Genomic DNA, 67,531 nt, shown 5'->3' with positions numbered 1-67,531 from the left:
TGTCATTTTACACCAGTTTATATTTGATACTACTTCCTTCTCTCTCTTGCATTACGGAATGATACAGAACATTTTGAGTTGCATTTAAAATGGCAGGTCAAGGACGAACCTTTAAAGTAGTATATGGGATGTCACTGTGTCCTGTTGGAACCAGTCTGCTCGCTGATGGTGATCCATTGCTTCTCCACTAGTGGGAAGCTGAGTAGAGAGGGAGACATGTAGAACATATGGAAATATACCTTGCTCCTTTACAAAATGGGAAGGTGATTAACCAGTTGCAGATTTAAAATGTAAGAACCTACATTCTTCTATAAGTTAATAAATTTATGACAGAGGCACGATGGAAATCATAGCCACTCATGTTTATGTAATATACAGATATAGCTCTGTCCTATTAACTTGTGATGTCGATTCCTCCATCCAGGTTCCCAAACTATTGCTTAATCTGGGACTGGAAGAACCACTGGTCCATGCGACTGCACAGATCACTGACAGAGGCATGGTAGGTGTTCCCTTTCCCCATCTCTGCTCTTCTAATGCAGTCTGTATGCCCTTTGCTCAAGAACTGCTTCCTAAAATTCTGTCCCACTGCTGGGTGTAAAACTGAGTTCTGTAGTATAGAATTACAAGGTGAGTGATACAGCCAAGAGTCTGCTTGCAGTTTTGCCCGTGTGTTCTTGCCTTTCAGTCTCTATTTTTAAACATATTTGGTAAAAAATTCTAACTTATCCCCAAGACAAACACTGCAGTCTCTTGTTCCCTATTGGCAATTTGTGATATTTGAGCAGTTTTCCTCCCAAAGGGCACCAGATTTAGGAGGGGTCAGTATTTTATATCTGCTTTCTAGCTAAAGCATTTTGGTTGGGTATCAGCTCCAAGCCTTCTCCTTGCAGATCTCATGAGACAAACCATAATGAAACCAGTGAGTTCCAGCAGGACTTCACACAGTAATTACCTTACAGTATGAGGGCTGCAGAGCTAGGACAACTAATGGAATTATATTGAGCTGGTAGACCTTGGGAAGACTGTCCCACCTGTTTGTGTATGGTTTGGGCCCCACATTTTAAGATCTTTCCTCTGCCAAGAGTGCCCAAAGGTAGAGCAGAGTGTGCTTTGCGGATGAATGCTTGAGACATGCTGTTTGGAGCATATGTATGGAAAATGCATATCAGAGTTCCACGTCCTATTTCAGTTTCCATTCTTTTCCTCCTTAGGTTGGATCAGACAGCATCATTGGGTCATCCACACAAATTGGGGAGAAGACATCCATTAAACACTCCATCATTGGCAGCGCATGTACCATAAAAGACAAAGTTAAGATAACAAACTGCATCATCATGAATTCTGTTACAATTGAGGAAGGGTATGTAACCTCTTCATATTTTAGTCCTCTACATTTGCTGTTCCCTTTTCCAGATAAATTCTTAGTCTGTGATTTTTGTCTTGTAACTGATCCTCAGTCAGAACTGTTGATTGCTAGGAAGATGTTTCTAAAGACCAAACCAGAAATGTCTCTATAAACAAATATAGATTCACTTGCTACAAATGCAAGTGAAAGGACTGTACTGCAATATTGAAATATAATGTAGATATAATGTCAACTTTTTAGAAGAGATTGTAGCATCTTCAGGATGTGGAGTTAAGTTGGGTGGATATATGTTTGTATGAGCTTCTGTGTTATCTTTCCAAATTCTGTTTTAGTGAGTATACCTAAAATATTTGAGTCAGGACATATGTTTGAAAGTGGTACTCCTATAGACTTACAAATGTTGTTACCTTTAAATAACTTCCCTTAAAATGTGATTTTCTTTTGTTCATTTTTTGTCATCTTGCATCCTTACTTTATTATTGCCCTGTGCTTAGTAATAGAAGCAATGAGTAAACTTTTCAAAGACAAGATCTGCCAGCTAGTAGAGGTTTCCCATGCCTTAAAGACACTAACTAAATAGGTAGCCTTGAGCTGTTCATTTCCAAATGTGGGAAAAGTGGCCTATCTGTAATTGTTGATGTCTGCGTGCCCCCATCTTTCCATACAAGCTAGCTTCCTGTGGATGTCAGTGGAAAGGAAACTGCTGATTGAGTCTGTGCAGGCCTGTTTAAATTCCCTGCTCCTTCATGGCTTGAGGTTTGCTTAAGGCCTCAGGAAAAAGGCCAAAATCTTTAAAAAATGCCAAGTTGGCTCTGAAAGTTGCATATCTGAAAAACAAAAAACCCCAAAGGATGTGGGGTCTATGGAGGATACTACTGTTACATAACTAAATTACAGGTAAGTATGGTACCTCACTGCCAAGTGTTTGTCTTTAATAGAAATCCGCAGTAATTTCAAGCACATCATAAATCAGAATTCTTTTGAGTATAGAAAATAGCTGGTTACCAGTTCAGTTGCAAATGGATCCAGTATGGCTGTATCACAAGTGCTGCTGTCATAAGAAGTACCAGAACCTCTCGTTTGATCATAAGACCCTCTGTCATTTTGATTAATGAATTGATGCCGCAGTCATAATAGTATGGTTTTGCATATGAGGTGAGCAGCTCTACCACAGAGGCAGCTCAGTGTATAAATAGTGGTGTTCTTACAGAGAGTCCCAAATTAGCTTCTGTTTGTCTGCACTGTTACGTAGTACTGTTTTCTAAATGCAAAACCAAACATACCGCAAAATTCCACAGGCATTATAAAGATGTTCAGATATTAAAAGTACCTTTTTGGGTAATACTTTGTGAATATTCTCCATAGTCACTGCACACTGATGCACTGGAGTCAAATTTGTAATCTTTCCTCTCCAGTCCAAATTAATCTTACATACTTTAAGCTTTACTTAAAACCATACTGTAATTAATGTTGCGTGGATCTGCACAGATACTGTATTGATAAAGTATTTCTTTACTGCATCACTGTAATCCTTCAGATTAGAGAGATGTGAAGTCATGCATATGCGGTTGATGAGGTACAGGAATATCCAACTGCTAAGTTTTGTCGAAAGATGTTTTGCTTATAATTTAGTAAAAACAATTTCTGTGTATTTTGAACTTCTTTCATGTATTTGATTAAATCTGATAGTTTTTTGTTAAAACGGTAATGATTCTGAAACACATTGATGGATCCATTTGCAACAGCTGAATAAATTGTATCTGATTTTTCTTTAAACTGCCCACAGTGGACAGCTTTGCTTTCCAAGCATCTCTTCTCCCAAACGTGTCAGAGTAACTCAAGCTTTACCTAATCACCAGCTTCAGAAAGCGTCTTCCACTTTAGTTAGAAAGTCAGTATATGTTGGCTCAGCATTGTAAATTCATTTATCAAGAGTTGTGACTCTCCTGGACCTGGGTTTCACCTGAATAGTGACATTTCGTCCTGTTTCCAAGTTACAATCCAGTGATGGCTAATGTCCTTGATATTCTGGAGGACCAGTAGCAGAGTTTTTGTTTCTTCCAGCCCTGGTGTGTAAGGCGTCTGTTATGCTCTGTGTGTCTCTTGTGAAGTGATCTGAGTAGATATGAATCCCCCTTAGATGAGATTACAGGGGATTAAAGAACTTAGTAACGCAGACAAAATAATTGGCAGTCTTCTCTTAATGTGTTTCCCACTGTGAACTAATTCTTCCATCAATGAGATAATAAAATAGCGAAGATTACATATGTGCAGAGTGATGGACATACTTGACCAAGCTGGGAGGGATGTAATTTATACAACAGTGCAAGTGCTGAGAGATGCTGACTATCCAGGTGACAGGCTGCAGCGGGAAATGGTTCTTATTTCTCTCTGCACTGCTCCCTTGAGCTCAGTGACAAATGACTGCACTGAGTTACGTACTTGGAGAAAACCTACTAATCGAGCTGAAATTGTAGATCACTTGTAAATTTGGTGCATCTGGATGCTCCTGCAGTAGCTGTACATGCCCACAGGCTCTGCTGTGTCTTGACCCTTTTGCTAGTTCTGTTTGCATTAGGTGTAGTGCAGTACAGCAGGGTCCCTCAATTCAGATTAGGCACACTTAACTTCCTTGAAATGGGATCTAGATATTGATGGAGGAACGCATACAAGACCCTGTGCTGAAGTGCTCTGAGCACTGCAGAGAATACTCTGGTCATCTGCATGGTGCCAACCAGATAATTTTAGGCATTGCCTCCCAAGTCAATGTCACAAAGACATTAAGTTGTGTGTTGGGTTTTGTTGATGATGTCCTTGCTGCCAGTGTTAAAGTCAGTGGTGCAGATACTGTGCTGTTACTCAGTGGACTGGAGTGAGACCACGTGCGACTAGTTAAATGCTGTTCTAGTTTACCACATGTCTCCAATTTATTGCTACTTTCTATGAGAAAATGTACAAAGGAAGAAAACAACAAGCAGGCTGAGCTGGATTGGCTACTAACTGCAGATTGATTGTGAAGTTTATTGGTTGTTTCCTCAATAGTGCCAAATCAGCACCTGATGTAGAAACAGTGAGCGGTTTGAAGAAAATTCTAATTAAAACCAGGATGGAATTGAGCAGTTATAGGGGTTCAGCACATAAGTGGTCTTTTTCCTGTTGGATAAGAGCAGTACATAGGAATGATCCTATTGCCAAAGCAACATTTGTTGAAATTGTAAAATATATTTTACAGCACATTCCCTCACGGGAAGGAATGAGGAGAGATGAAGTTGTTTCCAGCACCATGGCTTGCAAAGCTGGAAGTAAAAGTTTTGCTTTATGCTGGGATTCCAAGTGTTTTATATCTTGAACCATCTTTTAAGATGGTTGTTGTCTTCTGGATGCTGTCTCATGATGCCAGTTGCACCCCTGCCCTATGCTAACCTTGGAAAGAACAGCTTAGAACAGACATTGCAGAAAGCACATGAAAAGTGAGAGCTTAATTCAGAAGAAGTGTATGTAGTGTGTATAAGTATATGTAAATATAAAGCATATTGTGGATATGGATAAGCATGAACATATGAATAAAGCTAGGTATAGTGCTTGCCTGTAACAAGTGCTCTTATTTCTCAACAGAGTTTGCTTTCAGGAAGGTAAATTGAGGAAGAGAGGATAAACATGGAAAGCAATGAGCAGAAAGTAGCTGAGCTACTTCCATAGCTGGTTCACTTTCGGCATCAGTTGCATTCTGCTGTATGTGTTGTATGTAGGATACTTCTCATATAGTACCTGTTATCTTGTGAATCTCTGAACCATTATTACTTGCAGCTCCTCATTTTCTTCTGGCTGGCTTCCTGGTACATCAATCCATCTTAAATAAATCACCTGTTCTTTATACTCAGGTACATATGTTCTGCTGGTAGTGCAGGGAGCTCTTCTCAGTTTTCCATACATCTTGTACATCAAATGTTGAACTTAAAGCACAGGTCAGCTCTGAAAAGTGGTGTTTTAAAACAGCTCCTCTTGTTCTGCAGATCTGCTTCTTCAGGTGGCCAGAGTTAGAGCTATAAATAAGCTTCTGCCTCCTGCTAGCCACATGGCTCTAATCGAAGAGGTGTATGCAGATATTCAAAAGCAACTGATTGCTGCCAGGTTTTGGTGGGACTCTGTGTGTAAGTGCCACTGGTGCTCCTGAAAAATCTTCCCCAGACTGGATAAGGAGAAAGAAGAAGTTCTCACGTTTTGGAATTGCTCCTCTGAGTTTCTGAGGGGGCTGTGGGGTTGAACGAGTTCAGCTTAACTCCAGGAAACCAGTCTCTGTTTTTTTTAAGGATGGCATTTAGAAAATCTTCTTTTGCATGTACGTCAAGCCCATATAGCAACTGATTTAACTAATAATGTCCAATGGAGAGTGAGAATCCAGACAGAGGTCAGCTTCCTCATGTGTAAGGGTTTCCTGATGTAAGACTCGTTTCAGCATGTGCTTTTGCTGCAGTGTGCAGAACCAGACTTCCAGCTAAATGAAAGGCCACCAATTGGTTTGTTCCAGGATCAGCTGCATTTATCTGAAGTTTCAGAGGTGAGGCACAACCTTCCAGGCGACCTCCCCCGGCAGCCTACATTTCACTTAATAAAACAAGTTAAGGAAGGTTTGAGGCAATCCTTTAAGGTCAGTTGAACTTTCACTGGAAAATACGAGTGCTGGCAAGTATATGCAATATGTAATGCAAAATGTTTAGGGTGTGGGGAAGAAGTGTAAAGGAGCCATACCACAGTGATGAGCTTGGCTAGCAAAGAGACTTGAAACAAGTTCCTCAGCGAAAACACCCTCGGAGACGGGTTAAGAATTTAGGGGATTGGTAGAATGGTTTTGTTACCCCCAAGGGGAAAAACAAGAGATCAAAGCCCAGATTCACTTAAGAATGCTTTCTTTGAAACGTATCTATAAATTATAGCACGTACTGCTGGCATCTATTGTAGTCTTTGGTATTTACTTGAGCGTATGATGTGAATTCACAATACCTGGAGTTGGCTTGTTAGTGTGTAAAATAAATGTTGGTGAAGGCAACGTTGCAGATTCTCAGGTTTCTTCATAGTGGTGTTGCCTCTTCTCTGTTTTCCCATGGCTTTGTGCTTCATCCTGCGACCGCGTGTTCCAGACAGCACCTTTAGAGGGATTCTTTGAGGGGTTGCCGGTAGGGTTTGGAGCTCTCCCCTTGCCACCTCTCACAGTCATTGAGCTGCCTGCTGTGGCTGTTATTTCCTTGGTCAAGGCAGAGTGAGATGTTGCTCCCAGGGGAATCCACAGCTGCTCCTCCTCAGTCAGCAGAGTAGCTGCTGAGGCTTGTCACCCTCTGCTTTTAACTCCCCATTCCATCTCTGCTTCCTAGCTCATCTGGAGGAGTGGGACTCCTGACTGCTTGGCACGGCAGAGCATTACCCACGGCCGTCCTAAGCTCTCTGCTCCAAGCTCTGTTTTCCTCTCCAGCCTATGGTTTTAAGTGTTGCATTTTAGACACCTCATTTGCTTTGCTGCCCAACAGAGATTATGTCGTTTTCTTGGCACAATTGGATTAAACTAGCAGACCTGGATAGCTTCCATTGGCATTTCAGGAGATTTGCTGTAAGGCAAACCTGTGACATTTGTACCTTCCTAAGCTTGCACAACCAGGGCGAGAGCTGCAGTTGAGGTCTTGACCTCAGTTACTTAAGCCCCTTTCTCCCAGGAGCGTTCATCACTTTAATCACAGAGTCCTAAATAATCAGTGGGTAGCCTGTAATTAGGGGTTGTGTCCTGGACTCCTGCAGCCTGCTCCCGGTGTGCTGAGCGCTGCGGATTTTGATTTCCCATTCCCCCAAAGGATGTTTGATCTCAGATTTACACTTCAGAAAATTAAGAAGGGTACAGTACCTCCGTCCCCTGGCAGCCTTCCTGCTTTCAGTGGTAGGTGCCTTTCTTTTCTTAAGTGTCTCAGTTCTGCAGCGATTGACACATTTGATTTAAGAGTTAGATTTATAGACTGATACTCAGGCTGAAAGTCAGCAGCTCCAGGACTGCATAAATCAGCCTGTCTCTGGGACTAATACTTCCTTATTTATAATTTCGACAGGAGATGGAATTCTTTCTCAATTCTTTACATTTCTTTCAGATGTAATCGACCACCCTGTCCTTTGGTTTAAAGCTATGCGACTTTGCCACAAATAGAGGGAGGGGGAAGTAAGCCCGGTCCAGGAATTGCTATGCTATAAAAGCTCCATATTGTGTGCTCTTGGACTTTGCTTTCTCCCAGCTTCCTTCAAGCCCACACAAGAGATGGACTTGAGGTTTTTTTGGCTTTCTTCCCCTCCCCCCTCCCTCCATACATACTCTGACCTTTTAGAAAAATAAATAGAAGATAAAGAAGGACCTGGAATGTTGCAGAATGTGTGTATATTTTGCTCTCTGTTGTTTTCTGCTGGGATTAGTTGTTTACAATGGGAGAGAGAGGGAGGGCAGAGGAAGGGAGGTCTGTGGCCTTAACTGAAATTAGTGGCATTTCAGAGTGATCTTGTTAGGTGGTCTGCAGTTTAAAGACCTAAATCCTTGTAATCCCCCCATGCCTCCTTGGCCACTACTCCTTTTGCTCTTGTTCTCTCACTTTCAGGAGGAAAAAAAAAAAAAAAAGAAAGCAACCAAACCCAAGTCAGCCTCTGTCTCTCAGATGCAGGCTGTGCATAACGTAGACACATGCACAGCCATACACACACACTCGCTCTCATATGCTTCCATTCGCACGTTGTACCTGTATAACAAATTAATGTCTCAGCTAGCCGACATCTACATCTGTTACCACTACAGGACTGGGCTTGTAAAAATGCTCTCTCTAGAATGCAGACACACACACCGAATATTTGTATTTATTTTCTGAAAAAAAAACGCTCAGCTGCCAGGCTTTCAGCTTGTGATTGCACTTAAAACAAATTCAAATTGAAATTTCAGCCATAAATCAAATGCCCCAAATTAGTTCCTCTTGTGGGTTTGAACATGCTCTTTGGATTTGAAGGTCAGAAGATATCCGTTTTCACGGTGCTGAAAAGTTTAAAAATATACTGCGTTTTAGGAAGAGAAATAAATATGGTTTGCATTATAAAGCAGTACATCAAATATGTGCGTATGCGCACACACAACACGGTCAGTGAAGCTGAATGCTGTCAGAGCACCTTTGAGGACTAATAGCACCTAATTGTTAAGTGAGGCAGGAAACACGGTGGCTGTTTATCCAAGGAGGATGCAGGAGATTGCCTTGAGATGTGATATTTATCCTTTAAGAGAATAAAAGTTTATCCCTTACTCTTCAATTTAAAAAAGGGGGGGAAAAATGGTAAAAATTAAATAAACACACAAAATACTTATCTTGGCAGGCCTTATAACATACTTTTTCGGGGGAAAAAAAAAGGCATTTACAAGTGGTTTCAAAATGGCTGTGTTACATCTGTCAGCGGGTAAAGGGAACACCCACAAATTGTGTTTTTATCTCATGAAGTTTTGTTCCACTTGAGCAATAAAAGCCAGATTCGCTGCTGGTGTGTGCGACTGGGGTAATCCTAGCGCTGAGCGTGGCTCTAAAACTTGTGCATTTGGTTGTGTTTATAAGTTTGAAGAAACTCCTGGGGTGGTGGAGTCTTTTGTTTTTGCTTGACACTGGCACTGGGGAAGGGTTTGCGAGCACCTGGCACAGCCACGTTTGCCTTGGTTCCCTGGGCTGTCCTTCCAACAAATGGTTTGGCAGGAAAGCCCCTTATCTTTGATGTTAATGTCATCAGCACTTTCTTGGTTACAATGCTGTTCTTTCCCCAAGAGTTGGAAAACGATCCCAAGAAGGCTTGGGCCACACATCCAACGTGCCCCAGCCTGAGCTGCAGAAAACAGCTTGAAGTAGGAGATCTTAGCACATCCAAGGCTCTTAGAGTCGTGGAATCATTCAGGTTGGAAAAGACCACTAATATAATTTTGTCCATCTGCCAACCTATCCCTACCAAGCCCACTTAAGCCATGTCACTCAGTGCCACATCTCCACAGTTCTTGTGCTTAGAAGCAGTGATAGACGGTGGGAACCCACAAATCACAGGGACATGGTTCAAAGTGATCAGAGAGGAGGCATTTTGGAGCATGTTTTTTTGGACAGGGACCCTTTCAGCAGGCAGTGAGCAATCCCTCCTGTCACCTTTGCTTGGATGGCACCAGCTCAGGATGGCAGCAGTGATGGGCAGTCCTTCCTCTACCAGTTCGTTTTCCAGCCCGAGTGTTCTCCCAGCAAATGCTGTTGCACAGGACGATGGCTGGAGTACATGGAGCTATTGGAAAGAAGCAGCTGGTGACAGTGTGAGAGCAAAGGCAGACAGGGGTCTGCTGTGTATCTTTGCCGCTTTTTATCTTATTAATATGTTAGTAAAAACCTTGCCAATGCAACCTGAGCTGGTTACTTGGAGCATAATTGCTCATATTGCCTCCTTATAGGTCAGAGGAGGGGGAGTTGAAGCGAGTTAAAAGAATGATTGTTCAGAGGGGACAGTCTGCTCAAGGGAAGTCATAACTGCTAACCACCGTGGCTGAGGTCCGGTTTTATTGCTTTTACTCCTGCAGAATTAATGCCGTGTTTGTGATGCAGGTGGTTTCTGCTCTGACTCACATGAGCAACAGCATTGTTATGTATTTAATGGCAAATTCTGTGTACCAGATAGTGGCAATGTGTGAGTAGGAAAAGAACTAGGAATTAATGTTAGGATTGGCAGTCTGGGGTGAGGGTTAACGCTCCTCCTTGCTCCTGAGGAGCACAGCTGGCTGGCACTCTGTCCAATACAATATTGAGGCTCAGGGGGTTCTCGGTACCAAAAGCTCTCAGTGCTATTAGTTCAAACTCCAGAATAGCTCTTCTGTTGAGGAGCCAGCCCGGTGGTGCAGCCAGCAGCGTTTTGCTGTGGTGAGACCCATGGCCATGGCTGCGGGTCTCTTAAACTGAAGAGCTCAATGCAGAAAGTCACTGAAGCCAAAAGCTTCAGAAGGAGATCAGCTGTTTGACTGAGGGTAGCAAGAATATCCACAACAGTTGTAATGCTTAGTACTTTTAGGCACTTCTTAGCTGAATGTCTTCAGATTCTCTGACCTTTAATGATTTCTACCCATCTTTGCACATGTAAATGCCAGGAAACAATCTGCAGCATGGCTGTTTTTTCTCCATAGCTATGCAATAAATTGCTTGTACCGTTTAACATTACTTATGGTGCTGAGTGAGCACACATCACAGATATTGTTTAAGATGCACAATTACTGTTTTACTGCCTGGAGAGGCAAAGACCAGTGCAATAACTCACTCAGATCTCTCAATATCTTCGTAGAGGGGTTATGGAGCCAACATCTGGACTCTGAAATTCTTTCCTAAGTGGATGATCAAATCATGTCAGAGGTTTATTAGCTATCCCAGTGGATACCTTTGTTTTGTACCTATCATTTTAATCATTTTCTTGTTCTACCCTGTGCTTGCATTATAGGTGTTGTCTTCAGGGCAGTGTTATTTGTAATAATGCTGTGATAGAGAAGGGTGCAGACATCAAAGACTGTTTGATTGGAAGTGATCAGAGGCTGGAAAGCAAAGGTAAGTAGAAAAGCTGTTTTTATGATGCATTTGTAATTGATTTTTAGCATTTCCTTCTCAAGATTTTCCTCCTGTTTCTTCAAGAGCCAGTAAACAGTGGCTGTTCTACAGTGTGGTGTCCCTTAAGATTAAGATTTGTTTTTCATGGAAAGTGCAGCTTCCTGGCATAAGAATAGTTCAGGGACTTGCTCTTCAGAAGTTGGCAGAAAAACTCTGTAGTTACTATAAAGGACAAGATTGGGTGCTGAGACAGTCTTTTCCCAGAGACCACAATTAGGTCAGCTTGGAGTTATCCTCAGCAGAAGGAGCTGTCGTTCTGACAAGTAGTTTTTGTCAGTGTTAGGGGTGATGCAGTCGAATGAGTGATGGCACAGACATCACAGACATCCTTCTCTTTGTGAATGCTCGCAGTCGCAGGTGCCAGCATGTTCCCATCCATCCTGCTCCATGCTGGAGCTCAAGATGGAGCGTCATACTGGGAGCTGCTGTGCTTAGTAGTAAATACAAGGGCAGATACATTCAGATCTGCCTTACTGAAATGAAATGGTTTTTTGGGGTTTCAGAGAAGTTACAAATATGCGGCCTCAGTTTGGGCAAAGTCAGGCTATCCAATCAAGCTGTGAGTGGTGAGGGCTCAGTAACCGCCTAAGTGGAACTGTTGATTTCCTGCCCAAAGAGATAATGGGCAGGAAATGGCTGTCTCAGTGACTGCATCCCAAGCAGAGGGCTTTTTAATGAATATTTATGGTTGGGGTTTGGCAGATCCCTGCTCCAGGGTGTGGACTGAGGACAACAGTGAGTTCCTTTTCAGGCTCCATGTGAAGTTATTTAGTCAGATCAGGATTTGTTTGCTTGTTTTGTCTTTATAGTATATGGGTGGTTTCCCAATTGTGAGTGTCTTCACAAAGAGCAGGGTTTGCACTTAATGTGGTATGGTATAACCTATTGCCAGTTATGCATATGGAACATTTTCTTTTAATTTGAAACTAGAAGAGACTCATGAAAACAAAGTGTTGATCCTACAATTGCAAGTCTCAGATGCTGTAGGAAACACCCAGTCAGTGCTATGTGCACTGTGGTCTTGGTCCTTGTGTTCCACAGTTTCTGCTTACCCGTGGCTTTGTCCATCACATCAGCTGTCATCATCGACCCTTGTGCGTTCATTGCCCTCCCATCCCTGAAGATACATCTTGTTTATGATGCTCTATCTGTGCCTTCTTCAGAGCATGAATCACTAGGAGAGCTAAATGAGGTCGTGTTTGTTTATTAATGTAAAATTTGAACTATGAGGAAACTATGAGGGCGTAGATGTAGCTAATTTACTATACTCAATTTCTTCAGCAAATCTTTTCAAACAGAAATATCACACTTTGCCCTCACTCATGTCTTTTTCAGTAGTCTCTTCCAGGATGCAGGTCCCAGTCTGGTAGATCTTGTTATAGAAACCATTCTTCCTTCATTATTGTCCCTGTCATCTTTATCTGAACATTTTTCAGGATCTGTCAGCATAATTCTATGATGACGTATTTAAAAGGAGAGGAACAGGGCTGGAACCTGCAGTTCATTTACCTATTCTTGTAGGGCCATGTGCTCACTTCTCCAGAGCACTTCTCAGTGAGTTCCTACAGTTACACTATTCAGGAAGGTACGACTAATGTTAGCAAAGACACTCAGGTAGATTATGAATAACAAATATGACATTATGCCAAGCAAGCAAAAAATAATAACAAAGCCTCAGTTCATTTCCCTGCCTCAGTTTCCTAACCGTTTTGGAATTTCTTTGGGCTGGGGGTCAGGTTCTCCTTGGTGGTCTGGGATCTGTCTGTGAAGTTCATGACTTATTTCCTGAACTACAGAGTCTTTCCAGCCCAGTATGTTTCTTCTGACCTTGCCTGGTCCCACAGTAAACTGGGCCCTCTCTTTTTCACTGTGAAAGCATGCCATGACTTCCTTTCCCCTGCCCAAGACTTCCTGTATCTCGTGCCAAGCTTTTGGTGTGGCCCTGTGAGTCTGTTTCCATATTCCCACTTTCATCAAGACTTTGGCTATGTTGTTCTGTTTGGTAACTTTTCCTTCTTCAGACTCGAGCCTTCACAGCCAGGTTACGAAAAATTGGTTCTGTTGGGTCACAGCCACCTTTTGCTGCAAGCTGATCGCACCTCAGCAGACGTAAGCAGTAGCAGCTGGCTGTTCACCCCAGTCTGGGAGTTACACGCTAGAAACCTCAGCAAAGCTGAATACACCTTCCCAGAAACATTAAAGAAAAAGAAAAAAAACAACCCAGCAGTTCCTTATTCCAAAGCATCAGCCAGGATTCATCAAAGGTACAAAGATCCCCGCATCATCCTGCACAGCCCCAAGCAAATCCCACAGTTGACTTTGCTGCGGAACTGACTGTGTGCTCCCAGTTCTGCCATACGAGTCCTGGTCTCGCTGCCCAGGCAGCTCAGGGTACAAGAGCTCTTTGAGCCACTGACCTCTTTTCATAACCTGAACCATGGAAGCAGGATGGCAGAAGAACAGATACCACAAATGACAGGCAAAAGTAACTCAAACCAGCTCTCGTCCTTTTCCTTCTACGGAAGAGGCAGGGGCATATTTAGGGTGGTCTAAATGGCACAGCTGGGAGTAATGGGATTGAATTAAACACAATTTAGGTTGGATATCTGAAACATTTTCCTAATGATGTGGTCTGGTCGGCTGTGGGATAATCTCCCCGGGGACGTGGTGGGAGACCTCATCACTTAATAATAGGCTTGGCAAAGCTCTGGACACCTAAATAGAGGGAGTGCTCCACCACTGGTTTTTGGGGCAGTTCAGATGCAGCCTATTAATTTCAAACTAAAAAGCAAGTTAGAGACACGGGCGGGGGGGGCAGGTAGCTGTCAGCAATGACTTCAGGCCCCATCACAGCACTGGCCAGACACGGTACTTTTTAAGTGCCTCTGTTAAAGTCATGATGTGGAGTTTTATTAAACTTCTGGATTTGCAAGCCATGCCTCCTGAGAGTCATGCTATTCTCTTCCCACTGGTTTTATTACCATGCCTAGGAAGCATCCACTTCCCTTCCTCTTTGATACTTGAAGAAATTTGCTAGCAGAGAATTAACAGACAGGCGACCTCACCCAGATAGCAGTTTGAAAAACATGTTGGTACCTAAGAAAAAGGAGGCAATTATTAAAGGGATAGGAAATGGCAGGCGGCAGTTCTGAAAGGGCTTAATTGCACAAAGCATTCAGACACTGTTTCTAAGACAGTTACTACAATTGCACTCCAGCCTTTTTGATGAACCTGCTTTCTTCAAAGCAAAATAGAGAACAGAGGTAGTAGAGAGACACTCATGGGATAAAACTAGCAAAATGGACACAGAACTCACCACCTTAGCCCTCACTTTCAGCTCCGATGTCCCTGCGGCAGGCATGTTTTGTGTTCATTGCCTGTGCAGGAGCCAGTGTCATTTAGGGACAGCTTGAGTCACTGTACACCCAGAAAGTGTATTACAGCAGTGTTACTGCCACAAAGTGGATTTGCAGAAAGGGAAAAGTATCAGCGTTCAGGATGCTGATGTAATCTTAGCTTGGCACCCCGGTGCGTACTTAGTAGCATTATCTCTCTGACCAAGATGTAGGCTTCGCTGTGCTTATTCTGGTGCATTTTAAATGCAACCATATATTTTTGTTTCCCTTGGTGCCACGATGCAGTCAGCACCCAGAAAGTGCTGCTGAGTGGATGCCGAATACGAGGCTGTTCCACAGCCCTGATTCCTGTCTTCTTTCAGCTTGAGTCTGAAGCTGTAATTACTGTACACTATGCAAGAAACAAGATCCTTTCTGTGGCCTTTCTGCAACATTTGTCATCTTAGTGCTTCACAGCTGTTAACAAGCTCATTTTTACCTCCCTGGCCTGAACATGGTTGGTTTTTCCTCCTATTTTAGAAAGGACTGAGAGTCAGAGAGTTTGTAGGCCCATTCATTCTGACTGCCTGTGCTGAAGCAGCATGTTACGTGTAGCATTTCCTAACAATTACATTTTAGCTGTAGCATTTTCTTTGTAAATATTGGAATGGAGGGTTCAGTCTGTTTTTTTTACGCGATCGTGTTGGCCTGTGCGTGGGTCGTTAGCAGCTCCAGGAACTAGAACTCCATTATAGAGCTTCTGCTGTTCCAGCTGATGGGAACTGACAGTAGTGGGTCATCCTCCTTAAGGGGAGCTGGATTTGGAGTAAGGCAAGTGGAACTTTGCCAGGAAATTTCACAGATGCCCACGAGTGTCAGAGCCTGGAGATTCGCTCCTGGTGCAGGGAGAGGAGGCTGCAGTTAATGTAGGCTTTACTGCACCTGCCTGCAGCATCAGCCTTTGGGCCCCAAACACATCACGTGTTTTCTGATCCTTACTCCAGCTTCACTGCTCCCCACTATGGCTTTGTCCCAGAACCAGTCTCACCCTGTTCCCTGCCTTTGGTTCTTCCTCTAGTCTTAGTTTCTTTCTCTTATTTCATTATGCCCAGCCACACACCTGTCTCCTCTGCTCTCACTGTAGACACTATTTCCAGTCCCCCTGCCTAACAGTCCCATGCTCCATTTCCCATCTGGCACTCCATCCCTGACTGCTTTGACCTCTTTCTGTGCTGCTGTTGTGCCCAGGCGGGATCACTCTGGGCACTGGAGGGAAGTGGTTCTGTGCTAAGTGCTGGTCCCAGAGCTGGGACACAAGCTTGGGGAAGTCCTGCATCATTCCTGCACTTCTCTGGTTGAGAGCACTCAGGGGAAGCAGTCTCTGGAGCCTTTAGCTGCCCTCCTGAGAACATGTGCAAACAGATTTTTTCCAGAGGCTTATCACATAGCCAAAAGTGTGTGGTTTCTCACCAGAACAGAAAAAGGCACATATCCAGTAGGGACTGGCTCCCGTTTCAGATCATTTTCCAAGTCTTGTTCCAAGCTTGCAGTCCTAGGACTTCTCAATGAAACAGAGTAAGATTGTTTTATTTTAATGAGGGCCAAAGAGCACATTTTTCTCTAATGCCATCCTGTGCAGGCAGGTACAGTTTATGGAGCCTCTGCATATGAATGGATGACTGCTTGCAAGGATGCTTCACCCCAGCCAAGACTGAGCAAGACAGGGATAGGGAGAGATTGATGGGCTTTCTGATGCTCTTTCTGCATTCAAGTAGAGCCAACCGTCTGCTGTTGCAAGATGCTGGGTACCTCCTGGTGAAATCTTGGGGAACTGAAAATGCTTAGCATGACACAAGGTCGGGATCAGAAAGCATGCTGCAGTGCAGATGGGAGTTAAGAAAGCTTACGAAGAACAGACTCAGACTAAACAGTGCACACATGTATGTCGTGCACTGAGGTGCAGGATGATCTGGAAAGCAGGAATGGTGTAAATTCACAGGGAAATTTTGAGGTCCATGTGACTTGTTCCCTAGAGTGGTTTAACTACTGAATGTCTCTGACAAAGATTATCAGTTGGCAGCTCAAATAGGCATCTCTTAGAAAGTCACCTTTTTTGCATCAGTGACAATTTCAAGCTTATCCTAGCAAGCTGCCTTTCCAAGCTGTATAAAAACAGCTTGTGAGTTCTGGTCTTAGTGGTGGCATGAAACTCCCCTAGAATAACCCATTAGTGATGTTTTGTCCTTCCCTCTGCTGCTGGGGACTGTCACACTGTCACTTGAGCACTGTGTCATTCCCAGCCAGGGAAGTTCAGGCTTCCTGCATGAACGGGTTAAGGGAACTGCTGTATTCACAGCGTGTTGATTGTGATGTCTACCCATAAGGCAGCAGTTTGTAACCTTGTAGAAATATTTGTACATGCTCCATGCAGAGAAAATAACCTCTGGTGCTTTGCTAGAGCTCAGCCACATGAAAGAGCTGGGAAGAACAACCCAACAGATGCCTGAGAGAGGAAGGGGACTTCTGCTTGTGTCCAGCACGATGGGCAGCAGTCTCCAGGCAGATGTGACACTGCTGCCATCCTATTGGGAAGCATGGCCAGAGGCTTTCAGATTGATAGTTCTGAGATCCCTGCTAGCGTTTGCTGTGAGAGAATGATGCCCCTGTGGGAGCACGTCCATCAGCGTAACCCAGTCCTCTTCTTCAGGGATTGCAAGGACACTGCCACAGTGCTGGGACTGTGGGTGCATCCCTGTCCTCAAGGAGCTCACTGTTGTACACATCCCTAGTCCTTAGTCTCACACTCCTCTGATGAATGTACCTCCTAAAACCCTGAGCAATCACATTCCCTTGCCTCGAGCAGTCACTTTTCCCAATTCCTTCACCCCACCCTGTCCATCTGCTCAAAGCCACAGTAAACTCCTATTTCTTCAAACACTGAATTCATTGCTGCCTTTATCTTTACATCCCAAGACATACCCGTTTCTCTGGGTGGATATGAGGGAAGAGGTGTTAACACCTGATCTAGTGCAAGATGGCCCTGCCTATGGCCAGGGATAGACTGGATGATCTTTGAAGGTCCCTTCCAGCCCAAACCATTCTGTGTACAACACTGGTGAGAGAAGCCTCAGCTGCCCCAAGTGAGCACAGGCACTGCAGATGGGTGTTTGCTGGGAGTGGTGTACGACAAGGGTGGGATCTCAAAGAGTGGATCTCCATCTGTTCTCTGCCTGGAGCCTGGGTTGGGCCCCCAGCTGCTCACCAGAGCTGATGTGCCTGAAGCTCTCACCAGTCCCATTCCCAGTGCCCTGGGCAGAGTTGCACATCCCTCCCTGGGATGCTTACCAGGAGCATCACTCCAGAGCCTCTAACACAGCCTCAGTGCGGGGCTCACGCGGCACTTGCAATCTGTGGGACACCTCTGGCCTTTGGGGCCACGGTGCAGTCACCCCGATCACCAGCGGTCATGTAAGTATGTGGCGTAGCTGGGGAGAGAGCAGGCCTTGACTGGAAAGCCCCAGTGCTCCATAAACACAAACAAATCAGCCTCCATCACCTGCTTCCCTTCTTTATCTCTCCATGTAATTTAAAACACCCTCCAGCCTCCCAGAGTCAAGCTTCAGCTGCTTCCCATCCCCTTAAGCCCCTTCAGTTCCTCTCCCCCCACCAACCTGGCTGCCTTTCCAGGGCCAACCATCGCTGCAGAGACAAGTTGCTCCTCTCTCCCACTCTCTGATCCTTTCTGTCCTGGGTGAATGTGGTAGGAGCCACCCACGGTGTGTTTTCATGCATGCGTTTCTGCAGGCACCCCTCCCCCTGCCCGGTTTTTAAGTTAAACTATCTCTTGCTTTAAAGAGAGCAAATACACAGCAGTGGCTTTCATCACTGCTGTATAATAGAGCAGTAATTCTGTGCCAGGGACTGTTTTCTATTTTATTTTAAAGGGTTTATAAAACAGTGTATGTAATTGAGTGAGTAAACTGAACGTTTTCTGGAGCCCCTGAGGGCTGGAACTTCGTGGTGGTCCTGGGCCTAGGCCCTAACCTTTTTTTTTTTTTCTTCCTTTTTTTTTTTTCTTTCCCTGCCTTTCCCCTCCTTCCCCTCCTCCTTTACAACCCAGCGTTGCCACCAGCAGCAGCAGCAGCAATCTGTCTGGGGCTAATTGAGCAAACAGCAAGGAGATGCTTTCACATGGCTTTTAAAGGAATGCTCCGGCATCCCCTTTCTGTAAGCAGCTTCGCAGGAACCTGCCAGGAAGGCTGCGCCGTGCAGGGGAGGGCAGCGTTGGGCTGCAGCCCCCATCCCGGGTGGTAGGGTTTGTGCTGGGCTCTGCAGTCATTTCCGCCCCTTTGTTTATTTGCATTACAATTTGTTTTTAGCCAAGCACCGAAGGCTGCGCTGCTCCCCAGCTCTCCTCGTGTTGTGCGTATGTTTTTAAGGGGCTCAGCGTACAGTATGTGTAAACACACGTCTTCCTAAGCAGGAACGCATCTATAACGAGTGACAGGTTTTTGATTTACGCTCAGTAAAATCTCCGTGGACGCTGGGTTCAAGCACCCAGGCTGACTTGGGGCTGGGCTGCGTCAGCAAGTTGAATCAAAGCGCTAATCAGGAGGTTGAATGTGTTGATCAGCTCTGGATTTGCTTAGCGCCAGATGCTCCCAATCTGAGAAGATCTAGTTGAACATGATTTAAGGTTGCAGAGTCCAACTCGAAGGCTTTCTGAAAGTCCTTTCTCTAATCCCTCTTCTTTCTCTGCGGGCTGAATGCATCTGTAACCCTGCCAGTGTCAGATAAAAGGCAGCCTGGTAAGAAATCCCTAGTGGGGAGCTGGGGAAGGAGAAGGGAGCTGAACAGCGGAGCATGGGAGGTACTTCTGCCTCCTCCCCCCTGAGTTTCAGGCAGAGTTTCTGCACGAACTGAGCTTGCTGATACCAGCCAGAGCCACTGGCAACTGGCAGCCAGGGCTGATAATGAAACGCTATCCACAGCTCCGCTCCTTGGCACACACGGTGGAGTCTGAATTCCCTTTCCTCTGTAAGCAGGGCTCTGGGAAGGGAAGAGGGAAGCAGGGTGAATCCTTATCTGCCTATCGCATCCCTCTGGGGTGCGGAATCAGGCTTTGTTTCTAGCAAAACCATTCCCTTTATCACTTAGAAACTTTCTCGTGGATTTGAGGCAGGCACATTCATGTGTTTCCTTTTAGCCTGTGCAAGGAGAAATGAGTTTGGTGGTAGCAGTGATACACTGAGTGTGCCAGAATCTAGGCCATGTGGATCAGGGAGGGACAGGATGGGAGATCAGGGAAGGCGTGCTGCATCATCTCAGTGAGCTTCCTGCTGCCTCAGTTTCCCCACCTGTAAAATCAGAATGCTCTTAATCACCCGTATTCGAAAAGCATCTTGAGCTAATCAGATGGAAAATGCGAGTTACCAGAAGGAGGCTGTAAGCATGTTGGTGCAAAATACAAATAGTTGGTACCACCTCTGCAACAAAGTATGTGACGGGACCCATCCCAGCTCTGCATGTTCGGTGCAGGATGCTGTCTGAAACGAAGCAGAAAGTTCCTTATTAAAAGGTATTGCTACAGATAACTCATACATAGAACCATAAATTGACATGGTTCTTCACGAGCTTAGGTGAAGGCATGTTTAATCTGCAGAGGCATAACGTAATTACTCTTGCTGGATGCTAGCCAGAGTCTTATTCACATCACAGAAATCAACATGATAGGTAGTCTGCTTGGAGGAGGTTCAGGAATGGAGTCACAGGAGTTGCTACAGGGCCTGTTTGAGATATATTGGGAAAGTTGTTGGGGGTGAGGAATGTTACAGCAAGAAGTGCTGCGGGTTGGATTTGAGGTACCTTGGCAGAGCTGTGTGGGGTCCAGGACGGGAGGAGAGAGGAGCTGAGGGCTGGACTTGGGGCTATTGGCAGAGCTGTGCTGGGGAGATGGTGTGGCGCTACCTACATCACGCCTGCACCTGGCATGCCTACAGTCAGTCCCTCACTTTCCCGAGCTGCATCCCCACCTCTGCTCATCGTGCCCAGTGCTGGAGCCCAGGCTCCAACTTTCAGCTGCAGTTTTAAGACCCAGGATGTTTCCATGAGGCTCCAGGATTAATTAGCAGTTGTCACTAAACGCCCCGAGCGCAGGAATAAATTACTCAATCTGATGCTGAAAGTAAGAAGCATCTTTTTGTTCTTATTTTGTTGTTATTTTCACGAAGGATCTCTGGAAGGCAGTCATGTGGCTAACTCAGCTCTGTCCTGCAGGCAGAGCAGACAGCAGGATCCGTATGGCGGTGGGGTCAGGGCCGTAGCAGGAAGTTATCTCGCTGCAGTCCAAATAACTCCTTGAAGTTTACAGAGCAGTTTTTAATCAAACCACTTCTGGAGCGATGGTTCGCATGGTGTGAAGATCATCTCTCGAGTTCTAAACCACGAGAAGCATCGTGTTAGCTCGGCCAGTTTGGGAACTGCCAGGAATTGCTTGCTGCAGCCGAGGGCAGCGTAGCTGTTGTTTTGCAGCACTCTTGCAAAATCTGCTCCCCGGAGGGGAGGCGTTTTAGGTGGCTAAATAAAACACAACTGGTTGTTTCCTTCATCCTTGGCCATCTACCCCCACTACTGTGTAAGCTGTTGGAGACAGCACCGTGTGCCTGAGCACCTTGCAGGCCCGGCTGATTCACCCCAGGCACCCTGGATACCAGAGCCAATTGTTATTCTTGAATGTAGAGAAGTGGAAAAGGGGGATGGAGAGCCTTGGGGCACGGTTCAAAGCACCTGAACTTCGCTTGAATGGGTGTCCAACTCCCAGGGAGTGGCTCAGATTCACCAACTCTGGCCATACCCCGAGGACACCCACTTGGAGCACGCAGGCATTGTGTCACGCTCCGAGGCCACATGCTTGGGTTTTTAGGCTTTCAGTTTTGTGTTTTTATTATTTTGGCTCCAGATCCCTTCTTTGCAGCCTTTCCCTGACAGGCTGCTTTTGCATTTTAAATGGAAGGCTCTTTTAGTGCGGCGCATGAACAGTGCTGGGGCAGGGACTGGCACGTTAATGTGTCCGCTGGTGCTGGGAATAGGCAGAGGAGTGACCTTGTAGTTCTGTACCAGAGCTCCATGCGGGATGTGGATGGTTCTTCGCATGGGCCCAGAGGTACACCTGTCAGCAGCAGCTGTGACTTCCGTCGGGCCTCTGTTGTGTGGCAGTGACACATACGTGTGAATGCTCCCATTAGAGAAACCTCCTAATGTTTAGTCAGTTGTTTAGGCTTTTGCCATGTGTGTGGGATGCTGTCTGAGAGAGACCAAAAAAGGGCAGCAAATCTGCACTCAACTTCCCTAGAATCTGCTTTTCTCATTTGTTTTAAAGATGCACATTTAAAAAATGCAAGGTCTGAAACGCTGCTGCAAAACTCAATTCCTCTTCTTTTCCTCCCTCTCTCTTTTCAGCCAAACATGTTAATGAAGTCATTGTGGGCACTGAACAGCTGATGGAGATATAACCCAAGTAGGTTTTAAAGATGATTTTATGGAAGCCGGCAGCAGAACCAGATGTTCAGCATCGTAAGATCATCCGCGCGGATCAGTACTGGCATGGTTTACCCTGTCACTGCTCCTTTCCTGTTCAGCTTTGTATTTATGTCTTAATAAAGAAGTATTTACAGAGCCGCGTGTCCGCCAGCCCTTCCCCCCTCATTGGGATGCACGAGGTTTGTGCTGGGTGATATCGCTCCCTGCCCCGCCGAACGCACTGTACTTTTCCAGCAGAAGGGACCACACAGACTGTGCCTACTCCAAAGAGTGACTTTGCCGACCCCGCTGCAACGCAGGCTGAGCCCCGGATACCAGGAGAAACCACTCGGGATGCTGCCTGCACGTCCTCAATGCAGCAGGTGGGCAGCAAAGCACTATGTGGGCTGCTCTGTGTAGCCCTTCACCAGCCTTCTCCCCTCCCTTGCAATGCTACACTATGGCACAAAAGTATTTAAGCTGCACCTCTGCTCCTTCTGCGATGTAGCTGAGGAGTTTGGCACCCGTTTGGGCTGAGTGCGGTCCCTTACTTGGAAATGCTGCCCAAAAGCAATGTGACGGGGCAGGAGGGAAAGTAGGGCATAAACAGCGGGTACCAGCTGCTTTATTTTGATGGTTCCTTTGCCGTTCCCAGCCCCGGGCAGGAGGTCCATCTCCACGTCCAGGCTGTCTGTATGCGAGATGGGTCGAGAGCGCTAATGTGAAACGCACAGCCTTGTGGTCAGGGGTTGTGCCAGGATTGTAAAGCACCTGGAGGGGATTGAAACACAAGCTGTTCTTTAACATTTGTAAATTGGACACGAGTTCCTACCTAAAAGCTGTTTATTGGAATCTGGTAGGATTCAACGGGACATTTATCTGAGCCCAGCAGTTTGGCATCCAGAGGTGCTTACAGCAACTGGCTGGAATGAGATTTCATTAACTGAAGTGATAAATTTTAAATGTGTGCTTCGTGGGCACCAGCATCCCCTGAGAAAATTACCGTTTCTTAGCTAATTTGACAGAAGAGAGATTATAATCCAGACATTGCCAGCGTTTCATAAACAAAAACCCAACTGCGGAGGGCGGGATTCGGATAGAAAGCGTGGTTTCTAAGATCCATCTTCGCTTCTGAAATGTCAGTGTCCTCCTCCTTAGCAGCTACAGCTTTACCTCCATGTGCCTTAATTATAAGGTAACGTCTCACTCTTTTGTTTAGGTAATTTAAGCAGAGGGTGGGGGGCTCATTACTGTGGCGGTTAGAATTTAGCATTAATTTAGTGTTCCCTGACACTTGAAAACCTGGCCGGGATTTGAGGCATTTTCTTTTCCTTTTTGCCTTTTACGACCTGCAGGTGTTTGGTGTGAGATAAAAGTAGATCCCAAAGTGAGATTTTGCAGCACAAATTATCAAAGTGAAGATTCACTCTTGATGTAGTCGACGTGTGTGGCAGTAATTATGAAAAATAATTCGGGATAATAGGGCCTTCAGGAATCCCAAGACGGGCACCAGGTTAACCCTTCCTCATCTCACCTGGTCTCCGGCCCACTGCCGTCATCAGATGAGCAGGGGATGGGTTGGATATTAGAAACAGTTCCTTCTCAGCTGCCCAGGGGGGTGGTGGGGTCACCATCCCTGGGGGTGTTCCAGATCCATGGGGATGTGGCACTGAGGGATGTGGGCAGTGGGCACGGTGGGGTGGGGTGATCGTAGAGGGCTTTTCCAACCCCAATGATTCTGTGAGATAGGAATGTGTACAGACCGAGTGAGAAACGGAACAGGCTTCATGGGAAATGGAGAGGTGACCTCAGAAATGCATTTATTTTCCCAGGTTATTGGAGTGCAGCTTCAGTTCCGAGTCATGCAGACGTTCGTGGAGGTCTGACTTATGCTAGTTTGTCTCTTTGCTTTACTCAGTCAGGCCCTGCAGGTGAGCCCTGCAGCCCAGTCCATTGTGGTAATATTAACACCAGGGTGGTGCTCTGTGGGCACTGTTTCTGCAAAGATGGAGCTTCCCAGCTCCGTAGGCGGCGGTGCTTTCTGGACAGGCTTCTCCTGAAGCCTCCTGGCAGATGTGCAGCTGGGTGGATATGAGGAGGTTGATGGCTGAGGGCTGATGGCTGGCTCCGGTCCCTGCCCGTCCTCTGCTGCTGGGACACTTCTGTCTGGGGGAGCTGGCACGTGCTGATTTCGGCACAGCTGTGCTGAGTCTTGCTTGGGTCAGCGCGGCCAGCTTGGCGGTCTGTCCTGCCTGGTTCATCTACCTCCCTGGGAGAGCTGCAGGGGAAGGTGGTGGCCTCAGATCTCCTGTGTGTCCTGCTGCGGGTTGCTGCCAGCCTCACCCCAGCCCTTGTGGCTTCATCCCCTCCTTCCCACTAGCTTGTGTGTCAAGGGCTTGGAAGGTTGGAAGGTTGGAGGGGAGTCCAGGAGGTCCAGCATCTCTGCTCCAGAGCTGCACAGCATCTGAGGTTTGCTGGGTCCCAGCAGAGTGGCTGCTGTAGGGTAGCATCCATTTCCACCCCATGTCCCAGGAGCCAAGGTCCACAGACACACCGTGCTGCCCAGACGGGCCGGCAGACGAGAACTTCCTTCCAGGCCCTATAGACAGACATTTTATATACGTTAAAGTACACGTGTATATAAATATGGAAAGCAAGAGCCTGAGAGAGCTGGGGTCTAAATAAACTTGTATGTTTAAGGCTTTTAAAATGCTAATGTTGAATTTCAGGAGAGGGGGGAAAAGCAAGGGGGTTCCTGGACCAAACAGCGAGACAGCTGATGGGCTTGGATCAGCGCCTTTACAATTCAAGGAAAATGGGATAGTTTGGGAAGGAAAAAGGGATTTTCTTGTTTTTGTTTTTAGTGGAAAATAAAAGAAGCTGCCTTCTTATTTGCCTCCCTCCCCCACCGCCAGAGCAGCGAGTGACTGGTGTTGTATGCATAAGCTATTCCTTTGTGCAACATCTAAATGGTTAATTGTGTTTGAGGAAGATGTACGGGCGAATGGAGGGACCACCCAGCAAGAGACAGACAAGAAAGAGCGATCTCTGAAATGTTTAACCAGAGAGAGAGCAAAGTTGTTTAAAAATATTTAATTTACAACATTCCACACTGCTGATTATAAATTGGCCGTCCAAAAACACTGCTGCGTGCGAGGAGGGATCCAGGCAGCATGAAACAAATTCTTGTGATTGTTTTTCCTATCTTCCTCCGTCATTTGGTTGGGGGGTTTAACCCTATGGCGGGGCTGGGGGTGAAGCTGGTGGCACAGACCACGGCCAGCACCATCCCCATGGCGGGCACCTGCATGGAGGGAGCGGGGTGCAGCTCCTGGGGAGCTGGAGAGGATGGAGGAGGAAGGAGCGAGTGGTGACGTTGGATGGGGATGGGGTGGTTGGTGGTGGTGCAGCGGTCGTGTTTGGGATGGCCAGCTGATGCCACACAGCCATCTGTCTCACAAAGACCCCAGCAGCTTGTTGTGTCGGTTTCGATCCAACTCCAGGATCCCCCAAAATACTTCCCTGCCGTGTTATATCAAGCAAAGAAAGCTGGGACCCCTGGCAATGGCTGGGGAGAGCAAATGGGCTGATGGCGGCTGGGTTGTGCTGTCCATGGGATGTCCTCGATGCTGCAACGCTGCCCACAGAGCATAGGACAGCTTGGTGGCCGTGTCGCTCAGCCATTGCCAGTGGCGATGGGACGGAGCCAGGGCCGGGGCCCTTGCGGGGTCATTGAGCAACAGCAGCGTCTCCTCCCTGCTCTGGCCCTTCTGCAGATGACGTTTGGTGCCGGGCGCCTGCAGGAAGGGATCCTGCTGCCTCTGCTTCACAGCCGAGCAGCAAGGCAGGAGTCTCACTGCTGCTGCTGCTGGCTGCCCCGGCATAAATGAGGCAGCAGGGCTGGTAGGTGGGTTTGGCTGATAGCCCCAGTGGCGAGCTCGGCTCTCGGTGGCTGAACCACTGCAGGCCTTGCCAGCCCCAACCAGTGCCGGGAGCGAGAGTGCAGACAAAAGTGCCTGTGTCCTCCTGCCAGCAGCTGGCCCCATTAAACCATGCCTGCTTCCCATGCAGCGGGGTGCTGGTCCTGGGACCCCAACCCATCCTCTGTGCTCGCCCTGCGCCTTCCATCACTACAACGGGATGGGACCGAGCAGCCACAGCGGAGCATCCCCACAGCGGGACCCTCCTGCGGCCCAACCCGAGCAGTGGGGCCGGTGTCACATCCACTTAGAGGGCTCTGAAAATCCCTCGACCTGACACCTTGTTAAATACCCACCAGGGGTCACAGTTCCTGGGTTTCTTTTTACTGCTTTTCCTTCGCCCCGCTGCGACGTTTCGGTTGGCAGGAACTCCCCTGTGCTATTAGGTATCTTTCGGGGAACAAGAAACCTAGATCACTTACAAATTAATTTGGAGTTAAACCTACAGAAAATGAGAAACATGCTGCTTTGCAGGAGAGAGCGCTTGGCCAGCGATCAAGAAAAATACATCCAACCTGCCTGCTTCGGTGCGTTCGAGGTGGCCGGGGAAGGGGCTGTGCTCTCAAGGTACCCTCAGCCGTGTTGGGGCACGTGTTAATGGGGCCGTGGCCTATTCCTCCCTGTTAAAACCAGAGCAAGCCAATGGGAGATTCTGCTCCCTTCCTTCTGGGGCACTCTGGAAGCCAGTGCTGGGGGATAACTGGCTCAAGCTTAGGGACAGTGCCCAGCCACAGGACCTTGCCCCAGTGCTTCCCCATTGCCACACTGGGCAGCACCCCAAGGGGGGGATCCCTCACCCCACAGCAGCTCATTGGGGTCTACCTCGGGGACCCCGTGGGTGGGTCTGGGCAGTGTGGGCAGCCCCCATGCTGGCTCCCAGAGGGTGGCATTGTGTCTGCGGCACAAGCTGCTGCTCTGGGAGGGGGCCGAGGGGAGGTTGGGGCGGGCGGAAGAGCAGTGATAAGATAAAAGGTCCGCGTTCCCATGCCGAGGGGCCGGGGGGGCGCGGGGCGAGCGCCGAGGCCACCCAGGTTTCAAGCGCTCGGCCTCGGCGCCTGACCCCAGCACATTCAGAGAGCACTTCCTAAATTTGTCTCCTGTGTTCCTGACTCACAAGCAATTTCCTCACCCATAAAACGGCATCGGCATGAAAGGACCGGCCGGGACACCAATTACTTGTCACCATTTTACCACCCCGCTGCTCACCACTGTTTGTGATGCCATGCCAGGATCTGTCCCCCCCCCGACCCGCACCCCAGTTTGCCCTATACACCATGGCACGGGGACACTTGGGGTCCTATGGGGATCGGGAAGGTACAGCAGGGTACAAACGATCTACAGTGTCCAGGTCCCAGTGGTGTCCCCAGGCAGAGGCGTCCCTTGTCACAGCGCTCCCGGGTGTCCCGGAGGCATTTCATAGGACAGGAGTGGAGGGGAAGGTGCTGTGGGGTCTTGGAGGGGCTGAGCACGACCAGGACCCCCAGGACCCACATGAGAGCACTGTGCCTGATGTCCCCAGTGCCACCTGCGGCCACCCTGCCCTCACCCCATGGCCGTGAGCTGAGGCATTGCGCAGGGCCCAGCCAGCACTACCAGCGGCCACTGCGCCACATCAGCTGCTAAACGGGTTTTATGGTGGGATTTAGGGACTTTTCTGCCGGGTAATTGATTTGCCCAGGCAGTAAAAGATCAAGGCCGGTGCTCAGGCATTGGCTCCCGGCTTCTGCCCGCCGTGTGGGCCCGGCCGAGCCTGCAGGCCCCGACATGGCGGCACGGTGTGGGGGCGCGGGGCCCGGTCCCTCCCGGAGCCCCCCTGCAGCCCCCCCTGCACCCCCTCCCAACCCCACCACCAAACAGCCCCCAAAGGAGACAAAAGGGGCTGTTTGGGGACCTGCCACCTGCTAGTCCCCATCCTACAATACCGCAGTAAAGAGGCACCAAACAAAGGCCTTAAAATCCTAAAGGGGCCCATTCATTAGGGTGACAAAGGGGGAAAGAACTACATTATCATAATTAATCCCGGTGCTGGCGGTGGGTGGCAGGGCCCTCTGTCTTCCAAGGTGGTGTGGGGACTGCCGGTGTCACCACATCCACACGCTATTGTGCCCCATGGCCTGGCGGAGCTTAGGGGGTTCTTAAGCTCTGTAAACACCATGGGACCCCCACGGGGATACGGTGCTCCCTCTGTCCCCTCCCCAGTCAGGGCTGTCTGCCCGCATGCTGTGCTCCCCCAAAACACCGGGGCTGAGGGGGTCTGCCTGTGTCCCATTGCTGCTGCTGCCCCGGGACAGCCAGGTACTGGGAAAAGGGGCTGGGGTCCTGCTGGCCCTGGCCCTGTCACCACATCCTATGGCATCATCCCAGGGCTTTCCCTGAATTCAGGGATGGGGCTCCATCCCTTCCCCACTGACACCACCACCCTGTTTGGATGGACCCACTGGGCTCTGGCTTGGGGACCCCCTCCATCCCAGAGGGCTCCCAGCTGCCAGGAGCTGCTAGGAAACTGAGGCACAGAGTGGCACACAGAGGAGCCTGGAGGGCATGGGGGCTGTGGATGCCCCCTTTCTCATCCCACCCTTCCACAGCATCCCTTTGGGTCCCACCATTCCTCTGGGGACACAGCACCCCCGGGGACACCCCCTCCCAGCCCTCAGTGCTGCACGGGACACCCCAACACCTCCTCCGTCCCACCACGGCCCCTGGGAGCCCGCACTGAGCAGGGGCCCACAGCCGGGCGGGCTGTGCTGGCTTTGCAGAGCACCATCTGGTTTCCAACTAACAAACGCCCGGCTCTGGCTCCCGGCAGAGGAGTTGCTGCTGTGGCTGTTTACAACTCTGAGGCTCTGGCATGGCCCCACTAAGTCCCCTCTGCTTTGCCCCCGGCTCCGTGTCCCTGTCTCTTCCCTACATCCCTCTCCCCAGCCCCCTTTGTGCCGCATCCCCAGGGCTGCCTGCTGGGGTGTCCTTGGGATTCTCCCATCCCATTTGCACCACGGAGTGGAACTCGCCATATGGAGACACCCCCTCTCCATGTGTCCCCACTCCCATCCCTGCACGGCCTCCTTCTGTATCCCAGGGTCTCACTGGGGCACGGCTCCAGGGTGTCCCCAGGGTGGGGATGGAGCCCTGGGCCCCCCTTTGCACCCAGGGCTGAGCTCCCGCAGCCATCCGTGCCGCAGAGCCTCTGCACAGGGTGGGGGCTGCGCGGAGCCATTTGCCTTTAATTGAATTTATTTGTTACAACCCCAAACAATGTAAAGCAGGCTTCTCCCAGGCTCCAGCTGCCTGGCTGCCCATTAAAATACCATCTAGAACAGCAAATCCCCCCTCCCGCCTTGATATAAAACAGCCGGTCAGCACGAAGCGGCAGGCGCAGCCTCCCCGTGCGTCAGCCTCTCCCTGGAGGCCGGTGGCCCGTGGGGCTCAGGACACAGCCCATGTCCCCTCTGGGTGGCTCTGGGGGACACAAGGGTGACCCAGAACTTGCGGCACCGAGCAGACCCAGAGCTGCCAGAGCCCACTGCTGTGGCGTCAGGGCACAGTCCTGCCTGCAGGCATTTTCCAGTTGGGTTCCATCCCCATATGGGGCTTGGGATGCTCTAAGAGGACCCAGGCCGCAGTGCTCAGATCTGTGCCACTGTACCACCCAGCTTTGGCACCCCAATGCTGCCATGGGTGAGCCTGGACAGGGCTGAGGATGCCATCCCCAAGGGTTTGCTGACCACGTCTATGCCATTCATCAGTATGACCCCGGGTAGGGACAACCAGTGACAAATAGGTGATGGAGAACAGGGGTCAGGGGACACCACGGTGCCACCCCGCACAGCAGAACTGTTCAGCTGTCTTAAAAGAAGCAGCTGCCCAGCGGTAGTACCGGTCCACTGAGGAATAGGAATGGTGGAGCTGTTAATAGCAATCAGGCACAAGAAGTGCTGAATAGCTGTTTCCCTTCTGTATTTGGGGGACAGCCAGATGCTACAGGCCTATCGCGGGACGTGGGAGAAACCCTTTCTGCGCCGCTGGTGCCCAGCAAAGCTCTGTGGTTGCCCCAGAACCTGGCTGTAGGGTTTTCCTTAGTTACTGATGGGGTTTCCCCCTATGTGGGGCCAGTAAGGGAACGCCTGGAGGAGTTCAGATGTTGGGAACTCTGCACCCCCTATGGGATGATGCTCTGTGTGGGTTCACCCCCAGCAGCTCTGCAGGTTCCCAGTGGGATCAACACTGACTCTGTCCAATGGAGACCCCGGGAAGGTGCAGAATGAGCAGAGCTCCCATAAAGCTGGTGCAAATCCCTATTGCCCCGCAAATCACTGCTGGCATTTACCATTGCTCCCTGCCCCTTGATAGGGGGCGATCTGCACCCCCCAGCCCCCCCCTCCCACTTCCAGGCCCGGTGTGTTGAGGTCAGATGTGCATAGCTGGGGATGGGGCAATGCTCTTGGGCAGCCCCAAAAAGCAGATACCCCCTGTCCCCCCATGGCAGAGCACCCAGCCCTTGTGGGGACTGCCAGCCCTTGGGGTGGGAACAGAAGTGTCCACCCCTTGGGGTGCACACGAAGAGCACTCAGCCCATTTGGCAGTGGGTATGGGGGAGCCCCCACGCACCCATTCTCTTGGGGGGAGGTTATGAGAAGCTGCACGGCCCCACAGGCAGCTACAAGGGATTGACTGGGGGATAAGCAGCCCTCGGGGAGGATGCTCACCCCTCGAGGCACGCACTCGGCTGCCCATACCCCCTATGTGTGCGCGTACCCATCCTTGCAGAGGGCACCTATGGGGACCGTGCCCATCCTCGGAGGCGGCAGCTGCAGGGCGACGCCGTCAGGTTCGCTACCGGGACGCCCGTTCCCCGGGGCGCCCACGTGGAGGCCGCCTGCCCTTGGCGGGGGGCGGCCGTGCGCTCCGTCCCGCTCCTGGGAGGCGGCCGCCGTGGGGCGATGCCGTGGGGCGATGCCGTGGGGCGATGCCGTGGGGCGATGCCGTGGGGATGCCCACCCGGTGCCGCCCCGCTCCCCGCTCTGCTCGCGGCGGGGCCGGGCGTTGCGCTGCGGTGACGGGGGGGGGCGGGGGCGGCGGGGGAACCCTGCGGGGGGGTTCCGCCGTGTGTGGCCGCCGGCGGCGGGCGCTGCCGTTGCTTAGCAGCGGCGATGGGCGCTGCCGCGGCGGCGGCGGCCAATGGGAGCGGCGGCGGCGGCGCGGCCCCGGCGCCCCCCCCCCCCACCCCATCTTTTAAGGGGGGGGGGGGGGCCGCCGGCCCAGAGCCCTCCGCACCGGCACCGGCAGCGCCGCTCCGCCGCACACCCGCGCCCTCCGCGCCCATGGGGGCCGCCGCCGCCTCGCTCGGCCCCACATAACGGGGCAGCTCGCCCCGCACACCGCCCCGCCATGCCGGCCGAGCCCCCCCGCTCCGCTCCTCCGCGAGCCGCCGCCCTCCGCAAAGCGCTGCCCGAGGTAAGCGGCGAGCATCGCCCGCTCCGCCCCGCACCGCGACGTGCGGGTGTCCCCGCTGAGCGCCGCCGCTCCCCGCAGGGCCGCGGGGCCCCGCTGTGGCTGCGGGCCCGATTCCAGGCGCTGCTCTTCGCGCTGGGCTGCCGGATCCAGCGGCACTGCGGGAAGGTGCTGTTCGTGGGGCTGCTGCTGTTCGGGGCGCTGGCCGTGGGGCTGCGGGTGGCCTCCGTCGAGACGGACATCGAGCACCTCTGGGTGGAAGGTAAGCGGCCGTGCGGGTAAGGCGCGTGGGGCCGGACCCGCGTGGGATCCGCGCACGTGTGTGTGTGTGCCGGGAGCGGGGCGCGCTCCCACGCGTGTTTGTGTCTCGGCTCTCCCGGCCGTTCGCTCTTTCGCCGTTTGCTCCTTTCTCGCGGAGCATCCCCTCGTCCCGCTGTCGATCCCGTGTTGCTGAGCGCTGCGGGAGGCTCGGCCCGGCTCCCATCCCCGCTCCCGTCCCTTTGTGCCCCCCGCGGCTCCTGCCCGCTCCCCGTCGCACCGGGGGGGCCCCGCGGGCGCAGCGCCGGGGCAGATGTTGCCGAGCGGAGGGTGTCAGCCATCTTAGCGCGGAGCTGCCTCCTCCCCCACGCCCCGCTCCCTGTGTGGTCCTCGGCTCCTCTTGGATTCGGTTCAACAATAGAAGCAACTTTGCTCTCCCACCCCCTTTTTTTTTTCTTCTTCTTCTTCTCCTTCTTTCTCTTTTTTCCTCCCCCTCCCCGGCTCTCTACGTTCCCGCACAGCCCCCACCTGCTCCCCGCACCCTCGTGGCGCTGCTCCCGCATCGCTCCATCCATCCGCCGTCCCTTCTCTGCGCGGTGCTGCCCGGAGCGCTCTCGCCGTGTCCCCCGGGGCCGCGGGGGCTTCGCGCTTCTCTGAGGCTGCAGCCGGGGGTTGGGGGGTGTTGGTTGGTTGCTGCCGTGGGGCAGCGTGTTGGGATGGGGATGGAGCCGGGGTGGCGGCGGCGCCGCTTTGGTTCCATCGCGGTGCAGCGCGTCCCGGTGCCGTCGGTGCGGGCTCGGAGCGGTTCGGTGCGTTGAAGCTTCCCGCATCCATCCCTCTCCCGAGGCCGTGGGCTGCGTGTCACAGGTGCAGGAAGGCACGCGGTGCCGTTACATCCTGAGCTTTTATTTCCCTTTATTTTGGCTGCTTCTGGGATTTCTCTGCCGTCCTTTCCCCGGTCGTTGTGCGGGGTGGGTGGGTGCGTTGCTGTGCTGCGGGTCGGTGCGGGCAGCGTGGGGCTGGCACAGGGGTGTGAGCCCAAAGCGGCCGGAGGTGTGTGGGGTGCTGGGAGCCGGGTCCTGTGCAGAGGTGTCTGCAGACTCGATCTTCCCGTTCTGTACAGCCCTGAAGGGGCAGGGGGTGTGTGCAGGGAGTCCCGATCCTATTGCCGATGCCCCGGCTTAGGAGTAGGGTGGCTGAGGACCAATGCCCTTCGGGAGCTGCTTGGTGCCTTCTCACCTGCCCCATTAGGGACAGGTGGTGTGATGCAGCATGATGATGCTCCAATGCAAACCGTAGCACCCAGGCGAGGCCCAGGTGGGGCTGGTCCTGCAGCAGGAGGCTGTGGATGGAGCTGTGACCTGTGGGGACACACCGAGATGGGGTGTGCAGCCCTTGGATGCTCTGAGGGGGGGCTGTACCCCTCCATAGGGGAATTTCACAACCCTGGCTGTTGTGGGGTCCCTTATGCTGGCTTAGGGTTGTCCCAGCACTATGGGCTGGGGGATGCTGGTGGTGCCTGTGGTGTTGCTGTGTGCTCCACATCCCAACTTGGGAGATGGGAAGAGGCCGTGTGTCACCCCATAAATTGGACTCTGCTGTGGAAATGTTCAATTAGGTTCCTCCGAAGCAATTAGCCGCTCGCAGGCTTTGAATCCCCGTCTCGCGGCGAGTGTTGGGTTACCTCGAGACACCTGGCAGCTGTTCCCAGCTCTCCCAGGGCGCTGCGGGGCCGGGGAGGCAGAGCGCTGGGTGGTGAATGGCGCTGCCTGATTTATGGGGCTGAGGGCTGGTTCAAAGGAAGGCCGGGTTAATTCCTAACCGGAACAGCCCCACGCTCCCACAGCACCGGAGCAGACCCCATCCCTTTCCTGGAGGGGTCAGGGATACCCTAAATGCCCTGCAGGGCTGAGGGATGGAGGTGGGTGTGTGGAATGGGGGGTGAGGGCCATTTCCCTCCCTGTTCCCACAAAGATGAGATAATTATTATATATAAATCTATATATTTTCCCCCCAGCTCCCTGATGGCTGCCGTCCTTCCCTGACCTCTACCATAGGGTTTGGCACAGGGTACTGTCCCCCCGCCCCCAGCACCCAGGGAGATGGCACCCACGGAAGGAGGGGGGTTTGGCTCCAGGCAGCGGAAAGCCACAATAAAAGCTGAGAGTGGGGATGAAAGGCCCTCCCCACCCTTCTGTGCCCTACGGCAGAGAGAGCTGTGCCTGCAGCCCTGCTTCCCACGCTGCTGCGGGACCCGGGGGGGGTGGGGTGTGGTGTGGGGTGGGGGTTGTGTGGTGCCTGGGTGGGCATGGGGAGAGGTGGGTGGTCCCGCTGCTGCCGTGTGGGTTTGGGGGGCAGGAGGTGCCCACATCCCTGCTCCGTGCCCGGGTGGTGGCACTGGTGGCACTGTGTGGGGTGAGGACATTGCTGCTGTGCTGCCCCTTCTATCCGGGTCTGGGACCCTGTACCCCATCTGGCCTTGGGGTTAGGGTGCGTCCGTGGGACCCCATCCCCAGGAGCTCAGACCTACACGCTGCAGCTGTGGGGTGCTGGGATGGTGCTCCTGTTGTCCTAAAATCCAGCGCTGTGCTCTGTGTGCTCACTCTGAGCCTGCCCTACAAGCACCATTGCCGGGTGCTCGCTGTTCTCGGGGTTCAGCGGGGTCTGCCTCTGTGTATTTCCCTCTGGGACACTGCCGGGATCTCCTTTTGCCATCCCCTTTCCTTGTCGGCGCGTTCAGCTTTTCTTTTAGGGCTGGAAACTTTTGCTAATTAACCAAAAAGTCCCGGAGACCTCGGATGGCTGCGGTTATCCGCTCGCGTTCGTTTCGCTTTGCTTCTCCGCTTCAACATTTCTGTTTCCCTGGATGGTTTGGGGGCTTTTCCTTTAAACTCGGCCGTATCCGCGGCGCTCGGAGGGGACTCTGCCCCGTTGGGGAGGGGGCGGCGCGAGGGACCCAGAAGAGGGTTTTATTCTCTGCCTCTCCCTCGGGCCTGGAAAAGTGGTCCGAGTTCAAAAAATTCATTTCTTGCCTGAATGAAGCCAGCAATGTGGAAAAATTTCACCATTCAGCGCGGGATGAATGTATGTTTCAACCACACATTAAGTGACATTAGCAAGCAGTGGAGTGCCTAATGTGGCCATTTTTCACAGCAGCCAACAGAGGGGGTGATTAGCATAATTAGTACAGGCAGCCCCATACATATGGAAATGGCAAATGCCTAAATGCCAACACCAGTGGAAATTTATGTCAATGCTGACAGGAGTCTGAGCGCTGAATGGTCCCCGCCTCAATCCCCGCTCCCCCTTTTCGGGGGTCGCGCTGTCCCCTCGGTCCCGGCCGCGCTGGGAACGGATTTGGGGGTAATAAAGACATTAATTTGGCCGCTCTATAAACAAAGCCGGCTCCCCATCCGTGGCCCCAAACCGGCCCTTTGCTCCGGACTTTTTTTTTCCCTTTTTCTTTCTTTCAATTTTCGTGCATCCCCTGTGCTGGGTTTTGCCGGCAGAGCCCCCCTCTCCTTTGCTGCGTTTACTTCGGGAGCGCTCCGATGGGGTCGGAGTGGGGCTGCCACCCCGCGGGGGCACGGGGCCGTGTTGTGACAGGACGGGGCCGCGGGGCTCCTCGGGAGGCCGGGACAGGTAAAAATGGCTCTTTCAGCACGCCCTGAGCGAGACTTCCTCCAGAGCAGCATGGGTCCTTTCACAGCTCCCTAATCCAGCTAATCCGCCCCACAACACTCCCAAGGTGGCCTCCGGCTGCTGCGTGCCTGGCGGCACGGGGATGGCGCGTCCCCTCCCCACATGCTGCGGGACCCCCGGCTGTGGGGTTATGTGGGGCAGTGCTCAGGGTGGGGGGATCCCGTACCCGTTGCCCCCCCTTTTTTTTTTTTGGAGGGGGTGTGTTCATGTTTGGGTCTGGTGCGGTGATGGCGGTGTGCCTCTTGTTGTATAGAGGATGTGTGGATATGGGGATGCTGGGGGGGAGGGGTGGCTGTTCCTGGAGGAGGGTCTCGGTGTGATATTCTTTATCTGAACGCTGCTCTCCAGCTCTGTAGGACGTGCCCCACAAGGGATCCCTTTGCTGGCAGTTTGGCTGCAGCTGGAGTAGAGCTGTGCTATAGAGCTGTAGGACCCTGTGCCCCATCCAACATGCTGTTTCCTATAGCCTTCAGCCTGTCTCTTGTGGGCTGAGTGAGGATGTGCTCATTGCCTGCCATTCTGCTCACCTGAGCACTGACAGCTTCTGGTAGTACCTAAGTGTCCACCCACCCCTGGGTGACACAGCGTGGACTTTGTAGCGGTGCATCTCTTGAGGGGTCAGCGCCTTTCTGCAGTGCTTTCCAGCATCCTCCTCGCTTTTATCCCTTTTGGCTGTGGCAGATCAGTGTGGGGATACCCCCACTGTGTTGCTGATGTGGCTGTCTGGGGGCTTGGCACAGGGTCTGTGGACAACAGACCCTCCAACTAATGTCTAAGGGCGGTGCTTGGCCCTGTGGCTCAGCTCACCATGGTGTGGGGGAAGCCACCACCCAGGGTAGCTCTTTGGGTCCCTGTCTGGTCACCCCCTAGGCTACAAACTGGTGTCCCTGGCTGTGGGTGAACCACTGATGGGTTGTGGTGGAGCTTGGAGGGTGGGCGGCTCAGGCAGGGTGGCCGGGGAAGGAGGCAGGGAGGCTCCTGCCCTGCCCTATAATCTAGCAGTGGATGCCATAATTATGGGAGGGCTCCTACAGCACAGCCCATGTGTGTGTCCTCCCGCAGTGCTGGGACCTTTCTGGGCACCCACTTGGCCACTGTGTGTCCCCCCCAATTTCCCTCTTCATGTGTATTATCATCCCTGCATCCCCATCCCGTGGTACCCAAACCTTCATCCATCGCATGGAGGATGCGGTGCACCCCAGGAGACATCCATCCCTTTGGGGAGCAGGGTGGGATGGTCATCGCAGTGCTGGGTGTCTGATTGGAACCAGAGGGCCCTTTGCATGACAAAGCCAAGGGCTCCCTTTGTTAATTGGAGTCTATAAAAAAAATATATATAAAAAAAAAAACAAACCAAAAAACCTACCAACAACCCCATATTTACATCCCGCTCCCCATAGCTGCGCTCATTGTTGCTGTCATGGCGTTCTGGCCCCCTCTGCTTGGTGCGGGTCGTCCTGCTCCATTCCCAGCCCAGGGACGGCCGTGTGCCCGTTTGAAGTGTCCCTGGCAGCCCGGCGCGCGCTGCCGTGTCTTTTCATGTTGCTCTTTGCTTAATTAGGGTGTTGGAATTTGAGGCTTCCTCAGTGCCTTTGAAGCTTGCTGACTGCTCGCAGTGCCCTGTTCCAAATTAACACTAATTACAAGGGACGGCTTTTTATTTTCTCTCTATTTTATTTTTTTATTTTGTATTTTGTTGTGTGTGTGTGTGTGTGGGAGGGAGGAGGGGGGGTATCTTCTGTTTTCCCCTCCTGGGATGCAGGACCCCATGGGCCCCCCCTGCCTCCAGCCCCATCCGCCCATCCATGTGGGTGGCACAACTGAGATCAGAGCAGTGATGCACCACCCCCCCCCTCGGCCACGACCTCCCACCCTGCTGGGAAGGGACGGTCCCCCCCATGGCACCCTCCCTCCCCATGTCCCCAGCCCCGGGCACCGCCATCCCCTCTGTCACACTCACTCACACAAAGGCCACAGCCGTGCCCTCCCCCCCACTCCTCTCATTGCCTCCCCCCCCAGCCCTGGCACAACCTCCATCCCAAATGGCATCTGATGGACACCAGCTGCTCCTCAGCCAGGCCAGGAACAATAAAGGCAACCCCCAGCCCAAAAAACAAGGAAAATATAACAACAACAACAACAAAAAAAAAGTCATCCCCATATAATAAGTCATTAAAAGGGGAAGATTCTGCTGCTTATTTGCGGTCTTGCTCTGGCCTCCTCAGTGCTGGCTGGGGGCCAGGCCTGCCGGGCTCCGGCTTTGTGCCCAGGGAGTGTCCTGGTCCCAGCATGGATGAGAGCTGAGTCCCGGCACCGGGATGTGTGGTGTCCTCAGAGGGTGGCAATGGGGTGGGGGCTTCATCTCGGGTACCCCAAGATGGGTGATGGGTGCTATGGGTCCTGCAATATAGGGCTGGATATAAAGCTGGTGTGTTCTGCTGGGAATGTTGGTTGCTGAAACTCTTGTGCGGTATTTAAGGCTTCCTGTGTCTTGGAGGTGCCAAAACGGGCCCCTCGTGTGCTCATGTCCCCGGGTGCTCCCAGAGCAGCTCTGGGGGTCGGTCATTGCTCCAGGTGGGGGTGGAGGGGATGTGTCGTGTCCCCTTCATGCTACCCAGGAAAGGCAAAGCCAGGGGGAGATGTGGGATGTGATGGGTGCATGCTTTTGATGTATGAGCACGTGGAGGTCAGAGTGCTTGGGAGAACCCCATGGCAAGAGATCCCCCAGGTTTGGTGGCATATGGGGACAGTTCACATCCGCGGGGGTCCCTCGGTGGGTGCGGTGCTGGGACACGGTGTCGGTGGTCTCGGTGTCATGGCCTCCCCCCATCCCACAGCGGGCAGCCGTGTCAGCCAGGAGCTCCGCTACACGAAGGAGAAGCTGGGAGAGGAGTCGGTCTACACGTCCCAAATGCTGATCCAGACCCCGAAACGCGAAGGGGAGAACATCCTGACGCAGGAGGCCCTGCAGCTCCACCTCGAGGCGGCCCTGGCTGCCAGCAAAGTGCAAGTCTCGCTGTACGGAAAGTGAGTCCTGCTCCAGATGGGGGGGCCAGGGACTCCCACCGTGCCCTGTGTCCCCATCTCACCCTCCCGTGGCAGGGAACCCATCCTCAGCTTCTTCTCCTATTGCAGATCGTGGGATTTGAACAAGATCTGCTACAAGTCGGGCGTCCCCATCATTGAGAATGGAATGATTGAGAGGGTGAGTCCTGAGCGTGGCACCGAGTGGGTCAGTGGGGGCACTGGTGCCGTGGGACTCCCACCCTCGGGCATCTGCCCAGTGAGAATGGAGCAGCAGATGGTCAAAACCCGTCTGTTGGGAGTGTGCAGCCCTGCAGCTCCATGCTGGGGCACGGACTGGGGCTGGGATGGGAGGTGGTGGTACAGGCAGGTGTGCAGGGCAGCCACACAGTGCATTCCTCCAACCCGCTGCCTCTCTTCCTCCTGCAGATGATCGAGAAGCTGTTCCCCTGTGTGATCCTGACGCCACTGGACTGCTTCTGGGAAGGGGCCAAGCTGCAGGGAGGCTCAGCCTACCTCCCGTGAGTGGATGGGGGACACCACTGGGGGTCCTGGTGGCACATGCCTGTCACCCCGAACCGTAGGACAGGGATGTGGGTACAGTGAGGTGCAGGTGCACGGGGCTGCTCACTCCGTGCTCCTCTCCCCTCCCTGGGTGCTTTTTGGTGGGGCCTGGGGAGGCCCCCTGCATTCCTTCTGTTTACAGCCGTGTTTGTCCGGGAGAGGCCGGGCAGCCTTGTGCATTGTCAGCAAACGCAGCCCCGTGCTTTCTCATGCTAATGCTGCTCTGAAAGCTGCCCGTTGCCAACCAGATGAAATAGTGGCCTTATTCAGGGCTGGGAGGAGGGGGAAGGGGCCTTGGCGTGCCCAGCCAGCACTGGGGGGGGGGGGGGAACTGTTTGGCCCCCCCTTAGTCCCTGGGATTGTGCATCCCAGCCTGGCTGGCTGTGAGCGTGGCACCAGTGGCACTGTCTGCCGCGGGACTGGCATCGTCCCCGTGCTTGGAGACAACTCAGGGACTACTTGAAGATCTGGACAAGGGGTGGCAGCAGGGCATCTCCCTGCAGCGGTACCCATGGGGCAGCCCTGGGACTCTGTCCCCTTTTTAAGGCTCTGAGGGGTGAGCAGGGCGGGGGCTGGGAGAACAAAGCGTGGCAATCTGTGGAAAGACAAAAGGATTTGCCCTGGCTCAGTGAAGCAAGCAGAGCAGATAAAAGGGGCTCTCTTTGGAAGTGGCAGCGGCTCCGGTTGGTATGTGGGAATCTGGAGCGCCCAGCTCCGGCCCAGCCAGCCTTCATGAATCATCGGGCTGCCCTTCTCCCCAGAGCCCGCACTTGCTCTGGGCTTTTTCTTTCCCTTTTTGCATCTCTGGGCTGGGTTAGTTGGCTTCTTTTAGTCTGTCTTCTCTCAAAGAATTACTGGAGCTGGGACAGAGGTGGAGCCTGGAGTGGAGCATCCTACATAGGCAGCAGATAAACCCCATTTCTTAAACACCCATCCTCACTCCCTACCCTGACCCTATAGCAGACCCCAAAACCTGAGAGTAGAATGGGCCCGACATCCCCTCCCCACTCCCTGTATCAAGATGTTATCCCGCAGGCTGTAATTGTGCTGACTGCTTGCAGGGAGCGGGGCGCGCAGGGCCGCCTGCCCCCCTTTGTCCCAGCCTAACAGGATCAGGCACGCTGCTTGACTCAGGGCACGGCCTGCTGCGCCAGAGCTCGGGGACGCTGCAGGATGCACCAAGGACTGATGCTTCCCCCCAGCCTTGTCGTTAGGGATTTTGGGGTGCGGAGCCCATGCAATGGGGTCTGGGGTGGGGGGTTTCAGCATCGCCCTGTGCCACTCTCTCCGCAGGGGCCGTCCTGATATCCAGTGGAGCAATTTGGACCCTCTGCAGCTGATGGAGGAGCTGGGGCAGTTCACATCCTTAGAAGGCTTCAAGGAGCTGCTGGATAAGGCTGAGGTGGGGCAGGCTTACATGGAGCGGCCCTGCCTGGACCCCCGGGACCCTCAGTGTCCCTCCAGTGCCCCCAACAAGCAGAGCCAGCAGGTGGGTGACAGCCCATGGGGGTTGGGGTGGGACCAGAGGGGCTCACCATCCTCTGCCCACATCTGACACTGCCTTCCCTCCTCCGGCAGAGCCCCGACATCCCGGCGGAGCTCTCTGGGGGCTGCCATGGCTTCTCCAGGAAGTTCATGCGCTGGCAGGAGGAGCTGATTTTGGGTGGCACAACCAAAGACTCCCAGGGCAAGCTGCTAAGGTAAAGGTTGCAATGCAGGATTGCTGGGCACAGCGTGTGGTACTGTAGTGGTGGTGCTCTCATCCAGCACCCAAGGGAGCACTTTGACAAGGGGGGCGGTGCTTTGGAGCAAGGCTGGGAATAAGAGGGACTGGGGGGGACCCAGGACATGGGGTGTTGCAGCCCTGATCCCAGCAGGATGTGTGTGTGTCTCCCCAGTGCCGAGGCCCTGCAGACAATGTTCCTTCTCATGAGTCCCCGGCAGCTGTTTGAGCACTTCAAGGATGACTATGAGATCCATGACATCAGCTGGAGTGAGGAGAAGGCAGGTGCTATCCTGGAGGCCTGGCAGAGGAAATTTGTGGAGGTGGGCACCAGGAATAGCTCCCCTCTGCCCAAGTCTTGCATGGCTGTGGGTGACAGCACCATGCTTATGGTCCAGCGGGTCCCCAGGCAATGCTCACCCTCTGGGTCTTGTTATGGGGTGACATGTGTCCTGGCTCTGTCTAATGGGACTTATGCCCTGCAGCTGGCACAGGACTCCATCCCGCCCAATGCCACGCAGAACATCCATGCCTTCTCCACCACCACACTCAATGACATCATGAAGTCCTTCTCTGACGTCAGTGCCATCCGGGTGGCTGGGGGATACCTCCTCATGGTGTGTATACTCCCCTCTGTCCATCTTCTGCTCCATACCTCCCTGCCCACTGCCTCCTTGCTAACCACTGTGCTCCTCCAGCTGGCCTATGCCTGCGTCACCATGCTGCGCTGGGACTGCTCCAAGTCGCAGGGCGCCGTTGGCCTGGCCGGGGTCCTGCTGGTGGCCCTCTCTGTAGCCTCTGGGTTAGGGCTCTGCTCACTGCTCGGTATCTCCTTCAATGCAGCCACCACACAGGTAGGTGCCGGGGGAAGAGCCATGGGTCCCCTTGTCCCAGGTGGTGGCTGTGCCCCTATGCTGACAGTGGCTGCTCTCTGGCAGGTGCTGCCCTTCCTGGCCCTTGGCATTGGTGTGGATGACATGTTCCTCCTGGCTCATGCCTTCACTGAGACCAGCCAGCACATACCCTTCAAGGTGAGCACTCAGCCCAGTCCTGGGATGCCCCACTGTTCCCCACGTTCCCTTGTCACTGTGTCCCTCTGTGTCCTACAGGAGCGGACAGGTGAGTGCCTACGGCGCACAGGGACCAGCGTGGCTCTCACTTCTGTCAGCAACATGATCGCCTTCTTCATGGCTGCACTGGTGCCCATCCCTGCCCTGCGTGCCTTCTCACTCCAGGTATGCCCTGCACCCACTGGGGAGTGGTGACCCATGTTGTGGGGTGGGAAGAGACTGGCTCTGACATGTCCCTCTGCCCGCAGGCAGCCGTGGTGGTGGTGTTCAACTTTGCCATGGTGCTGTTCATCTTCCCTGCTATACTGAGCCTGGACCTGTACCGGCGGGAGAAGCGCCGTCTCGACATCCTCTGTTGCTTCTACAGGTAGCAGATCTCTGCCAAGGATGGAGCACAGGACCCTCGTGTCCCACCCAAAGCAGTCTTGTGGGCAGCCCTGCTCATTACCTCACCACCTCCTCCTTCCTCTTCCCACAGCCCTTGCTCCTCACGGGTCATCCAGATCCAACCCCAGGAGCTGGCCGATGCCAATGACAACCATGCCTCCCACCCATCCCCCTACGGCCACCCCGGCGTGGCCACCAGCACTCAGATCACCACCACCGTGCAGGCCTTCACCCAGTGCGACCCATCGGGCCACCACATCGTCACCGTCCTGCCACCCACCTCCCAAGTGTGCACCTCGCCTGCCGTGCTGCTGCCGCCTGCCGACCCATTGGGCTCGCAGGTCTTCACCCCCTCCAGCTCCACACGGGACCTGCTGGCCCAGCTGGATGAGGCCAAGGGTGGGCGTGAGTGCGTGCCACTGCCCTTGTGCCGCTGGAGCCTCTCCGACTTTGCCCGTGAGAAGTACGCCCCACTCCTGCTGCGGACCCAGACCAAGGTGAAGTTGGGTGGGGATGTGGGGTTGTACAATGCGGCATAGTAGCACGAGACATTGGTTGACCTGTTGTTGTCCTTACAGGTGGTGGTGGTGGTCCTCTTCTTGGCACTGTTGGGACTAAGCCTCTACGGCACCACCATGGTGCATGATGGGCTCTACCTGACAGACATTGTGCCACGGGACACCAAGGCTCATGCCTTCATCTCAGCCCAGTTCAAGTACTTCTCCTTCTACAACATGTTCATCGTCACCAAAGGTGGTTTCCACTACCCAGGCGCCCAGGCAGCCCTGCTCAGCCTGCACCAGGCCTTCAGCACCGTCAAGTACGTGGTGCGTGAGGGCAACCATGACCTGCCCAAGATGTGGCTCCACTACTTCCAGGACTGGCTGCGAGGTAAGGGGCATCTCCAGGGCTCCCACCCCAACCTTTATGCCAAGAAATACCTTCCCAAGTGCATAGCATCCTCTGGAGCCCTCGTGGGTGCGGGGATCACATGGTGTCCCCACGGTGCCTTGACAGATGCTCACCCCATGCTTTGTCCTCAGGGCTTCAGGCCACCTTTGATAGGGACTGGCAAGCCGGCCGCATCACCCATGATAGCTATCGCAACGGCTCTGAAGATGGAGCACTGGCTTACAAGCTCCTCATCCAGACTGGCAACAAGAAGGAGCCCTTCAACTTCAACCAGGTGCTTGGGGATAGGGCTGGGGATGGAGCAGTGGGGCTGGGGATGGAGTGATGGGGCTGTACCGTGTGCTGTGCCCACCACTCTTCTAACCATCAGCCCTGCCGCCCCCATAGCTGACCACGCGGCGGTTGGTGGATGAGAATGGCATCATCCCCCCAGACACCTTCTACATCTGCCTGACGGTGTGGGCCAGCAACGACCCCTTGGGCTTCGCTGCCTCCCAGGCCAACTTCTACCCACCACCGCCTGAGTGGATCCATGACAAGTACGACACTACAGGCGAGAACCTGCGAAGTGAGTGAGCGCCTACTGGGGTCCCCATGGCCCCGAGCATCCCCTGGCATGGGGACACTGCTCCCTGCCCCTTGAGAAATCCCCAGCATTCCTCATCCCATGGGCATCCCTTGATGGAGATGTATCCCTGCATCTTCTTGCTCTGCACTCTTTGTGCTCTACACCCCAAGCATCACTCAGTTCCTTGTCCCTAGCCTTGTGGTACCCACAGAATCATAGAATCATTAAAGTTGGAAAAGACCTCTAAGGTCATCCAGTCCAACTGTCCACCTACCACCAATATTGCCCACTGACCATGTCCCTCAGTGCCACATCTCTATGGTTCTTGAACACCTGCAGGGACCCCACCACCTCCCTGGGCAGTCTGTGCCAATGCTTGAAGTGGTGCCCAGGTGCATATGTTGACTGTGCTCATATGGAGTCAGTTTCCTTCATGCTATGTTTTCCTCCCCAGTCCCAGCAGCCCAGCCACTGGAGTTCGCCCAGTTCCCCTTCTACCTGAGCGGGCTGCGTCGCACAGCTGACTTCATCGAGGCAATTGAGAGTGTGCGGGCCATCTGCCAGGAGGCGGCCCAGCGCCACGGGGTGCTGAGCTACCCCAGTGGCTACCCCTTCCTCTTCTGGGAGCAGTACATCGGCCTGCGCCACTGGTTCCTGTTGGCCATCAGCATCCTGCTGGCCTGCACCTTTCTCGTCTGTGCCCTGCTGCTGCTCAACCCCTGGACGGCTGGTATCATCGTGAGTTTGTGCCCTGGATACCTGCTTTTTGGGGATGGATGCCCATATGGAGGTGGTGGTGGGTGGAGGACGCCCATAGTGGGAATCAGGAATCAAATTGTAGAATCACTGAGGTTGGAAAAGATTGCTAAGATCGTCTGGTCCAACCACCAACCCATCCCCACCATGCCTACTAAATATGCCACTCAGTGCCACATCTACCCTGCTTTGTAAGGATATTCCTTATGAGAGGGATGGAGAGCATCACCCAATAGGTGGAAAAAGAGACACCCCAAATAAAGCAGAAAGGAACAATAGGTTGAGGACACAGAGATCCTATAATGGTTTGGGTTGGACATGGTGTGCATTGGAGCCCACCCTCACTGACCCCTCTGCTCCCAGGTCTCCATCCTGGCCATGATGGCGGTGGAACTGTTTGGCATTATGGGGCTGATGGGCATCAAGCTGAGTGCCATCCCTGTGGTCATCCTCATCGCTTCGGTTGGCATCGGTGTGGAGTTCACTGTCCATGTGGCCCTGGTGAGCAATAGCAGACCCCTTCCTGCCCGTGTGGCACCCTGGTTCCACTCCTGGACACAGTGACTGCCTTCACCCCATGGTGCTGAGCCCTCCATAATCCTCCCACCTTCTGCAGGGCTTCCTTACGGCAGTTGGGAGCAGGAACGTGCGCTCAGCTGCTGCCTTGGAGCACACCTTTGCCCCTGTGATGGACGGCGCTGTCTCCACCCTGTTGGGTGTCCTCATGCTGGCCAGCTCTGAGTTCGACTTCATCATGAGGTGAGGGCTGCACACCCTATCCAGCAGTGCTGGGCGGCAGTAGGGCTGGTGGGGGCAGTGAGCCCACTCAGCCCTCTGCCTATCCTACCTGCAGGTACTTCTTTGCGGTGCTTACCATCCTGACGCTGCTGGGGCTGCTCAACGGGCTGGTGCTGCTGCCCGTCCTGCTCTCCGTCATCGGGCCACCCTCTGAGGTATGACCCCCATCCCATGCCCACCTGTCCTAATACCCCATTGCTCTGTGCACTGCCTTCACCCTATATCCAGCTCAGCCTTGCCCAGTCCTAATCTCACCCCACACGCCCACCTCAGCCTTCCCCTGTGCCATCACTTTTGCTTTACCCTATTCCTTCTTTGCTCTGTATCCTGTTGTCCCATCCTGGCTTGATCCCATCCCTGTGTGTCTCTGACATCCCTTACACCATCTCCTCTCTCCTCAGGCATCTCCTGTGGATAATGGCCCCCGCCTGCCCCCTACAGAGCCGGTACCCCCGTGCCTTGGCCCTGGGGGTCTGTACATCCGCCGTGCCCCTGCCTGGCCTGCTGCCTTCACTGATACCTCAGACACAGAGTGCTATAGCGATGGTGTGGGGCCAGGCAGCCCCCAGGGACCCTTCATTGTGCCCCCTGCCCCGGCACACATTCTGCTGGAGGCTGGCAAGGACCCCAGTTTCCCCCGCATCACTGTGAGTGTCCCTATGTGTCCGTGTGGTGGTTGGATGGAGTTGAGGGGCAGGGACATGGGGGTTGGTGGGGTGGTGCCAGAGGGATGCTCAGCCCCCCTATCTCACTCCTCCCTAGGTGCTGAAGCCCTACAAGGACAGCCCAGAGGTCCAGGGGAAGAAGGAGCAGCCTATCCCCCAGCCTGCAGCCTCATTGCCTTTTGGGGAGCCATGCCCCACACAGCCCAGAGACTACCCACACCCCACAGCACCACCTCGGCTGGGTCAGCCCTGCTCCTCCAGCCCCTGGCCAGCCCCTCGGGCCTCCCTGCCAGCCTACAGCACCCACCTGCAGGGCCCCGCTGGCAGCTACACCACAGTCACAGCCACTGCTTCAGTGACAGTGGCCCTGCACCCCACGTTGCCTGGCTCCTACCCCAGCTTTGGCACCGAGACAGACAGCCTGGAGGAGCCCAGCACTGTGCCCGACTCCTTCGAGATGCAAAGCCTGGAACGCCACGGGGCAGGCACCCGGCACTAGGTGAGCTGGAGGCATGATGCCCATGCCCCCCCTTGGCCCTGGTGCCAGCTGCCCAAACAGTGGCCTAACGCTGCAGCAATGCTACTGGGTGCAGGTGTTGCATAGCATAAGGATACGGTTTGGGTTTTGGGGACCCAGCTGAATCCCCGCTGTCTCCCCACAGGTCACCAGCTCCATGGATGGCACCCAGGCTGGCAGCTCCCAGCGTGGCACAGAGGGTGCAGAGCGGGCTCGCCCGTGTTGTGCTGCTAATCGCCCCCGTGGCGATGCTCTGGTCTCAGCCGAAGAGGATCAGCCCCACACCCAGGCTTGGCAGGGCAGGCTGCCATTCCTATGTAAGCTGTGTGCAGGCCACGCTGTGCCAACAGGGCCATGTCTCTCCATGTGCCTTGGAGTCACCCTGCGCCTGTGCCCCCCAGAAATGGAAGCACTAACTCCCCCTCTGTTTCTGGAGCTGCTGGCACAGGGGGTGCAGCGCCCAGCCCTCTGCCCTGCCACCTCCCTTCATGGGGCCGCTGCCTGCTCCCCATCTCCTCCTCCTGGGACCCCCCCCAGCCACCTGCTGGGCTGCCTTGCCCCTGGTGCCCCCCTGCCCCATGAGGCAGGTGCCCCAGAGCTGTGGGTAAGGCCCAGGGTAGGTATCCCCCACCTTTATTTATTTGCAAAGGGAAACTATCTATAGAGAGATATATATTTTTAAGCTTATTTTAAAAGATTTATTTCTCAGCCAAGGGCCTTGTCAGGCTGCCTGGGGTGGGGTAGTGAGAGGCAGCCCCATGTCCCTCCACCCTCTCTGTGCCTCAGTTTCCCTACCAGTGAGCACAGGAGGGATGGATCTGGGGGACGTGCTGGGGAGCCCATTGCTGCCAGCACTCAGGCAGGAATTGGAGGGGAGGGGTCCTTGGGGTGCTCCTCGCTTTGCCAAGGCCCTGCGATGTCCCACAGTCACAGCTCTGCCCTGTGTAGGGCGCCCACACTGCCACTGGGATCATCCAGCTGAGAAAGCAACTTACTTGCCCCATGCCCATGCAAAGGGGCCATCTCCCCTGCCAACCCCCATCCCCACCCCGGGCACCGTCCGCGCCGTTACCCAGCACTTTAACTCCAGCGGTGTTGCTGTGCCCACTGCCCCGGCCCCCTGACACTGCTGCTGTGCTGGGGTGGCCCTGGGCTCCTCGTCCCCGTGCCAGGCGTGGGCACGGTGGGCAGCCCCCCCCTCCCCCCACCTCCAACCACGCCATCTAAGTTATTTATATCAAAGAGAGCAAAGGTTTATTTTTGTAGTTTGTACAGGCGGTAGTGGGGAACTGAAGGTTTATTTTTAAAGAGTAAATATATATATTATATATAAATTATCCGCTGTGTCTGACCCTGTCTCCTGGGGGGGGGGGCACAGCTCGGGGGGTGGGATGAGATACACACAGCTGTGTGTGCAATGGGCTGTGCAAAGAGGGGCGGGGGTGGTGATGGAGGTTTTGCAGCCCAGGCAATGCTGGGTGTGGGGCTGGGAGCTGCCTCATGCCCTGCTGAGCCCCTTCTCCATCTTCGCCATGCGGGGGCCCTGGTGCGCTCTTGTAGCTCAGCCCTGCTGCCAGCGGAGGGCAGCACTACCCCAGGAAGGATGGGACCTGGATGCGATAAGATTTAATGCTGGGCCCATCCTGTTTCCCTTGGGCTGCCCGGATGATCCTCCTATCCTGCTTTGAATCTAGCAAGTGTGGAAAAGCACTTTATTGCTGCTCAGTGCCGAGCAGGGCGCACTGCTGCTGCAGGGGGGCTGTAGGGGGCACAGCCCCTACTTGCTGTGTGGGTCCAGGTGGCGGTGGTGGTTGCGGGGCCGTGTGCCGCGCCGGGGTCGACACAGGTGGGAGGGCACCCCACTTCCACGCCGCAGTGCATGGGAGCGCCAGGCTGCTGCGATGCTATCGACCTGCCCAGAAGGGGACATCAGTGTGGGTACCCCAAACCGGCCCCATGACTACACCGTGACAACAGGGCACCTCACAACTCACTGGGATGAGCAGATCACGCTGGTTCTGGCTCTCCAGCGTTGCCAGCTCGCTGGGTGCCAGCAAGGGCAGGCGCAGCTCCTGCACGGGCAGAGCGGCCACCTCAGGTACCGGCCGCTCCAGGACGGCCTGTGGGACATTAGTGATGGATGGTTGGATGGAGCAGACACTGGGGGGCTTGGGGAGGTGCCCACCATGCTGCACTCACCGAGCTGACGTGCGCCCACTCCCGCACAGCTTGCACCAGGTCCAGCTCGTCTGCAGCCAGCTGGTCACTGCGCAGCACCCGTGCCAGCACCGTGTCGGAGAGCTCATGGAAGCCCCGTGTCTGCACCACTGCCTGTGGATGCACTGCTTAAACCAGCACCCACCCACAGCCCTCACACCTACCCTGCCTGGCACCCCAGCACCTCCCCCAGCCCATCCCCAGCCCAGCTTACAGCACCTGCTCCCAGAAAAACATTTCCTCCCCAGCCCCATCCTCCCCATGGCCCCACTCCCCTGCCCCACACCGTGTCCCCATTTGCTCCCTGTTTCCCCCTGTAGCCATACCATGGTGTAGCTCTCAATGAACGCCAGGCAGTGCTGCTGGAGATCCGCCTGCCCGTAGGTCACTGCAGCCTGTGGGACAGCAGGGACTACCATGAGGGTCCCAGGGCAGGAAGGGGTGCATGGCATATATGATCTTTCACCCCTGCCACAGGAGCACAAGGCAGCATGTCGGTGTGACATCGCCATGGGACAGGGCAGCTGCTGGGGGGAGGGAGGGAAGGGAAACCCTGCCCCGTCAGCCAGCTCAGACCCCAAAATAGCAGAGTTATTTTTACCCTCTGTGACGCTCCTTGGGAAGTCATCACTGGTTTTTCCCCAGCACCCCAGGCTGACCCTCACCCCACAGATGGCCCATAGCCCACATGGGGGACCTGAGCACCATCCCTGATGGCCACATCAGAGCCAGGTGCCACTTACCTGCAAGGCCTCACAGACTTGCTCCACACTCAGCGTATCCTTAATGAACTCCACACAGAGCTGCAAGGTGAACGGGAGAGTGGGTAGGCAGGGCAGGGGACCCACCACCACCCCCACGATGCTCAGCATCCCCTGAGCCCCCCAGACACAGGACTGGATATGTGGTGGAGGTGTCTCCAGGGTTTTTGTAACATATGAGATGAGGAAAGAGGGTTTGTAGTAAAGCATATGGGCAGAGATTGAGTTATGGCAAGAACCTGCAATGATCAAACCCTGGCCAACTGCATATCCTGGGGATGGTCACCCAGCTCTGTCTGTGACCCAGTACTGCCATGGGAACACTGCTGATGTCCCCCTGTGTGGCTGCTGGGTGACCCCAGCTCTCCCTGCTTGGAGAGGAGCATCTGTGGCTGCAGTCTGAATTCCTGCCCATACCAGATGCCTCACACATAGGGACATAAGCCGTGTGGGGGCAGAGGCAGGTCAGGGCTCTGGGAAACCCAAAGTGATGTGATCTGTGGGGAGGAGCCATCTGCTGGACCAGAAGGGCCGTGAGTCACCCTGCAGCTGGGGACAGAGCCAGGGGCTTCCCCGGCCGTCACTTGACCCCCACCTTCACATACATCAGCTGACGAAGGCCATCGCTCTGGGGATACCCCTGTTGGATGGTGCAGACCCCTGGCTCTACTCCTCACACCTCTGCTGACCTGCTGTCATGGCTGGGGTCTTGCTGAGCGTGTCCTTATGAGATGAGGGGCTGCTCTGGCAGCTCTCACATCCTCAACAAGCTCCTTCCTCACTGTGCTGCTAAGGGAGGGGAAATCCGGGTGTGAGGTGCATGTCATGCAATAGAACCAGCAGTAATTCAGGAATGACTCTGGTGACGTGTCCCAGCTGCCCAAAGAGCTCCCTCCCCTTTTCCTGCTGCCCGTCCATCTGCCTGACTGCATCCCTAATGGAGCCTACCAGCTCACACCACTCCATTTTGCTTTCTGCTGCCTCCCCAAGGCATCCCAGACCACAACAGCCTCAAAGGGTGCCCAGTGCTTTCCAGAGTGGGTCTTTCCCAACAGCATCCTCCTGACATGGCTGGAAGGCATCCAAAGGCATCGGGGCTTTCCTGCTGCCCTTGGTGGGGTGGGAGATGTGCAGTCCTGTGTCTTATCATGGGATTTCCCCAGCTCTGGCTCCTCAGCATGAGGGTATAGAGGACTCACTACCAGGTCTAAGCAGGGTCATACCTTGCACAGGTCCTGCAGGCCGTACTCCACCGATGAGGTCAGCACCTCCAGCACCTGAAGAATCACAAAACACAGAATATCCCAGGCTGGAAGGGACTCACAAGGATCAGAAGCTCCACAGTGAGCCACTCAAATCCTGTGTCTGAGAGCACTGTCCAGATGCCCCTTGAACTCTGGCAGCATGGGTCCATGACCACTGCACTGCCATGGGGAGCCTGTTCCACACCCACCACCCTCTGCTGCAGAACACTTTCCTGATATCCCAACACATGTGTGTGTAAAATTTATATATATATACACTGGGCAGAGCAGCTCAGGGACCACAGGGGTGCACCCCTCTTCCTCTATGAAAGCCCTGGGCTAGGAATGTTTGGGAGAGGGGTTGCTGCAAGATAGGACAAAAATGGAGCTCCCCCTTTCTGATATCCCTGTCCAACACTCATTGCATGGACGGCCATCCCCTCCCTAAGAGCAACAAAGCTCCCTTTCACCCATTAATCCCCACACACCCCCCATCCCCACTCACAATGTGGCTGTTGAGGGTGACGCTGTTAGTGTAGAGGAACTCGATGACAGCTAGAAAGACTTCGGGCTGTACGTTACCCAGGATGAAGGGTCCCTGGGGTGGGATGCTGCTGGGGGGGTCCTCATCACTTGTCAGCATCCCCCGGAAGGCCTGGCAGCGACACGCCAGCACACAGCGATGTGCAAACACCTGCTGCTGCTCCCGGCCCACCACAAACGTCACATCACTGCTGGGAGAGGGGACCATGAAGGGCAGGGAGAACACAGCCCCAGGGCTGGGACATGGCACAGGGTGATGGCTTCACTGGGGAGTGGGTTATTGTGGGCTATAGGGTCCCACTGCCTCACTGGTTCCCCCAGCCCCACAGTCTTGGTGCATTGTGCTGGCTTCCCTGGAACTAGGGTTTGTGGGGTTTTCACTGGGATTTCTCTTCTGGGTGGCCAAGACTTCAGCCGGGATGGGGATTTCCTGTGATAACACCCACGTTTCTGCCAGGCTTCAGCATGAGACAGGCAAAGGGGACCACACAAGTTGGCCACACAGCTCAGCTCTGGGCAGGAACACAACCAGGGCCCCTGTGGGGCTGTCCCCCACCCCACAGCCATAGGGTGTCAGCAGAGATGGCGAGAGGAAGCACGGCTGAAGCCAGGGGGGAGAAAGCAGATACAGGAGGGGGGAACGGCACAGAAGCCATGCGGAAGCCATGCACGTCCCATAGGCTGCCAGCAGAAGGCCTCGGCATGCGGGAGGGGAAGATGGCAGCCCCCCGGCCTTCCCCTCACCTGAACTGGGGGTTGTTGACCAGGGAGCGGAGGGCAGCGGTGAAGGCGGCCGCCTCGCCATGCAGCTGGGCCGAGCAGGAGCCGGCCATGGGGAGAATGGAGGAGGAGGAAGGAGGGGAGGAGGCAGGCATGGGGAGGAGGCTCAGCGTCATGGCCTATTGCTAAGGAAACGGGCAGGAGGGAGGCTGGGCTGGGAGAGACATGGGGGCCGAGTGAAGGGGAGGAAAGCAGGGAAGGAAGCAGGGAAACCCACCCTAGAGCATGCTCTGCAGCCCTTGGGTCTGCATAGGAAAGTGTTGAATGCAGGCAGAATGAAAGGACAGGCAGCCCCCAGGAGCAGAGTCCAGCTGCCGGCTGCTTGGCAGCTCAGCCAGCAGCAAGCTATAAATACCTCCGCCGGCAGATAGATACACAAAGGCCGTCTCCACTTTCCCCAAATAGATCTGCAGTCGGGGCAGACAAAGGAGCATTGATGGGGCAGCCGGGCGTACCAGCTGGGCTGGGCTCCGAGTAGGGAGAAAACACCATTCGGGTTACAGACAGAGCTGCCCCAACTCGGGGCATGGGTGCAGCAGGACCCCCAGCACAACACGGGGCTCGGCTGCCCCACTGCTGTGCTCAGTGGGTGCCCAACCCTGTGTACTATGGGAGAAGTGGTGCTTGGGGATGAAACCCGGGGGGAAACATCAAACCTTTGTGCAGCTCACAGCAGGGTTCACTCAGCTGTTCTCCATCCATCGCATTGGATGCTTGTATGGTGTTTATTTGGGGTGTCCAGGAGAAGCCAATATCACAAGGTGCTGTGTCCCCAGTCTGGCTGTGGTCCAGGCTGCAGCTGGCAGCGAGCTGTGGGGGAAATGGGACAATGGGGTTGTGCAGCAGCAGGAAACAAAGAGTTACGGTGCCACGGGAGGTTTAGTATCACGTAGCAACCCTTCACGCTCCAGGAGCTCAGTGAGCTGCAGCTCAGCAGACAGGTGGGTTCTGGGCAGCACAGGGGTGAGTGGGACTAAAGGATTCAGGGGGGCTGGAGGAGGGGCTGCGTGCGCAGGGCAAAGGGCTCAGATACGTTCCTCCCCTGCAGGCTGCCCTATGGCTGAGCACCCACCCATGGATCTGGTGCCATCCACACAGCTGATGGCTGCAGATGGCACTGAAGCCCCTCATCCCCGAGCCACCCGCCGCGGCTCCAACCCCACAGCCCCAACCCGGGGCCCAGAGGAAGGCAAAGCCCCCCAGCTGCTCTCGCGCCGCAGCTCCATGCTCAGCACCCTGCTGGGCCCTGCAGGCAGCCGCCGCAGCTCTCTGGGGGCAGCCCCAGGGGGCAAGAAGTCCTCCGTAGGGCCCTGGCTCCTCCACAGCCGTGTGAGTTTCACAGGGCTCCCACTGTTCCAACCCATTCCAGAGACCCACCCGGAAAACACCTACAGGATGGGGCCGGAGGAAGGCTGCAGGTTCAATGCAGGGCGGGTGCAGCGGGTGCTGGAGGCAGCCCTGGCTGGGGCGCTGGGGGGCACAGCCTACAGCCCCCAGGGCAGCGTGCTGCTGGTGCAGAGCCTGGCTGAGCTGCTGCGGGGCCGGGCAAAGGAGGTGGTGCCACCCCGCTACAAGCTGGTGTGCCATGTGCTGCTGGGCCAGCAGAACCAGCAGAGCATGCTGGTGGGCAGCCGGGCACTATGGGACCCTACAAGCGATAGCTTTGCCTCTGCTTCTTTCTGCAATGCCTCACTCTTTGCTGTTGCCACAGTGCATGGGGTTTACTTTGAGTAGAGGTCACCTCCCCCAACCCACACTCCACCCTGCAGCCCTACAGGGCTAGTGCAAATAAATACCTTTGCATTAGTCCTGACTTCAACTGTGTAGATTTAATGGTGGTGCAGGTAGAGAGCAAGTCAGGGATGCTTTGGTGCCCCTGGGTTTGGTGGGCACACTGCAGCCTCCCCTGTCACAGCTTGCAAGAAGACCCAAGCCAAGTTTGGATTCTGCTTCTTCGTCCCAGAGGTCAGTGCAGGCAGCCACTGAGCAGCCCAGCCCCTTTCCCACACTGCAGGCTGCTCCCAGGAAGAGATGGCAGCAGGGCAGGAGGTGATAGATCATGTTCAAAGCAAGGCTGCAGAGCAGGATTAAGTCCCTCCTCTTTCCTGGCTTCACTCCCAGCTCACATCCCATTGCATCAGGCAGTGCAGAACATCCCACAGCCCTCAGCTGGGAGCCACTCCCCATGCTTTTCTTCCCAGTCCCAACCTCAGCGCCCAGACCCTATATCAGACCCCACCACCTTGCCCACTCCCCCTCAGGTCCCTCACCTTAACAGCACTAGGCTCACCAGAAGCAGCCCTGGACACTCTTCTCCACAGCCTTGAGAAACCACAAACATTTTATGACCTAAAACCCAACACCAAACAATATGAGAACAGATTGCTGTTACACAAATAAGGTTTTAATGAGGAAAGTCAGGGACAGGGGAGCTGCACATGGACAGACCAAGAAGAAAATAAATAAATTCCATATAAATAAGACACATAAATAATCCCACCTGGCAGAGACTGCCTTGAAACAGGAAACCTGCCCTTAGCTTACAGCCATACAAAAGGCTTCTCAAGGCAAGCCCATAGATCCCTTTCCCCTGTCCTCTACCAAACCTCAAGTTGTACCAGACAATTCAAAACTTGGGGGGCAGCTGGAGCCCAGTGCAGCCCCCTCCCTAGTGTAGGGGTTGTGGAATGGCACAAGTCAACTCACGCAGCCTTGGCAGGGCAGGCATCACCCTACACCCCTGTCGGTCCCTTGGAGGGCATCTGCTCTACCCTGCAGCACCAAGTCTTGAGCCCATGGCCATGCAGAGGGAAAGACAGTGATTGCCTACAGCCAGGGAGCAGCATGGATGTCCAGACCCACTGCCAGAGCCACATCCACATGTCTTAGATCAGAGTCCAGCTGAGCACCACAACACCTCCCATCCCACGGGAGGGGGAGAGGAGACCCTCTACGTCCTGAGAAGGTCTCCAAAGCCCCATGCTAGGCATCAGCCCACTCCTGGAGGAGCTTGAGGATGTATCGGAGGCAGCGCTGGAGCTCAGGCGAGCAGCCCAGCTCCTGGATGCTGCACAGCTTGTAGGTGTAGGAGTTACGCTCCCGGTTGATGTAGGTGACAAGGCATGAACGGTCAGGCTTGCTGATGATCACCTTGGTGTGGTCATTGTAGAAGTTCACCTGGGAGACAGGTGGGGCTCGGTTTAGCTCACACCTCCTGCAGCACGGCTCCATCCCAGCTCCCACCACACTTCCTGCCTCAACCTGCTCCTCCTCCCCAACCTGCCCAGGAGCAACCCCACAGCAGGAATGCACTGGGGCACCTGGCCAAAGTGTCATGCCTCCCAGGGGACCAGATGGGCTGTGACACCAGAGCAGCACCCACCCACCCCCTCAGATGGGTCTCTGTATTCAGGCTGCGGTGGTCAAGATCTAACTCAGTGCAGGAGATCCCTGCTGGCTTCTTCCCCATAGGGGCTGGGGCATCCCCACTGCACATACCTGAAGGGTGCCATTGCTAAAAAGCATGAGCAAGGCCTGGTCAGTCTTCACCCACTGCAAGAGGAGCAGGGCTGGCTGTCCAAGGTCATCTATGCTAGGCAAATCACCTCCCTTAGAGAGAAAGGTCTGCATAAGTTACTAGTCCCACACTGTCACAAGTCTGTGCATGGCCAAATCACAAACACCATTGGGGTCTCTGCTAGCAGGACACAGCCCCCTGGGAGCCTGCCTGGCCATACTTGCATGGCACAATCATGTCCCAGTGTCCAACCCAGCATCCCAGCACTCACCTTCATGAGATGCTGCTCCATGTAGGATGCAAAATAGCGCAAGACACTCATCTGTCCACGCAGCTGCTCAGGAACAGCAGACACAGGGAATGCAAAGTGCTTGCTGTTGGTTGGGTTGTAATGCACTGTCCTGGTGGAGAGCAGAGCATGAGTTTCAAGGCCACCCAGCACCAAACCACTCTGGGCACAGCCTCTCCCCACCCCCTCCTACCCACAGGGGCACTGCTTACTTGTGGTTGGGGGACAGCATCATGTGCGTGCCGTTGTTGAACAGGACCCCAATGCTGTGGTTGGAGAGCTGGTAACCGAAGCCGTACTTGTTGGAGTAGTCCACCCACTTGCTCACCCAGACAAACTGTTCATGTCGGGCCAGGGAAGCCGGGTTTCTCTCCGCTGGTAGAGAGGAGCAGAGTGAGCAGAGCAGACAACCCCTCCCCAGCTCCCTGCCCTAGGGTCAGGCTGTATTAGGGGTAACAAAGCAACACCCATTGCACACATCCCACCAGCTCAGCAGGTTTACCTGGGGGCATGCAGGAGAGACAGGTGCGCAGGAGCTGCACAGCAGACTCGATGATGGCAGAGGTGGTGATGCAGTCTTCAAAGGCTACAGAATGGAAGATGATAGGCTGTGAGTCAGCTGGCCCCGCTATCAGTCAGGGCAGGGCAGGAAGCCTGTGCTGGGACAAGGAGGAGCTGCTCACCCTCACAGCTGCTGGCCATGGTCCCACGGACAGAGGGGGATGTGGACTTGCGGGACGTCTCCTCCACCAGTGTCTCCACAGGGCTGGAGCCGGCACTGCGGCAGTACATAGGGGTGGCCTGGGGAAGGACCTGATGTTAGCACCGTGCTGCTGACCCCCACCAGGGGCACGCAGGGACCTGGGGCTGCTCTCACCTCATTGCCCTCCACCGCCTTGCAGCTCATCTGCCGGCAGATGGATGTCTTCACCAGCCCAGTTACCAGCTTGGAGATGTCATCCTTGTCTTCCAGAGAGCCCTTCTTGGCTGAGGAAAGAGCACACCATGAGTGTATTACATAAAATATGGACATCTGGGCGGCCCCCTTCCCCCTGCCCCACACAGCTCAGCCCATGGGGTGAGGATGGTGTCAGGATGGTGTCAGGCTGCTGCCTCCCACTTTCACTTCCCCGTTCTCATGGGACACGGGCTGCCCAGGAGGAACTGCCCAACGGGTTGCAGCACATTATCTGCTCGCTGGGTGCACACCCCAGCACCGGAAGGGCAGGGACAAGTCAGCAGGTGCTGACCCCGGGTAGGGGGACATAGAGACCCATCCCAAATCTCTCTAGAGAACAGGACATACACCTCCATGGGTAAAAGGGTAACTTGGACGCTTTTAAATACACTCACCCTTAGGTTTCTTCTTCCTAAAGAGCGTCTTGGTGACTTTAGCAAACAGACTCTTGGCTGGGTTGGGGGCACACAGCTCTGGAGCTATCACACAGCTGCTGGGAGGGAGCTTCTCGGGTGTGTAACCCTGCAGGGAGGTCATAGCAGAGGGTTGATTTCCATAACCCACGCCAAGCAGCTGCCCCAAGCTGATCGCAGCCCTCCTGACAACAGCTTGCATTTCCGACCAGCCTTGGCTCTGGGCCTGGCATTGGGTATCAGCCCTATGAGATATCCTATGCGATAGGGCAGCAGGGAGCACAGGAGATCCTTCGAATCCTCTGCTGGCATTTACACAGCACAGCGGTTGCTTTCTTTCTTAAAAGACACTCAAGGACATCATCCCGAACTCCATGCCAGCAGCAGCCCAGCCCCAAAGCCTCATCCCACAGTCATAGCAGGACTCCTCCATACTCACCTTGAAGAACTCGTGGTCCAAGATCTCATCGAGTGTGAGACGGTCCTGGGGGTTGCGCTTGAGGATGCCGGCAATGAGGTGCCTGGCAGGCAGCGAGAGGAAGGTGGGCAGGATGTAGTCCACTTGCTTGATGTACCTATAGGTCTCCTTCAGGTCCAGGGTCTCAAAGGGAGGGTTCCCACACAGCAAGGTGTACCTGGGAGGGGACACACGTGCCACTGTCATCCTCCCTCTGGGTTTGTGACTCAGCAGCACTCGGAGCAAGGAAATTACCGGCGTTCAGCTGCCACACCTGGCTGGGAACACCATTTCCAGCCCGGGCACATCCGGCCACGCTTCCTCCTAGCAACTGTTTGGGGCAGCAGATGAGGAATGTGGGGGCTGGGGACAGCTCTGCTGCCCTGCCCCGCTCTGAGAAGCCGTGCAGGAAGCCTGCAGGCTGCAAGGGGCTCAGGTCACTGAGGTGATTGTTCCCCATACAAATAAGCCAGCAGCTGCCACCAACCACCAATACTTTCCACTGTTTACAACGCTCAGAGTGTGACGAGCACCTTGCAGCAGAGCTCAGCACAGCGCAGCCTGCTGCTCGCAGCTCTCAGCCTCCAAGCATTGTCACAAAGCAGGGTCCTCTCCTCCCTCTGCCTTTTGGCAAGAGGCAAAAATGCCACAGGACCTCCTCCTTGGGGCACCCCAGAGCCCTACCTGCCCCTTCCCCATGCACTTACATGACGCAGCCCAGCGACCACACATCTGACTCGGGGCCATGCCCCTGCCGCAACAGCACCTCAGGGGCCAGGTAGTTTGGGGTCCCACATATTGTCCTGTGGGCAGACACTGAGTAAGGAACATGCTCTTATCCTCCCACTTCTCTGAGTGGGAGACCCGCTGGCAGCCTGTTTCCAAACCCCCACTGCCCCCAGCTCCCAGGGCTCAGCAGCAGCTGCTCCCAGCAAGCTGCCGGGAATAACTTGTCCTAGACACAGCACGGAACAGGGCCTTTGTGTCCCAGCCTGTGCACCCGGCCAGCACAATGGCCATAGCAAGCGCATTGTTCTCCCTGCAGGCTGCAGGCACGCTCCGGAGGAGCCACAAAGCCCCCAGCCCCCTCTCCTTGTCTGCAGCTGGGCCCCTGAGTTCTGCCCCCACCCCATAGCCCAGGGAGCCATAGGAAGATGATGAAAGCCCCAGACTTACTTCTTCTTCTGGTCAGAGGCATCCTGGTATGCAGCCAGCCCAAAGTCTCCCACTTTCAGCTCCATGTTCTCATTGATGAAGAAGTTGCCTGTGAGACAAAGGGCAATGTATTGCTGTTGACCCTTTCAATGCAGCCCCACACCATTCCATCCATGCTGTGCCACTCACCCAACTTGAGGTCCCGGTGCAGGATGCCCTTGAGGTGGAGGTATTTGAGGCCTGAGATGATTTGTTTGAGGTAATAGCGCACTTCGGGCTCCAGCAGAGTGTGGCGGGCCTTCCAGATGTGGGCCAGGGACTGTGGGGGGAAAAGAAGTCAGCATGGTGATGGGGGGAGGGAAGGGGGGAGCACATGGAACAAGTAGGGGCAGGAATTGCATAAAGTCACTGTGCTGAGATCAATGAGCTCCTTGCAAGGTTGAGGCTGTTCAGCACCACCACAGGAACCCCTGGATTTATTATGGGGCCACACTGGGGCTCCAGGCCACCAACAGGCAGCTAAAGAAGAACTCACAACCTGTGATGCCCCCAGTATCATAAAGAAACACACAGCACAACCAGGCAGGGCTGGCTGAGGAGTGGGAAAGAAGCAGAGCACTAACATGGCACCTCAGGGCCCAGAACATGGGGGCTGCCCCAACCCTCACCTTCCGACTGCAGTGCTCCAAGAAGATGTAGATGCTCTCCGCATCCTCAAAATAGTGGGAGAACTTGACAATGTGCTTGTGGTGCAAGTCACGGTGCAGCTCAATCTCATTGGTGATCTGGAAGGGAGCAGCAGATGTGAACAATACAGGGCACCCCAACACACTCCCCCAGCTCCCCACCATCACCAACACCCACCTTCTCCCGTTGGTGGGGTTTAGCCACCCGGCTGTGAGGGATGACCTTCACGGCATAGGTTTTGTTGCTGGAGAGGTCTGTCATCTCATAGCATCGCGCAAAGCCGCCCTGCCAGAGGAAAGGCACACAAGGACGGGTGAGAGGCCGCCTTCCTCCTCCTCACTGCTGGGTCACCCACTAAGATCTGAACCGCGATGCTCTCAAATAGGGATTTTCTCAACACAGTTCCTGTAAAACCTCCACGATGTTTGTGCTCCCACCACCCCCCCAACCCCCTCCGGAATCTTTCCCGATGACGGCTCACCCGGAAAGCCCTACACAAGGCGGGGGGGGGGAGCGGAGGCCACCGAGAGCGGCACGCCGGAGACAGGTTTTTCCTGCCGTGATGTCAGCCCCGAATGTGCACACTCAGCTGCCGGGCCGGGCACAGGCAGCCGCCTCCCACACACGGCTCTCAGCGGGAGGAAAAGTTGCGTGTACCGCAGCGGCCATGGGAAGAGGGGTGGGAACCGGCGGCCCACGCAAGGCCCCGCGGGGCGACCCGAAACCGATGCGAGCTGCGATAGATAGGATAGAATAACAGGATAGGATAAAATAGGATAGAATAGGATAGGATAGAATAGGCGGGGGCCGGAGCTCTGAAACGGAGGGGCCTCGTTCAGCCTCCTCCATCCGAACCGGGCGGTGGATCCCGGCAGCATCGAGTCACGGCACACACATACATACACACACATACACACATACATACATACACACACAAAGCCCCCCTACCCCGAGCGGTACCTTTCCCAGCAGGCGGCCCTTGCAGTAGGAGCGGCCGGAGAGCGGGTCGGTGATGATGCGGGTGGGCTCGGCCGGCCGTGCCGATGGCGGTGCCGGGCCGTGAGCGGGCGGTGCGGGGAGGCGGGTGGAGAGGAGCGGGGGGAACAGCCCGTTGTGCTCCATGGCCGCAGCTCCGCCACCGCCGCGCCCCGCACACGTGGCCCGCAGCCACCGCGCGCTGCCGTTACCGCGCCGGGGATCCCGCCCGGCTTTATCAATGGGCGCCATGACGTCACCCGCGCGGCCACGCCCCCTCCCGCCCTATCTCGGCCACGCCCCCTCCGCGTTCTTAAAGGGGCAGCGGCGCTCAATAACGTGGGCGGTGCGTGGCTATTGTGGGGTGCGTGGAACCCCCCCCCTCCTCGTGTGTATCGGGGTGGAATTACAGAGCCGTGTATTGGATACAGGTCTTGGCCTCTTGTGTGCATTCCCCAGAGCCCCCCTCACACTGTGGGAGAGGGGTCACAGCCCACTCAAGGTAGGGCTATGGAGACATGGGACAGTAGACACGCTGCCCTTCAGGTAATACCCTGCTGGTATGCTTTACCCTGCCCTGTGCACAGCCCCGTGCCCCACTTCAGGCAGTCCCAAAGCCACCTCAGGGCCAACAGCGACCAGCTCAGGGTGGGGACACCCATCCTCACATCCCCCAGCTCTTGGGTACCATGGGCCCAAATTTGGCAGCGCTGACCCCATGCACACTGGTGACTCTCAGGGCAGTGTGTCAGCAAGGTGTTATTCTGTAATGGCCCTGAGGAGGACACATCCCTGTGTCACCCAGAATAGGCCAAGAAGGAATGTGGGGCAACAGGAGAGGCCGGAAACCTGTGTACCCTCCATCTTGGGTCAGCAGTGTTGCAAAAGCCCCTGTAAAGCAGATCCCACTGCCCTCCCCCTGCTCAGGGGGACCGTGTGCACGTCCCTCGTGTCATGCCTCAGTTTCCCCTCTGTTCCCTTGAGGCAGCTCAGGGCTCCGCTCACTGATGCTTGTTGTGCTCCCAAGCATGCTGAACCTTTGACACAATCAGTTCTGCACAACCAATGCCCTGCGTCCTTCAGGGTTCAGCAGCCAGGCCAAGCGAACCCGCTTTGGGGGCAGAGTTGAAGGGATTTGAATCTGCTCACTTTTCTCTCAGGTTTCAACCTTTTGCAGAGGAAACACGTGCCCACGCTCTGCCTGGCAACAAACAAGGGTTCTCCCTTTGGGGAAACAGATGGTTTCCACCCGGGCTCCCTGTGTGCGGTGGCGTCACGGGGCACCTCTGGTTTTCCGACAGAGGCCCCATAATGGGGAACCCCAGGTGGAGCCTTTGGTGGCAGCACGGGGGCGGGGGCACCCAGGGGTGCAGGGAGGCCCCAGGGCCCTGCAGGGAATGACTATGGGGTCTCCTGCTGAGAGCCACAGCTCCAGGTGGGCTCAGAGACATGAGTTGGTGTCCATGTTCCCCCATATCCACCCCCACCATGGGATGGATGGAGTTCAGGAGCTGTTCCTCCTCCACTTGCAGCTCAGTCCTGCGTGGTGCATGAGAGCAGGTGAGCATCACAGACACAGTTTTGCCATGTGGGTAGGAGGAGAGCGTGGTGTAACAGCAGCAGCCTGGAGAAGGGGAGCTCTGAGGCCGTCTCTCTGCTGCCTGCAGCTGTTTGCTTGGAGATATGGGGAGAGCAGAACTCCTTTGAGAGGTTCCCCCCCCGCCCCCGGGGCCCTTCTGATGATGCTCAGTGGCAGCAGGAGCTCGGAAGCAAAAGTGTGTGGCTGATGAATGGTGCAGCAGGGCATGGGAAGCACACTGGAGAAGGGGAGCTGCCCAGGGTGAGGGACCTTCTCAAGGGTAGGATTCTCCCCCTTCCTGGTCCCTCTCACCATACAGACCACGGGGCTGCAGCTGCTGGGGAGGAAGGGGAGGTGATGGAGCAGGGGAAGGAAGCAGGGCAAGCTGCTGGGGGTGTGCAGAGGGGAAGCTGCAAATCCTTCCTGCAAGGAGAAGTAAAAGGACCCAGATCCCTCTGAATTAAGGAAGCACTTGGATTTGGGGTGTGCAGAACCCTCCTCCCCCCAGGCTTCAGTGCTGTTGTGCCACATGTTTCAGTTTCCCCAGCTCTGGGCTCTGAGCACACACACACATTCTGGGCTATGGAATCCCCTCTCCAGTTCTGCTTTTCCTGTGCGTTGTGCTGCTGTGTCCGAGCCTGGCACCTTCCTTCCCATCCTGGAAGCTGTGAGGTTTGGAAGGAAATGATAAGGAGCTCTGTGCCAGAAGGGTGTCCCTTCGGTCCCCATCCCATGAACATGTCCACCCCACACACAGATGGGCACTGGGCAGGATGGGTCCTGTCCCCCTCCCTAGGAGAAAGGGACTGGGCTGAGCCCAGAGTCTCGAAAGGACTGAGGGTACGGAAGGGGCTGGTGGGGCACACGGCCCGTGGGGATGGAGGGAGGCTGGAAAGGTCTCCGCAGGGGGGATGGGTGGGGAGGGGTGTTTCAGTATGGGATTTTCGGGGTGGGCGGGAGAATGGATAGGATGTAAGGGGCGGGGGGTGGCACTGCGCTACCGGACGGCTCGCAGTGTGAAGGAGCCCGGAGACGGGACGGCGCAGAGGGACCGAGGGCCGAGCACTGCTGGGCCGGGCCCGGGGGCGGTCGGGTTCCGGCGGGGCCACCCCCGCGGCGAGGCGGAGCCGGGCGGCGGTGTTGCGGCGTCGGGGATCGCGGAGCGGCCCCCGGAGCATGGGGCGGGCGGCGGCAGGTGAGGGCGGCGGCTGCGGGGCGGGGGGACCGAGAATCGGGAGAGAGCGGAGCGACGGGGCAGGGACGGGGGGTGCGCGGACAGAACGTGGGGACGGGCGGAGGGGCCGCTCCCCGTGCCGGTCCCGCAGTGGGGTGCCCATCTCCTGTGCCCTCCCGCAGGCACCGTGTCCGTATTATGGGGCGGCCTCCTGCTCGCTGCCAGCCTCGCCCTACAGCCCGCACCGGAGAGCTGCAACTGCACCCAGCCCGTGGACTTCCAGGCGTTCCGTACAGATCCGCTCACCGAGAGCTGCTGCCTCAACTTCACTGGATCCAACGTCACCCACCTGGACTGGGGAGCGATAGTGGCAGTGAGGGGGCTGCGCCAGCTCTACCTGTCACACTGCGGCATCACAACCATCAGCAACGCCCAGGGAGCACCCCCGGCTTTGGAGGTCTTGCACTTAAGTCACAACCTGTTGGAGAGCCTCCCCACAGGTTTTCTGGAAGATGCCCCTAATTTGAAGGTCCTTTATCTGGATGGGAACCAGCTCCAGGAGCTGCCCGCATCCTTCCTGAAGGCCTCCACCCAGCTCCAGGAGCTCCACCTGGGGTTCAACGCACTGAGCTCCCTCCCTCCCAGCCTCCTGCATCCATCCCTGCTGCATCTGCAGCTCTCCAACAACAGCTGGGAGTGCAGCTGTGCCCTGCTGGGTGTCCTGCAGGGCGTCCCCAGCCTGCCTGCCCCGCTCACCTGCCATACACCAGAGCGGCACCGTGGTGCAGAGCTGCAGAGCATCCCACGGGACGAGCTGTGCCAGCAGCACCACAGCCTCACCGCCCTCTTCATCTGCCTGCCTCCCCTCCTCATCCTCGCAGCCATCACCTGCTGCTTTTGCAGGAGGAAGAGGAAAACCAACTACAGCCTTGGGAGCAGCCACACTGCCCCAGCGGAGAGGGGCAACGTGCCCGTGTGCCCTGAGCCGCACCGCTACGTCCCCTATGAGCCAACCACTGCCCCCTCCAAGAGCGAGGGGAAGGTGCTGCGGGGCAGCCGGGTGCTGCTGCAGCCCCCCGAGGAGAGCAGCAGGGACCTGTATGAGGAGGTGGAGATCCAGGTGGGATCCCATGTCCCAACCCACGATGGGCGGCGGGACAGCCCTGAGACAGAGGGGGACACAGTGAGTGTCACTGATGTGCTGAAGGACTCTGCAGACCGGGAGAAGATCTACATGAACCAATCGACCGACTATTACAACCTGGTGCCCGGCATTGAGCTGGAGGACTCGGACAACCTGGAGTATGAGAACATCGAGCTGCACTGATGGGTGGCTGGGCTGGGATTTGGGATCTGGCTGGGACATACTGGTGGCTGTGGATGGGGGATGCACAGACCAATCTGCCATTTCTTGCACTCCCAAATTGCCAGCCCTTCCGCTGAGCTCCCCTACATGTACCCCATGCTTGCACTGGGCAGAGCACAGGGTGTACAGGGACACCAGGCACCCAGGGAGAGGAGGTGGGGCTGTCCCATATGTACAGCAGCACTGTGTGTGCCAGGCCCTCTGAGCAGGACCTCTGTCCTCTCTGTATCCAGCTGCATCCAGCGCAGCTCTGCTGCTTCCCAGCCTGCAGATAATAGGGACAAGAAATGAGATCTGCCTGCAGGGTCCCTCATGGGCAACATGTAACAGCCCTGCACACCCTGCTGTGCCCATGTGTGAGCACCAGGCACAGGTGGGCTCGACTGGGGCCACGTTAGCGACGTGCTGATGGGGTGCAGCCTTCCCTACACTGGAGCAGACAACGCCAAATAAATCATTGTACTCGTGGCAGTGTGGCTGCACCCTGTCTCTTGATTCAGGGGAGCGGGTGCTGAGCTGTGAGACCAAGGCTGTGATTTATGGCCCACTGGTGGAAGCTGTGGGCACAGCGTTCGGGTCAGGAGGGGTTGGAGGGGCTGTAAATTATCTCCACTATCTCCACCCACGGGTGTCCCAGCCCTGCTGCAGCCTCGTGTCCTATACCCGTGCCACAGCATCACGAAGTCAGGGGGAAGCAAGGGGATGTATGAGGGGTATTTCTTGCACTGGAAGCCTTCAGCTCCATGGTCGGAGCCGACACAGGCTGGGCTGGGCGCTGTGCCGGGCAGGAAGGGAGCCGGGCAGGGCGGGACACGGCGCTATGGCCTGCAAAGGAAGCGGCGTTTCCTGTCCGGCACAGCCCACAATGGGACGGAGCCGCCGACCCCGGCGGTGCTGGGCTGGGAGCACTGGTACCAGTGCAGATAGACGGGGGATGAGAATGAGGATGGGGTGGTCTCACTGTTGCTCCGTACGTATGGCTCCCAGTGATTTTTGTCCCTCTGAGATCTGCCCTTCCAGCTCCCTGCCTGCAGTCATCCTTTCCCCTCTTCCCAAAGCACCCCACTGTGCACTGAGCTTCCCAGCACTGTGTTTCCCAGAACCAGACCCGTGCCTCCCAGCACCGACAGCTCCTGCTGACAGCGAGGTGTGGCCGAGGCTCAGTTCCCTGTTCCTTGCCTGTGACAGCCCTAATCCATCACCACAGGGCTGATGGGTCCACACCGGGCTATTTAGGGGGAGTCACGGACACGAGTAGGGATGGGCAGAGGTTGCAGAGCCGTCTGGCTGATGGGCACCAGTGCTTGGTGTGGGGGTGAGTGCATGTCCAGGCCAGCAGCAGGGACCCTGCTCCTCCCCAGGCAGTGAGATAAGGGTGCTCCTGCCCCAGGGAGTGGGGCTGTGCTGCCATGACAGTCTCCTACACACTGAAAGTCGCCAACTCTCGTTTCGGGGGCTTCTCCAAGCTGCTTTTCCGCTGGAAGGGCAGCATCTACAAGCTGCTCTACAAGGAGTTCATCGTCTTCGTGGTGCTGTATGCGCTGCTCAGCATCGTCTACCGGTGAGTGGGTTGTGATGCTCCCTATGCCCTCAGTATCACCTGTGAGGGGCCACGTCTTGGGGTGGGGATGTGTAGGGGTCCATCAGTCATGGTCCACTAGTCCTCAAGAGGGTTGGGGTGGGACCCTACAAGGAGAAGAGGACACAGGAAATGGCTTTTAGTGGGGTTCTGGGGTAGCCCCACTGCTCACCCCTGACCCTGCTCCATGCCTGCTGCAGGAGGTTGCTGACTGAGGAGCAGAAGCGTCTCTACACCAAGGTGGCTCAGTACTGCAACCGCTCCACGGACCTCATCCCCATGTCCTTTGTCCTAGGTATGGGTCCCTCTCCTGCTTCCCTGGGGTGGGGCTGCCCCCACTGTCCATCCTGGCTGGGGGCTGGAGGAGTCCTGGGAGCGACACTCAGCTCCTGGAGCCACTCTTGTCCTTGGGGATACCAATGGGATGATCATCCACCATCCCCAGTTCACCCCACCATGCCCACTGACCGCGTCCCTCACTGCCACTTCCCCTTGGATCTCAAACACCTCCAGGGATGGTGACACCACCACCTCTCTGGTCAGTCTGTGCCAGTGCCCGACCACTCTTTTGGAGAAGAAATATTTCCTGATATCCAGCCTGAAGGAGTCAGGGATGTCCCCATACCCACCCCTGGGAACACTAACCCCAGAAACCCAATGGGTCCCTCAGAACTGCTCCATCCTCACCTGGACCCAACCACTCCCATCTCCCAATGGAATGTCTCTCTGCAGGCTTTTATGTCACCCTGATTGTGAATCGGTGGTGGGCACAGTACACCAGCATCCCAATGCCTGACCAGCTCATGTGCGTCATCTCCAGCAACGTCCACGGCAAGGATGAGCGGGGTCGGATCCTGCGGCGCACCCTGGTGCGCTATGCCAACCTGTGCAGCGTGCTGATCTTGCGCTCCGTCAGCACTGCTGTCTACAAGCGCTTTCCCAGCATGGAGCATGTGGTGGAAGCTGGTGAGGGGTGACAGAGCCCGGGATGACGGGGTGGGAGAGGTGGGGACCTTGGAGGTGTCACCCTGGGGGAGTTTGCAGTAGAGATGCCCCGCTAATACGCATCTCCAGCCCCTTGGAGGCAGCACCCAACCATGGCGTGGAGATCCCCAAAGGCACCTATGTCTTCTCTGCTCACCCATGTCCCTCATGGCTATAGGTTCCTTACAGAACCATATTCCCATTGGGACCATCCCCAAAATCACGTCCTCCAAAGGCCCCATTCCCTTTATCATAGGATCCCTGTGCTGATCCTCTGCCTTGCTGCAGGGTTCATGACACAGGATGAACGCAAGCAGTTTGAGAGCCTGTACTCAGACTTCAACAAGTACTGGATCCCCTGTGTCTGGTTCACCAACCTGGCGGCCCAGGCACGGCGCGATGGCCGCATCCGTGATGACGTTGCTCTACGTCTGCTGATGGATGTGAGTTGGTATCAGCCGTACATGGGGCTGAGAACTACAGGGGATAGGGAAAAACCCACCCGTGCTTCCCTGCCAGGAGCTGAACCTGTTCCGGGCCAAGTGCAGCATGTTGTTCCACTACGACTGGATCAGCATCCCGCTGGTG

At 55.0% G+C, this 67,531-nt stretch overlaps 7 protein-coding genes across 7 annotated transcripts in view; 5 read left to right on the top strand and 2 right to left on the bottom strand.

Moving 5' to 3' along the window:
• Window positions 1–22,049, top strand: part of EIF2B3 (eukaryotic translation initiation factor 2B subunit gamma) — an 86,643-nt gene extending 64,594 nt beyond the window's left edge. The window contains exons 9-12 of the mRNA XM_015870157.2: window positions 425–502; window positions 1,215–1,363; window positions 10,877–10,980; window positions 21,834–22,049. Coding sequence (XP_015725643.1) covers window positions 425–502; window positions 1,215–1,363; window positions 10,877–10,980; window positions 21,834–21,886 — 384 coding nt within the window. The 3' untranslated portion in view covers window positions 21,887–22,049. The remainder of the gene's footprint in view (window positions 1–424; window positions 503–1,214; window positions 1,364–10,876; window positions 10,981–21,833) is intronic.
• A 9,101-nt stretch (window positions 22,050–31,150) lies between these two features.
• Window positions 31,151–47,602, top strand: PTCH2 (patched 2). Its single transcript, XM_015870335.2, has 24 exons — window positions 31,151–31,324; window positions 31,403–31,583; window positions 38,119–38,308; window positions 38,417–38,486; window positions 38,735–38,826; window positions 40,163–40,358; window positions 40,448–40,569; window positions 40,768–40,915; window positions 41,078–41,209; window positions 41,291–41,446; window positions 41,531–41,623; window positions 41,702–41,827; window positions 41,911–42,029; window positions 42,141–42,546; window positions 42,628–42,940; window positions 43,093–43,235; window positions 43,349–43,529; window positions 43,984–44,267; window positions 44,649–44,786; window positions 44,902–45,044; window positions 45,139–45,238; window positions 45,485–45,730; window positions 45,846–46,247; window positions 46,411–47,602. Exons 1-23 carry the CDS (start codon window positions 31,259–31,261, stop codon window positions 46,245–46,247), a joined length of 4,047 nt encoding a protein of 1,348 aa, XP_015725821.1. The 5' UTR covers window positions 31,151–31,258; the 3' UTR covers window positions 46,411–47,602.
• On the bottom strand, window positions 47,497–52,028 carry BTBD19 (BTB domain containing 19). Its single transcript, XM_015870341.1, has 8 exons — window positions 51,775–52,028; window positions 50,993–51,218; window positions 50,467–50,520; window positions 49,226–49,285; window positions 48,809–48,877; window positions 48,465–48,596; window positions 48,260–48,385; window positions 47,497–48,177 (listed from the first exon to the last, which is right to left on the bottom strand). The coding sequence occupies exons 1-8, from the start codon at window positions 51,924–51,926 to the stop codon at window positions 48,043–48,045; spliced, it is 954 nt and encodes a 317-aa protein (XP_015725827.1). The 5' UTR covers window positions 51,927–52,028; the 3' UTR covers window positions 47,497–48,042.
• Window positions 52,029–52,325: 297 nt separating this feature from the next.
• TCTEX1D4 (Tctex1 domain containing 4) lies at window positions 52,326–53,607 on the top strand. The gene is made up of 2 exons (XM_015870343.2): window positions 52,326–52,751; window positions 52,859–53,607. The coding sequence occupies exon 2, from the start codon at window positions 52,867–52,869 to the stop codon at window positions 53,542–53,544; it is 678 nt and encodes a 225-aa protein (XP_015725829.1). The 5' UTR covers window positions 52,326–52,751; window positions 52,859–52,866; the 3' UTR covers window positions 53,545–53,607.
• Window positions 53,608–54,192: 585 nt separating this feature from the next.
• PLK3 (polo like kinase 3) lies at window positions 54,193–60,528 on the bottom strand. Its single transcript, XM_015870336.1, has 15 exons — window positions 60,247–60,528; window positions 59,464–59,571; window positions 59,268–59,384; window positions 58,789–58,918; window positions 58,621–58,708; window positions 58,152–58,247; window positions 57,427–57,622; window positions 56,970–57,096; window positions 56,494–56,603; window positions 56,300–56,417; window positions 56,119–56,202; window positions 55,829–55,991; window positions 55,599–55,728; window positions 55,309–55,419; window positions 54,193–54,987 (listed from the first exon to the last, which is right to left on the bottom strand). Exons 1-15 carry the CDS (start codon window positions 60,511–60,513, stop codon window positions 54,793–54,795), a joined length of 2,040 nt encoding a protein of 679 aa, XP_015725822.1. The 5' UTR covers window positions 60,514–60,528; the 3' UTR covers window positions 54,193–54,792.
• A 2,366-nt stretch (window positions 60,529–62,894) lies between these two features.
• LOC107317519 (chondroadherin-like) lies at window positions 62,895–64,854 on the top strand. Its single transcript, XM_015870340.2, has 2 exons — window positions 62,895–63,035; window positions 63,197–64,854. The coding sequence occupies exons 1-2, from the start codon at window positions 63,017–63,019 to the stop codon at window positions 64,339–64,341; spliced, it is 1,164 nt and encodes a 387-aa protein (XP_015725826.1). The 5' UTR covers window positions 62,895–63,016; the 3' UTR covers window positions 64,342–64,854.
• Window positions 64,855–65,159: 305 nt separating this feature from the next.
• The window catches only part of BEST4 (bestrophin 4), a 4,433-nt gene continuing 2,061 nt past the window's right edge, over window positions 65,160–67,531 (top strand). Inside the window, exons 1-5 of the mRNA XM_015870339.2 lie at window positions 65,160–65,941; window positions 66,160–66,254; window positions 66,692–66,925; window positions 67,232–67,386; window positions 67,463–67,531. The exon at window positions 67,463–67,531 is cut by the window's right edge and continues 9 nt beyond it. Of these exons, the coding sequence (XP_015725825.1) occupies window positions 65,790–65,941; window positions 66,160–66,254; window positions 66,692–66,925; window positions 67,232–67,386; window positions 67,463–67,531 (705 nt within the window). The 5' untranslated portion in view covers window positions 65,160–65,789. The remainder of the gene's footprint in view (window positions 65,942–66,159; window positions 66,255–66,691; window positions 66,926–67,231; window positions 67,387–67,462) is intronic.

This window comes from Coturnix japonica, chromosome 8 (genome assembly GCF_001577835.2).
Source record: "Coturnix japonica isolate 7356 chromosome 8, Coturnix japonica 2.1, whole genome shotgun sequence".
NCBI classification, from domain to species: Eukaryota; Metazoa; Chordata; class Aves; order Galliformes; family Phasianidae; genus Coturnix; species Coturnix japonica.
This window is presented reverse-complemented; position numbering and strand designations above follow the sequence as displayed.

Coding starts and splice junctions, on each gene's coding strand:
- PLK3 (XM_015870336.1), bottom strand. CDS start 60,513: ATGGCGCCCATTGATAAAGCCGGGCGGGATCCCCGGCGCGGTAACGGC. Junction 58,248..58,620: donor GCCTCTGACCAGAAGAAGAA/GTAAGTCTGGGG, acceptor GTCTGCCCACAG/GACAATATGTGGGACCCCAA. Junction 57,097..57,426: donor TGGACCACGAGTTCTTCAAG/GTGAGTATGGAG, acceptor ACCTCCCTGCAG/GGTTACACACCCGAGAAGCT.
- BTBD19 (XM_015870341.1), bottom strand. CDS start 51,926: ATGACGCTGAGCCTCCTCCCCATGCCTGCCTCCTCCCCTCCTTCCTCC. Junction 50,521..50,992: donor TCACCCTCAACAGCCACATT/GTGAGTGGGGAT, acceptor GTGATTCTTCAG/GTGCTGGAGGTGCTGACCTC. Junction 48,597..48,808: donor TCATTGAGAGCTACACCATG/GTATGGCTACAG, acceptor GTGCATCCACAG/GCAGTGGTGCAGACACGGGG.
- PTCH2 (XM_015870335.2), top strand. CDS start 31,259: ATGCCGGCCGAGCCCCCCCGCTCCGCTCCTCCGCGAGCCGCCGCCCTC. Junction 31,325..31,402: donor TCCGCAAAGCGCTGCCCGAG/GTAAGCGGCGAG, acceptor CGCTCCCCGCAG/GGCCGCGGGGCCCCGCTGTG. Junction 45,045..45,138: donor GAGTTCGACTTCATCATGAG/GTGAGGGCTGCA, acceptor TCCTACCTGCAG/GTACTTCTTTGCGGTGCTTA.
- TCTEX1D4 (XM_015870343.2), top strand. CDS start 52,867: ATGGCTGAGCACCCACCCATGGATCTGGTGCCATCCACACAGCTGATG.